Source organism: Pinus tabuliformis, chromosome 6 (assembly GCF_031772625.1).
Source record: "Pinus tabuliformis cultivar Carrire ecotype Pingquan chromosome 6, CPIR1, whole genome shotgun sequence".
Classification (NCBI taxonomy): domain Eukaryota; kingdom Viridiplantae; phylum Streptophyta; class Pinopsida; order Pinales; family Pinaceae; genus Pinus; species Pinus tabuliformis.
Genome location: NC_142292.1, coordinates 710,830,701 through 710,902,789, shown reverse-complemented (window position 1 = coordinate 710,902,789; position 72,089 = coordinate 710,830,701). Strand labels below are relative to the sequence as shown.

General features: G+C 36.4%; 1 pseudogene; it reads left to right on the top strand.

Moving 5' to 3' along the window:
- The first annotated feature begins 46,290 nt into the window (after positions 1-46,290).
- Positions 46,291-48,898, top strand: LOC149260656 (uncharacterized; annotated as a pseudogene).
- The last annotated feature ends 23,191 nt before the right edge of the window (positions 48,899-72,089 follow it).

Here is a 72,089-nt window from a genome sequence, read left to right as displayed (position 1 = left end):
AGGGTCTGAAATCGGAAAAAAATCGTAAAAATCGAGATAAATTGGTAAAAATCAGCAAAATACAAAAATAATAATAATAATAATAATAATAATAATAATAATAATAATAATAATACAATATTAAATCGCGATTTTTTTCAAAATGAAAAAATCGTCCGATTTAATCATTTCAGGCAAAAAATCAGTATTTCGCAATTTTCGCAACACTGAGGTTGAGCGCCCCTCACCCTTGTGGATAGTAAGAGCAGTCAGGTCCATAACAGGGTTGACCATCAGGAATTCAAGGTCACTCCCGACCGAGTTGTGAGGGGAAGTATCCCGAAGTGGGGCTTCAAGAGGAGCATAAAGGCGAGAGAGGGGAACCGGCCGAAGGGGGGTCGGGACACAGTGACACCACTGAAGGAAAAGTAGGACAACAAGGATTATCCAAAATATGCAAGCAAACTAAGTTCCAGGGGGATACAAATGAAGGAGGTGAGGCATGTAAGTAGGGATGGGCATCGGAACTTGGTAAATGGGGAGCCTCCACATGTTCATTAAAATTTATCCTCTCGGCCCAGGAGATGGTCATATTTGTAAGGCAGGAATGAGGAGAAAGGGATATGGAGGAAGTGGAAAAAGAAAATTGTAAAGGAGATTTATAAGGAACAAAATAGTAATTGGAACCGGCCTATTTTGTAAATTGTCAGGGAAACTTCGACCATGTCCATGGTTGCCTCGACGTCTTCCATCTCCACCAGATTTAAAGTGCCGCCGAGAGTAACTGACCATGAGGTGGCCAGCATGATGGCAAAGGAGGCATTGAAAGGGGATGCCCCAGTAGTCCAACCGCTATCTGATGTGAATCTGCCCCCATTCCAAATCAATGTGTTCTAAGAGACCACCCGAGAAGCCAACCTCCACCAAGATCCACGCCGCCCGCTTATCCTTAGCACCCAAACAAACCGGGTCAATATAAATAAAACAACCAATCACTTCCCCAATCTCCATTAGAACCTGGTGTAGATATTATCACGAATGATTGTATTCATCTCCTCTTTAATCAGTAATGTAAGTTTTAACCCTATACAATTAATCACTACAAACAAATTTTTAATAAAAACAAAAAAGATACATAGCAAACGCATGAATTTACACAAATAATTTATCCTAGTGTTGTAGCGGCTACAACCACCCTCCAAAATGTTGTCTTCACTTTGTTTTGGAGCCTCCCTCCCCAAAATCTTAGCAGCATGTCTTGCACTGCTCAGGTACTTGTGTTTTATTTGAAGTTATCTTTCGCTTTGCAGCTTGTGTTCGCTAACTTGTTTTTGTTAACCAACCACAAGCTGACCCCATGACTTGGTTCACATCTGGTTCTTGTGTTGTCTTGGCAAACTGTGCAATCCTAGAGGCCAACCAACCTTGCTCTCTGGAATTGCGCAGAGTAGCCCGGCAGTGAGCCCTACTCTCCAGAAATGCACAAAGTAGTCTGGCAGACAGCCTTGCTCAGAGAAATTGCGCAGAACATCGAAACACTGGGCTTCAGCTCAGGAATTGCGTAGACCCAACTAGTAGCTTGTCTTCAGCTAGGAAATTGTGCAGAGCATGAGAGACAGCTAGAGCCACTTAGCCCAGGAATTTCGTAGAAGCATTCCTCATGTTGTTGTCATGGACTCATTCACTCATATCTACTCCATCCTTTGCTTATGCTTTTAGATCTACTTGTTTTCAAGTTGCCCTTGGTCAGATCTACGTTGCCTTAGCTCAAATCTTTCTTTCCCTAGCACCATCCTTTGCTTACGCTTTCAGATCTACTCGTTTTCAAGTTGCCCTTAGGGAGATCTAGGCTGCCTTAGCTAAAATCTTGCTTTCCCCGGCATGCTCTGTGCATTCTTGAACTTGAGGCTCTGCCTTGGCCCCAAGAATTGCACAGAGGCTGCCTGTCACTAGCCTCTAGCTATGCTCTGTGTAGTTCTGGGAGTCAGTGCCCAGTCTTTCCCACTGGGATTGTGCAATGTGCAATCCCAACTAGCAGTCAAATCGGACTGAACTACGCATTGCGCGGTTCCAGTCCACAGTCAACCTAGCTGGACTGCACTCTGCGCAATTCCATTCAGCAGTGGGTCTCACTGGCAGCTGAGACTGAACAATGCATAGTTCTAGCTGACAGTCTCCCAACCTTGACAGTCACTACTACGCAATCTTGCCCAGCAGTCACCCGGTTTATTGCATGATCGATCCATGAAGTGCATTGTGTTTTAAGCTGACATTTGCTTGTCGTGGGTGTCTGCTCTATCTCCAGGTACATCAGTTGTTGAGAAGTCTCTCAACAGTACAGGCATCATGGTTTCCAAGAGAGCTGGATCAAAGGACACTATAGAGAGCAACACTAGAGACGTGGTTGAACAGGTGCAAATAAACTTGCCCCTCCTATGCAAACACGCAGTTGTTCATAGAAAAGAACATGAAGATCACATGGCAAGAAATAAAGGACATATTTGCAAACACTTTCAAGGAAGATTTGGAAGATCAACAAGTCTATGTCAAAATTCACAAGTCAGGCTTATACAGGGTTGCATGTAGGTAGCCCGCCTTGCCGTGCATGGATATCATTCACTGGGTTGTCTCACATACTGATCCCGAGATGATGACACTGAGCAGCATCAGTGGAACACAGCTTGCCACCTTCAGGATGAAAAACTACCATCAGATGTATCACTTGCCACAGTCGGTGAACTACATGGATGCATTATTCTTCACTCCCAACAACAATGTGAACTCAAGAGATATCTTGAAGTGTTGGGTAAAAGAGCCATTGAAGTTTAGGATGACACCCAACCAAGTCTACAAGACGAAGTCACTCAGGAAGGCTTACCAACTCCTGGTCATCTTTGCATGTCACTTGTATGGCCAAGAGAGCATGGATACCTTCCCGCAGAGTTGGGTTGTTATGTTAGATTAGTTGGCAAATGAAGGAATGTCTTTCAACTGCTCATACATGTTGGCTCTTCAACTGAAAGTGCATGTGTCAAATGCCTAGAATCCGCCTAAGGATGGACAAGCAAGATTCTATATGCTTGCGTACCTGCTTGATGCAATCTGTGCTCAACAGCAGTTCCCTAGCATGGGTTGGACATGGACACCATCAGAAGAAGTTGTGAATGTTTATTGCAAGTTGCTCTCTGAGTGCAGCTACCGAGGAGTCATGACAAGGTTGTTTGACCACTTCATCGCCCCGCTATACAAGTTGATATTTGAACAGGACCCACCTTGCATGTCCCAGGAAGCAATGCAAGCATTGCTCAACATTGTAGATTGGTATGCCTCACCTAGTGGCACCTTCATCAGGATGTTTGGCGTGGAGAAGCCTCTACATGAGCTGTCAAGGTTTGCCACAAACAAGCTAGTCATGCAAGAGGTTGCATACCACATCTCCACAGGGTTGTCAGCAGCACTGCACAGGAGGAAGAAGGCACCCTGGCCTACTCTTCCTTTGCGGATTGGGTTGTACAAGATTCATACCTTGAAAGATGTAGATTTTGAGACCGAGAACTAGAAGAAATTCGAATTCGACACCAAGAGTTTCAATCCATATGATCCTCACTGCATATGCAAGAACCACTGTGTGAAGGTGTACTTCCCATGGGTCCACGGGGCATGTCATTGGCCAGAGGAAGATCCTTGGAGGTATTGCTATAACTCCTCTAGGCTCAATGAACCGGTTAGCATGGTTGTAGAATGGAAAGCGGCATTGCAGGCAACAGCACCATAGGAAGCAACAACAATGGTAGAAGTGAGCAGCAAACCGGTGCAAGACAAAGGCAAGAAGAAGATTGCCAAGAGTGCAGAGGCTGAGCAAAGCTACAAGTTCAAAGAAGATCCACTTGTTGAAAGAGTAGCTTTGGAGATAGATGCAAAGAGGTGACAATACGATAGGAGAGTAGCGCAAAGAAAGAGGGAGAAGCAAAGATTGGAAGACACAGAGAGGAAGTTGCAGGAAATGGAGAAGAAGCTGAAAGCAAAACAAGAGCTCAGGAGGAGAGAAAGTGAAGAAAGGCAGAAACAGGAACAGGAAGAAGGACAAGGCGCATTGATAGAGAAAAATGCACAGATATAGGTTGAGATAGCAGAACAGCTAGCAGATGAAGAAGAGGGTGAGTAGGTGCATGTTCGGGAACTTGCTTAGTAGGTTGAGTATTTGGTTGAGGCAACAGACATAGAGACAAAACAGGAGCTAGAGGACCAAGACATCAATCTCATGCTAAGGGCATCCAAGGTCATACCACAGTCTCTGCCACCTCCAGAACCACAACCAGTCCTGAGCAAGCAAGGAGAAGTTGTTCTCCTTGATGATGATTTGGAGACGGATGTGTACAATTTGGCATTTAACGAGACATAATAGAGGATTGTACAAGCACGAAGAAAGCAACTCTCGAATGATCATACATCACCTGTGCACACAGAAGAAAGGGTGATTGTACCAAATGTTAGAAGACATCCAGTTGTCATGGTCGAGCCTTCTAAGGCTTATGCAAAAGCCACGAGTTCGACAGTCAAGTTTTTGATAGCAAGGAATGATTGAATGGCGAATGACTTGCAAGAGGCCAAGCAGAGAACAGAGCAATCCACGGGATTTGCCATGACAGAGATGAAGAAAGCAAAAGTGGCGAAGATATCAACTTTGGAGGCCACCATGCGGACAATGTATAGAATATTTGTCACCATGCACAAAGTGGTTTGTCCATTTATACGGCTTTCAACAGCAGTGCACGTAAACAGCCCAAACTCTCAAAGACATTCACACTGCTATTGCGCACATGCAAGAATGGACAATGAGGTACAAGGGAGCCCTGCTTTACTTGCATAAGAAGATGAAGCCACAGGCTGAGCTAGACAAAGCATAAATTCAGATGCAAATCCAGAATTATGAGCAGCTCCCTCCACTCATCACTAGCATTGAGGCTTCCTATGCATGGTTGTTCAAGAGTCTGGATGTCATAGTGTGAACGCACAAGAACCCTTCCATCAGAACCCTCACCCAGGCCAAGAGGAAGAACCACAGGGGCTTCACTCAATGAACCTCTGACCTAGCATGTGCGTTCGTGGCATATTAAACATTACCCTTAATTTGACTACATATTGGGAAATATCCCTAAAAGTCACATTATGTAACCCCCTACCAATACGAACCCAATACACCTTCCCAACTTAAAAAATCCCTACTTCCACTAGATATTATAGGTATCCATTTTTCATTAACTTTTTTTATACCCCTTTATATTTTTTCATTAACTTTGAGCTCCATTTTTTATACCTGCCAATTTAAAAACCCTTTACTGCCTATATATCGCCCAATATATTATGTCATTTTTTCCTCAATATATATCCCCCAATATGAACCCACGTGTTATGGTATTGCTCCCCCAGTGAAGCCCCCGTGGGAAGAACTAAGTCATGCTGGATGTTGACAAGCACATAGAGCAGTTGATGCACATAGCCACCAGCGATGACTTGTAGCTCAGTGCAAAGAACATGCAAAGGTACATCAGTGGTCTAGCCACACTCAAGACAATGTTGCGCATGCTTCAAGATGAGCTGGACAAAGGCTTTAGAACCATATACCCAAAAGCCATGGAGGCAAGGGTCCACTTCGACAAAGATGCCATCAAACAATACAAAGACACAATAGAGCAGTACCAAGCTTGGTATCAGTTCGTCACCGGAGATCACCGCGAAGAGGTTACCGAGTTGGTCTTTCCCCAAGACCCCGAGTGATGTTGTTTGTCTTGTTAGGCTAACTCAAGCCTATTTTTATCCCACATGGGTATATGTGGAAATTGTATTATTGTAAATATATTGTAAGTGAAATTCCAAGTGTCATTAGTGGAATGTGAATAGTCACTATGTAATGTGAAGAGTCATGAGGGTAGTCCAAGAGTCAAATGGGAATGTCAAGGGTCACCCCACCCTTTGCTATATATAGAACCTCATAACTCATAGTACAGGCTTTTGGGAGCCAAGCTTTTAGCTAGGCATTGCTTAGAGAAGGCTTGGAGAGTATTGTGACGAGCCTTAGCTTCTCCACAGTGCAGAGCAAGTGCATCTCTTTGGAGGAGCAGGTGGTGTTGACTATAATGTTCCACTATTGGGGCTAGTGGCTGTCAATAGTGTATGGATGGATAGAACTTTCACTTTATATATATATATATATATATATAACAGAGCCAGAACATTTTCATGCATATGTTGTTATTGTAGTTGAACTATTTTGGTTGCTTTAGAAATTTATGTTATTTAACTTACACATTCGTGTATGAACTATTTTGTATATGATTGTATGAATCTTGTTGAAATCGTGTTGTTGGTTTAACCCGTCACTTTGGATTATGGACTATTCTGCTTTCCAACTCGTGATGTCATTCAACTCGTGTGTTCCTTTCAAGTTGTGTACTATTACAGGCTTCTAAGGGACACACTTCATTTTTCCCCTCCATGTGTTAGAACCCCCATGCATCTCACTTGACTCGATGCAAGGTCACACACTTGCTTCCAACAAAGATATCACACTTACCTCTACGCTATCGCAGTCAAGGCATTGTTTTACTACCCACTGCTGGGACTCCTACTCCAAATGGTCTGAGGTCTAGTAGGGACTTCTTACCAAGGAGATCCCTTGACATGTTGGCGGGTCCAGCATCGTCAACACCTAGAAACCCAAATCCGAGAAAACCAATAAGTTTTTTTCATTATATTTTTTGTACAGTAGATATTCTTACAAATGATTGTATTCATCTCCTCTTTGGTTGGTAATGTAAGTTTAACCATGTACAATTAATCGCTGCAAGAAAATTCTTAATAAAAACAAAAAAGATACAATAGCAAACACAAATTTGCACAGAGATTTTATTCTAGAAACCCAAATCTAGGAAAACCAACAAGCTTTTTTTAATTATATTTTTTGCATAGGATTACAATACAATATATAACCTATGGCATACATAAGCGCCAATCCAACCATAGTTCTTTAACCAAAACTACAAAACTATGGGAAAAACCACCATGCGCCACAAAACCTTTTTTAGCAAAACCGTGGGACAAAAATCGCCAAAAAGGGATGCAAAAAATCACCTAAAAAATCCTTTCAAGGTGTTGCATGGTTTTTCAGGGCACTGCACAGGGGGATCTCGCCCCCTTCCATACCCCTCTATGTTCGTGGTGCATATAAGTCGTGCAAAGAATATAACACATGCCCAGTAGGTAAGAGATGGCCAAGTGCACACAAGGAAAATATAAATGGAAGAAGTCAGTCCAATATAATACCAACTAAAGTAAGGACGTAGATATTCCCATGAATGATTGTATTCATCTCCTCTTTAATCAAGAATGTAAGTTTTAACCCTATACAATTAATCACTACAAACAAATTCTTGATTAAACACAAAAAAGATACATAGCAAACGCATGAATTTACACAAAGACTTTATCCTAGAAACCCAAATTTGAGAAAATCAATAAGCTTTTTTTCATTATATTGTTTCTATAGTAGATATTCTTACGAATGATTGTGTTCATCTCCTCTTTGGTCGGTAATGTAAGTTTAACCCTGTACAACTAATCGCTGCGAGCAAATTCTTAATAAAAACAAAAAAGATACAATAGCAAATGCACAAATTTGCACAGAGATTTTATTCCAGAAACCCAAATCCGGGAAAACCAACAAGCTTTTTTTAATTATATTTTTTTCATAGGATTACAATACAATATATAACCTATGGCATACATAAGCTTCCAATCCAACCATAGTTCTTTAACCAATACTACAAAACGATCATGCGCCACAAAACCGTGGGACGAAAATCACCAAAAAGGGATGCAAAAAATCACCTAAAAAATTCTTTGAGGGTGTTGCATGGTCTTTCAGGGTGCTACACAGGGGGGATCCAGCCCCCTTGCATACCCCTCTATGTTCGTGGTGCATATAAGTCGTGCAAAGAATACAACATATGCCCAGTAGGTAAGAGGTGGCCAAGTGCACACAAGGAATATATAAATGGAAGAAGTCGGTCCAACATAATACCAACTAAAGTAAGGAAATCCTTGGGAATCTCAATTGGATAAGGTAGCTCTAATACCACATGAAAATTTCAAGCCTTATGTGACTAAAGTCCTTATGATCTCAATCAAACAAGTAAATTGTTGAATTTAAGTAATGCTGAAATTAAATTTCAGACCATAGCATTAATCACACAATAGCTAAAAATCAAATAGAAGAGGCATAAAAATAGTTTCACATATACATAGACAATTTATCCTTTAAACCAGCTTTTCATTCCTTCATATACCTTGCAAGGAAACCTCCACAAGCTGCTGAAAAATGGCATTGCATGGACACCCAAAAAACACCCTGAACTAAGCTTGTATAGCCTGCTTGAGAAAGAACAGTATGCTGGAAAAGACCAGAAACAACAGAAAAATATTGTATGACCTGTCTGCATGCCTGTACAAACATGTTCGTATGACTATACCAACACCCATACAAATGTATGGAACTGTTCCATAAACTTATATTGAACTGTACAACACCTATACAAAATGATGCCTGCTGTCCAATTTTCCTCAACCTGAATCCCTGCTCGTTCTCTATCTCTCTCTCTCTCTCTCTCAAGTGCATTGAAGGTCTCTACCTTGACCTGTCTTTATACCTTTAGCTAAGAATCTATTTTTGAGATTATTCCTTGTCTAAGTCATGCATGTGATATAATTTTTGGACTCAATTGTTAAAATATAAGAATTTCACTTTTTTACTAAAATGAATTACACAATATAATTACTTTTTGAAAATATCTCAAACTACTTCTCGCATATTCACACTAAACCTGTGCGGAAGTTACTGTGTGAGTTATAATAGCTTTTACCTGCTCACATAACCCTATGTATTAATGCCCTCCATGCTTTCTAGGACCCCATCTATTCCAACCACTACCAAAGTTTCTTTCTCGAGACAATCTCAATGGTTTTTTGAAGTTGAAAAAACAAGCACAACAATTCTTTGCCTTGGTTGTCCCAAGTCTTTTCTATTGTGTGTCAAGGCAATGATTCATAGTGGAATGCTTTGATCGCAAGCCAATTTTTCCTTTGGATCATTTTCCTTAGCCTCAACCCACTTCCTCACTTTTTTCTCCATATCCCTCTTATTAGCTTGGTAAACTTCTGGAGGAGTTCCGTAATTCCTAGGGTTGTTTTTATCCCCCCATATTGAAAGGCATGTTGCCCAGTTGCTTGCAAAACCCTCTTTGACTATCTTATTGAGAGCCATATTATTAAGCTCAAGTCCCAATTATTATAATATTAGGGAGGTTAAGGGCATGAGCTTGGAGAATTCCATGGTAGAGAGAATATGCATATGCTTGATTATTTATTTATTGTCCCAAGCCCCAATAAAATGAGTCTTCATCTTATTCCCCAAAGTGAATCAGCACCCACGGCCCCCGCACTTTCCACCCTCTCTCGTGTTGATACTTACTGTATACAAGAATTCACTATTTTTGAAATAAACCAAGAAGCCATCCATGTGGCTTGACAATGAGAATAGATTAGATATTTTGTTTTCCATGTTTTAATGTTACCTTTTTAGAATATGCCCCTTTAGGGGCAACAACGTAGAAGTTAAAATGTTAAAAAATAAATTAAAAAGAGTAAATACCAATGACCCTTCTTACTAAACTCAATAATTCAAATTTAAATAAGGTATAAGGAAAACCTATAAAATGGTCTCCAAATTAAGGTTTTAAAGGTATAATACATGAAATTAACATAAATTCGATTGGAATATCTATTTTAGGTGATTCAAAGAGTATGGTAAAGTTAAAATATAGAAAAAGTATAGATATATATTATTATTATCCCATATAGAAATGAGTGGTGAAAAAAATTCTACACCTATTAAACCTTTAGAGAACTCAACCATGATTCATGAAGAAAGTGAAGAGATAAATAATCGCCTATCCAATGATTGGACAATGGATTTAATAAATTGAGTGTTGAGTTAGTGAAAATTGTTGATTTCATGAAAACAAAAAGAAAAATACACTGGATGGATCAAAACAAGGAACATATGGAATAAAATATGGAACAATTACAAAAATATATCCTTAGATGAGAAGTTATCTAAACGCGATATTGACAAGCAAGAAATCATGGAAATAGGTATAACAAATTTGTTCAACCCAAGTCATTTATAGGAAGGATATTAATAAATGTGGAGAACATGAATATTAAGTCCTGGAACCTTGATTATTCATCACTCTAGGATTTTCATAATTAAGGGTTCAACTTGACACAAAGGAACTACTTAATTCTCAATATTGCTATGAGGAAATTTAATAGTGAAGATCTTATAACATGGATATTCTAGATAAAGGAAGGAACTACTTAATTCCCAATATTGCTATGAGGAAATTTGATAGTGAAGATCTTATAACATGGATATTCTATATAAAGGAAGGAACTACGTAATTCCCAATATTGCTATGAGGAAATTTGATAGTGAAGATCTTATAACATGGATATTCTAGATAAAGGAATTTTTTTATCTACACCTATTTCCAACTATGTAACTCATGCATCCTTGTATTTAGAACATGATCGATTTCTTTGGTGCAAATGGATTTGTGAGTGCACAAGGATTATTCTTGGTCAATTTTTACAGATGAAATTATATAACATTAGGGTATCTATTAAGAGAAATGCAATTTTTAGTCAATTGATAAATTTATAGCTAAGAGTTCCAAATACATTAGCACATTCAACAATTTCAAAAACTGAGCCTCACAATAATGAAAATTCCGAAGGATAATTTGTTAGGTCTCTCTATGGGAACTTTAAAAGAGAGCATTCAACATGAGGTGTGTCTCTTTGAACCTAAATCCCTAAAGGATGCTTCTAGTGTGGCATGGAAAGTTGAAAGTGAAAATATGGTTACTAGAAGGTTGGCCACTAAGAACTATAGGGAGCACCATATTCCCTTTCTTAACCTCATTTAACCTAAAATATTTCCAACTCAATAAATTAAATAAAGAATATCAAAGATACTATGTTTCAATTGTGATAAAAATTACATTAAAGGGCATAAATATGGAAAGAAGAAATGATTTTACATAGATGGTTAAGAGGAAGAATATCAAGAACTGGAACCATTGTAAGATCTATAACTAGAAAAAACTACATCAACCATATATTGTCATGCATTGGTTGGCATCGGTACTCTACAAATCTCAATATAGAAGGTCATATATAAAAGAATATGATAAAAGTGTTGATTGATTATGCTCGTATCCATAACTTCACTAATTACAAATTGGCTAAACTTCTCGATTTCTTTATATATCCATCACTAGAGTTTCAAGGAATTATTGAAAATGGAGGTACCATAAATTGTTCATGGAAGTTCCTTAGGATTAAGCTCACTATAGCGAACTATTTATTGGATAAAATCATGATTGCAATCCAAATGGGTAGTGTTGATGTTGTATTGAGGGTCCGTTGTTCATAATCATTGGAAATAATGATTCTCAATTTTCCTGAACTGATCATGGTATTATCCTCAAAAGGAAAGGGAATTGAACCTAAAGGTTTCTAAAGGAAACCCTTAGAAGTGATAAGCTCTAAAAACATGACAAAATTGATAAAAGAAAATGGACACAATGGTCTAATTGCTTGCTTAAACATCTAGAACCTATACTCCCATGGATCTACAAAAGGTTATCAACACACATTACAAGGTATTTGGAGAGATGCATAAGGGTCCTACACTACCTGAGATCATGATCATGCTACTCATTTGAAACCAAGAAGTGTACCACCTAAGATTAAGCCTTATAAGTGCTTAAATGAAAAAATAGTGAGATTAAGCATATGGTTCAAGAAATGTTAAATTCTAGTATCATTCAACCTAGCCAAAGTGATGTATCCTCACTAATGGTGATGGTTTATGGATGGGAAGATTCATGGTGTATGTGTCCAAAATATAGAGAGTTCAACAAAATGGTAATTAAAGGTAAATTTTATTTTCCTATCACTAATGAATTGTTATATGAGTTATAAGGAGCACTTTTTATTTACCAAGTTTGATCTCCATTTTATATGTCATCAAATCAACATGAGGAGAACACATGAAGGTGTTGGCAGTGCTGGAATGTTCCGCCAACAATAAGTGGTCTCCGTGGTATGAAGTCCCAATTATACCTGACACTATTTAGGATAGGACGCCCATATGAACATTGACTCGACTGCCATTATATGTGCGTTTTCTCTTGGAAATAAAATGTAGAGATGTGTTATACCAAGTGTTTATCCGTAAAATTCCGTGGATATTCCATTGGACAGTTCATCACAACAAATATGATAATATTATATTAAAAATATGAGATTCTACACTATTACAGTTTTATTTAATTTCTAGATCTGTATATCTCACTCTAATTAGTGCATTCATGTAAAATTAAATTATGCAGAAAAGAAGAAAACAAAAATATAAGCTCACACACATATAAGACACAAGATATGCTCTCTGGGAAACCCTTTTGGGAGAAGACCCACTTGGAAGGTGAGGCCACTTCGCTCTTTTTCTCTGTCTGGAAATATGGTTGCAGGTACAAAGAAGTAATGTCTGTGGTATGTGGGCTACTACAGTGTACAAATCCTCTATGTGTGATCTACCTCCTATCTCTCTTGGCTATCTCTGCTCATCTATGGAACAAATTCTCTCGAAAGAATGGAATGCCTCTTCCTCCTAGTGGCCCGGTTATAACAGAGCCTAATAACCTATTAGTGGTTAAGTTTGACTACATCAACTCATAGCTAGAGTTACAAAATAGACTCTTCTAGAGTCTTCTACATCAAAAACATGTGGCTAGCCCCTTTTCCATGAATAATGGAGGCTGGCACAACATCCTCCCAAACTGTAGGTGTGAAAACAAGAAGGTCAACTTCTGAGTGGCATAACTTTTGCTTACGGACTCCGACTGACGCGATTCTTGCGTCGTTGGAAATATTTCTATGTGTAGAACAACATGAAAAGATGTTTCACTTCAGAGACAAATTTTTACCCCCAAAAAGTTCCTTTTTATGCCTCAAAAGTCTCCCAGAAGGTTTCAGACCCTATTTCGCCAAATTGGGTCCCACCAGTAAAAATGGTCTTGTGAGCTGATTCCTCCACTTTTTCCACTCCAAATGCATCGATATGGATGAAAAATAATATAGTGATCCAATTCAAATCACACCTCCCCATTTTCGGAGGCTTTTGGTCCACAAAATATTTTACTTGATGAGGTGAGGAAAGATTTCCTCCACCTTCTCTCTAGTGTACCATTTAGCTTTGTGTGGAAGTTGTCCCTTCAACCCACTCTAACAAAGGTCATGCTATCCCTGTCTTGTAGTTCTATACCTCTTCTACAAAATTGTATCTTCTGTCAACTCTACCTGGGCATCTGGTGCCAAATCCTCCATAGAAGGTAGGACCGGTTTCTCTTCTTGATCTAGCATGGAAGGCTCATAGAGTTTCAAATTCTCTACATTTACAACTGAGTAAATTCACTTGTATGGTGGTAAAATGAGCTGATAGGCATTATCACCCACCTTTTCTAGTATCTCAAAGGGACCATATCTTAGATCCTTGATTTTCTTACCAGGCCCCTGCAGCCTCTCCTTGTTCAACTGTAGCCATACACTGTCTCCCACCTTGAATGATTTCTCTATTATGTGTTGATATTGTCTGGCCTTATACTTCTCCTGCGTCTTCTATAGTGTTTCATGTATCTGTATATGGATCTTCCTTATCTTCTCTACAATTTTTTCAACCCTCAAAGCATCTCATGTAAGGTCTTCCTTCACTCCTCCTTGTTTCCCATGTACAATATCCAAAGATGAAGGTGGAAAATATCCAAAACAAGTTTGAAATGGGGAATTTCATGTAGAAGTGTAGATTGCTCTGTTATAATAATGTTGTATATATACCAAATTTTCATCCCAGGTCTTCAGATGCTTCTGGTTGTAACCCCTAAGAAGATGCACCAAATTCCTGTTGACTACTCTCTGCCCATCTATCTATGGATGGAATGTTGTATATATCTTCAACTTCGTGTCCATCTTCTCCCACAATGCAGTCCAGAATGCACTACGAAATCTTGTATCCCTATCTAAAATGATGTTCCTTGATATGCCAAAGTGTACCCATACCTGTCTAAAGAATAAGTTTGGTTCTTCTTTTCTATTGATGGTATTTTTATAGGACATCAGAACACATATCTTGTTGAACCTTTTAACTACCACGAACAGGTAGTCACATCCCTTCCTGGTTGTCAATAAACCTCCTACAAAATCCATGGAAATTCTTTCCCAAGGATGAGTAGGTATAGGTAAGGGATGATACAAACCATGTTTCCTGTTGCTAGGCTTTTTGGTACAACAAAGCATGCATCCTCTTATGAACCTATCTACTTGTTCTTACATCTTGGGCCAATACACATACCTCTACAAGTTAGCCACAGTCTTCCCTACACCAAAGTTCCCTGCAACCTTGGAGGTGTGAGCTCTCTAATCAACTGCAAGCTCTCACCTTTAGGAACACATAGCTTATCCAACCTGTAGAGTAACCCATCCTAGAGATGGTAGTCAATGGTGTTGTTGCCATCGTGCACATGACTCTGACTCTGCAACTGTTGATACACCTCCTTGAAGTCCTCATCTTCTGAATATGTCTCTCTATATGCATCATGGGTGAATGGCTCTATGTGCATAAGAGTCCCCAAAGCTGTAATCTTTGATGTGGGTGGCCTTGAAATCATATCGACCAACATTTTTGTGCTACCCTTCGTATACTTGATCACTAAATGAAACTGCTATAAAAACCCCATCCACTTGTAATTCTTGGTTTGTTGTAGCTTATTCTGGGCCTACAGATACTGTAATGGTTGGTGATCTGTGTGGATTATTGTCTCCTTTCCCATCAAACAATGCTTCCACTTTTTCACATATTACACCATGGCATAGAGCTCCTTATTGTAGGTAGGGTAGTTAAGAGCTGCCCCATGAAATACTTTAGAATGGTAGCAAACAGGCCTTCCTCCTTGCATCAAGACAACTCCCATAGCATACCCACTCACATTTGTCTCCACTTCAAAGGGTCATTGCAAGTTTGGTAATGCCAAAACTGGTGCTTCATTGATCTTCTTATTTAACTCATCGAAAGCCTTCTGCTGACCTTTTCCCCACTAGAAACTCTTGCCACTTGTTGTTATGGCATGGAGCGATGTTTCTCTTGTTGAAAACAAGGCTATGAATTTCCTCAAGTACTGTGTTGCTCTAATGAAACTTCTAACCTCAGTAACATTAGTAGGAACCAACCATTTCATGATAGCCCCCATCTTGGAAGGATCTATCTTCAAGTCTCCTCCGCTAACCACATATCCCAAATACACCAACGACTGATGTGCAAACTCGCACTTCTTGAGATTTGCTAGCATCTGGTGCTTCTTCAATGTTTCTAGCACCTGCGTCAAATGTGAAATATGCTCCTCCCACGTAGCACTATATACCAGTATATCATCCAAATAGACAATAACAAATGAATCTATAAAAGGGTGCAATACATCATTCATTAATCTCATAAATGTAGTTGGTGCATTACATAGGCCAAAGGGCATATTTAACCACTCATACAAACCTTGCTTGGTTTTGAAGGAAGTCTTCCATGTATCTTCTTCTTTGACTTGAATCTGATGATATCCATACTTCAATTCCAGCTTGGTGAAATACTTTGCTTGCTATAACTGATCTAACAGATCGTCTATCTTGGGCAGGGGGTGTATGTTCTTAAGCGTGATTTTATTCAATGCCCTATAATATATACACATATTCCAAGTCCCATCCTTCTTTGGCACAATGATGATGGGTGACCCAAATGGTGTTGTACTCGGTCGAATGTCACCACGTTCCAGTAGCTGCTACAACTATTTCTTCACCTCACTTGCTTTTATAACAGACTGCCTGTACAACCCAATATTTGGCAATGGGGAGTCTGGAAATAGTTGAATCTCGTGCTCCACTTCTCTCTTAGGGGGTAGCCCTTTAGGCTCTCAGAACATGTCCTTATACACATGTAACAACTCCTCTAATTGTTGTTTTTGTTTCTTAGTACACCCCTCTAGGGATGACTTGCCTCTTATTGACTCCTCTACAAGCTAGCCTTCTCTTAAAAACAATAAAACATACTTCTTGCTAGAACTAATCAATTTCTTGAATTGGTTGGCACTTACTAGTGAAATTTTTTACTTGCCTTTGTGCACGTTGATGATGAATGATTATCCATCCTTGATGAGCTAGTACTGGTTAGATTTCCTCATGAATATTGTATCATGTATGTACATGTATGGAATCCAAAATACGACTCCACATACATCAAGGGGAACCACATCTAAATCTACTTCATCAATAAAATCAACACTGATAGCAAATCTAATTTTTCATTTTTTTTTTACGTTCAACTCTACACCCTTATGTACCCATCCCAGTGGATATGGGTTTGGATGATCACAAACTTCCAGTGCCAACTTCTTGACCAAATCTATTGCAATGAGATTCGCTTGTGATCCTGAGTCAAACAGAGCATCAATCTTCATCTTCTTGACCTGTATCTTTACTTGGAAGAGTTTGGTCATTTCTTTTTCTTCCTATTGTTGAAGGCTACTCAGATTCACCTCCTTCTGCACTGACATGCAGACGATCTTCTCATCCACGCCCGAGCTTCTTTCAAATTGGTTTCTCAAATCAGTGGCCATGAGATTCTTCTTCTTATTATCTTTCTTCTTGTTCTTTGGGTTTATCTCTGGATGCAACTTCCATCACTTCTCCTTTGTATGGTCATCAATGTTGTAGTGGTTGCAATGGTTTCTAGGATCTTTGCACTGGTGTGTTGTGGCTGCCATCTTTTTATCTTTTCCCCATTTTTTCTTCTTCTTCCCATCCTTAGAAGCATCTTGTTTCTCCTTTTGCCTCGATCCATTTGATTGCGCTCTTTTCAGGCCTATTTTCTCCAGGTATTGTGCTTGTGCATAACCCTCATCCATTGTTTTGGGTTTCAACAACATCACCTTCTCACGCAGATGGCGATGTCAACCCCCCAAATACTTAAGGAGTACATCTGGGTTCTTTATGTGTGTATCACAATATGAAAATGTGTTGCACAAAAGTGACAAAGTTTTACCCCCAAAAAATGTCATTTGATGCCTTAAAACGCTCCCAGAAGGTTTCAGATCTTGTTTCATCAAACTGGGTCTCGCCGGTAAAAGCAGTCTTGTGATTTGATTCCTCCACTTTATCCACTCCAAATGCATCGATATGGATGAAAAACAATATAATGATCCAATTTGGATCAAGTGTACTATGTTAGAAGAACGGTGACAAAATTAGCTCTCCATTAATGACTTGCAGAACATGATACAAGAACATAAGAAAAGCATAATGAGTAGAAGTGTGCCTTAATAAAGAACTAAATAGCTGATACTAACTAAGATATATACAAGTGAAATAATGCCATAAATCAAAAGTGAAATAATTCACAAATAATCCCTAACATTAACATTGAACAAGGGGAAATGATTCAAATCCAACACATGGACTACATGGAATGAAATAGTTCACAAACATATAACTAATTTGTAAACCCACATACTTAAACGATAAAAGCATGAATAATCATTACAAGTTCCATTATCATGTGGGAATCAATGTATGAACTGAATATTCTCATTAATATTATCGCACATTCAAGTACATGTACACAAGCTCATCAAAACCTAATAGTGGGATGAGAGAAAAGTATAACATCTTCATGACATAACACTAGCCTCACAATCCCTCCAACTATAATCTACCAAGAGCGAAGGATTTCAGCTCCTCAAGCACAAAGTAGCAATCCTATACTAACCTAAAGTAAGTGCTAAAAGTCCACTTTTGCTTAAGCTATGAGGTTACATTTATAGAGGAGGGGGTGACCTTTCACCTTCCCCATGGCTCTTGGAATTCTCTCATTCCTTTCAACTTTTGTTTAACCTTTCATATCCCTTTGCACCTTTCGATTTCCTCATGGCCTTTTTCATGATTTTAATATTTGTCATTTATGATAAATATTTACAAAATGAATCATAAAGTGTAATGAGATTTGACATAGTTCCATGTAGGAAAGTCATTGGTCTTCAAAACTTTGTTGATTTCCTCGTAACATTGTAAGGTCACCTTAGTGCTAGTTGGATCATTCACTAGTTTCTATGGTGGAGGTCATGCATCTATGAAATAATAGACTAACAATTCTCTCGCAACTTCAGCCTTGAAAACATACAATAAACAACCACATCATAAGATTATGAAACTTTAACGTTATAAGGTAAAACCTAGTGCTAATTATCCTTTGTTCAATATATGAAATTATTTAATATAATTAACTTTGAAATATTTGAAAAGGTCTGCATCCCTTAAATGAGAGCTTGTTATCGAGTTTACAATCTCCTCCCTTCATGCATCATAGTTAAAGGTTTTCCTCACAACCTTTACGAAACCTCCATTAGGTCCTATTATGGTTCATGCTATAACCTCTTGTCACACCATTCCTCATGGTTTCATTATATTTCCCACATAACGTGCTTGAATAACTAGTGCTTGAGTTTCCGCATCATTTTTCACCATATATATTCCAACTGAACCATTTGAAAGGTCCATGCTAATGTTATTGTGCCCTTCTCATACTCTCATAAGTTTGCTCTATTCTTTAGATTCCTCTTTGCACATTAATTGGGGGTAATTCCAGAGAAATCATTATGTCATATATAATGTTTATAACATTCATTACCATTCAACATTGAACAATTACTTATATTTTTGTATGCAATATTTCTCAATAGTGACACATAGCTCTTCATGTTGCCCATTCTAGTGCATGTATTGCGCAAGGTATCACGTCATCCCTCCATTTTCTCCTAATTTCCATGTGTATAATTACCTATGTGTCTCTTTTCTATGGACTTTCAATGCTTCTAACAACCCAACATATGCCTTGACACACTGTTGAATGTATTTGAACCATGTTAAATGCATAGCAATATCATAAGATTTATAAACATGAGCTCAGTGATATTTGCATCTTTATATATTGTATCCAAATGTCGAGGATTTCCAAAAGTCTATACAACCCACCTTGAATGCATGACATCTTCGATATTTTCTTTTTGATGTTTTAATAGTGAGGTGGCCGTAATATTAAATTGCTTGTTATTAGGATGGTATCCATTCTAGGGCATTATTTAATATATCACTTTACAACCTTTCGTTTCCCTGGAAAATGAATTGATACCTTGTTTGTCGTCTGGAGAATTTGTTGAGGTGGTGTTAGCACACCTGTCTGCTAAGAGTGTGTTATGCACTACTCAAGGAAAAAACAAATTGTGAGTGGTGGTGCATGGCATAGGTTTAAGAAGCAAAGGATTGAGTTAGTCTTTAAGAATCAATTACGCGCTAGAGAGAGGAGTCACGAGCGCATGACGAGGTTACAAGAGCAAGGATCGATAGTTTTCAAGATGAGAGTGTGAAATGCAAAGTTATGATGAGTTAGTTGGGCTAAAACATTTAGAATTGTCCCAATATTATTTTTCATCTTTTCATTACTTCACATACTAGGGAATTAAATACAAAGGATTGCAACCCAAATGTTGGAAACTAGCTCCATCAAAGTAAGGGTCACATTAATTACTTACAAAACTGGTACTAATGAAGTGTCACCATGTGAATAATTATACCCAGCAGCACAACCATCCCTACATCGAAATCCACAACATGCCACCAAGTCAATTTCTAAGAGTGTAATGTTCTTTTATAGGGAATCCAAAACCAATCGGAAAGTGCATCCACTACACAAAATCCCCAACAAGATCAACAATTCCCCTCATCAAGGATGGTTTGAATAGAAGTACACTGGGACCAAGCTTTTCGTGCATCAAATTCCTTTCGCAAGTCCAAATATTTCAAATAAATTATGTGTCAAAGACTTCCTAAATTGAATGGAAAAAGGATCTCGATGGCACAACCACTCATTTTTGCAACACTGCTTCCTCTCATTATATTATCATATGTTGTTTCTTGTCTTTTAAAATACCAAGCACTCTATATACGAATTACAATAGTGTCGCATGTGGTCCCTTTCAAAGCAGTTGCTATCATCATGTTATCGCATGGCACTAATCATATCTTTGTGACACCACACTATTACATTCTTGATCCTTACAATACCACAAGCATTAACGTGATGAGATAAATAATATACAAGTCCGCCATTGCATGGTAGCTAGTGTGGATTCAATCAAATAGTCTTTCCATGCGTTTAGTATGTGGACTTCAAGTTAGATCCAGTGCAACATTTTTTGTATTCATCATTTTGGTCCTTATTGATATTACTTTCCATTCCATCGATATGCTATATCGACAACCCTTTCTTAATTGTTTATAAATGCATGTGATGGCTTCACGGGGAAAGCCTTCAATGTATTCTTTATATCATAAATCCAGCACAACATTTTTTATACTTTAATACATATGTTGGGGTTTTTTATATGGTTGATCTCCATTTTAATTATTGCAGCACCATTTTATAAATGGGTCTATCACTATATGCAACAATCATTGTCCATTATGACATGGAAGTTGTAGATATAATGTTGATTGGTTGACTTTGTACATCTCATGCTTTGTAACATACATGGAGTGTACTCCTTCATTTTGAAGCCTCCTTTAATGTTATGTAAACTATTATGAGGAAAAATTGCAAGTGTAGACACAGGAGCGATCTCCCTAGATCCTAAAGGAAACTAGAAACAAGCAAACAATCAATATAATTCCTTTCCCAAAACTATATTTTCTTGAATCATAGGTGAACAAGTTAAGAAATGGAAATTCATACCCTATTACGACATGCTTGATGAAGACCCCCTTTTGTGCTTCAATGCAGCTCCTTCGTGCTTGAATCTAGACCTGCACACATGGAAACTTCAAAAGATCAAAGGCATATGCAGCATAAATGATTCAATAATTCAAACTAATGATCAAGGAGACTAGTAACAAACATCATTGCAATTGAAAAATATAAATAAAATCATTCCAATGGACAAATATAAATAACATAAACTATCCATGAAATTCATCAATTAAGCCATTAGAAAATATAGTAAGAAGAAACACTTGCTTGTATTAATTTCATAAACATAAGAGAGCTACAAAACCTGTGCCTTGATGTTTTGAAGCTCCTCCCATTGATCTCAATCCTCTCCAAGAATGATAAGCTCTCTAACCTAATTCCCCCAGCATAAACTTACTCTCAGCAGCCTCCCTCAACTCCCCTACCTATGGATTAATTAATAGGCCAAAAGGAAGTAGTTTGAGATCCTTAGTCCAAGGATGAGATCCACTAAAAGAGGGATGATGGTTTCTTGAAGAATGGGAATTAGTTCCATAAAAAATGAGGTTAGGAGAAAATAAACATGATTTCGAGGCTTTCTGTTAGGAATGATTCGCCAACCAATGCTTCTAGATATCACTTTTTATTTTTAGTTTTTATTGATTTACCTATGCAATCTATAGTGGAAGACAAAGCGTAGATATACGTAGTTTATAGTGGAATAAATTGCACATGTGCGGTTCCTATTCAGAAAAACTGTGCAGATCCTCAATAACAGGGTTTTGTACCATGAGATCCAGAAATTCCAATTTATTCAAGGTATATAAGTTGTTGACTCGCAAGGGAGTGCTTCATGACACTTGGATGGATGGCGAGAGATCCAATTTTGATGATCATTTGCCTAATGCAACAAAATGACATGTAATAGATTGCCCCCTAAAGTGAAAAGTCAGAAAAGTTTGAGGACTAGAGTATTTTATCATATCAAGGATTGGATAAGAGATCATGGTTGTAAACCTGCACCAATCAATCATAGATTACAATGTAATATAATAATGGTCATTGAGGTAGGCATTCCCATAGTCAAAACATAAAATTCTTAAAGCAAAGTATGGAAATGCATCATGTCAAAGTAGATATAGGATGGCTATAACCATCAAACAAAAAACTCTTTGTATAATCATGAATACAAAATTCCTCGCAACCTGGATGGTTGAAACTAGATCCAGTGTCTTGATCTCCATATCTTGACCTAGAGCACAAATCTAACCATGTGAGTAAATGTCTTGAAGTCGAACATGGTAGAAACCACTTGATTACCGGTCAATGATGTGAACTGTTAACAAGTGTGAGAGAAACCACCAATAATGACAATGGATTTCAAGGTACTCCCAGCACAATCTACGAAGTGTGAATAGGTGATATGAAGTTGAAAACTCATATAACCATTTGATCAAAGGCCAATGATTAGAACCTATCATCAAGGGTGCAAAACCTGACATTAAGGCATGCAAGCCTCAAGGTACTTAAGGTTTCTAGATCAAGTTCCTAGATAATGAGTTGATGTCGATAGGAAGCGACCCATCGTAGGGAAGCCCATGAAATGAAACATAATGTCAAGTTTTGGAAAATAGTTGCAAGGACTAACTCAGGGATAGCTGATGCGATTGAAGGCTAAAAATTGCAAAGGAACATGAACTAAGGTTGAACTTCTCTTGAACACATAACGACACGATAATTGACTTCGCAACATTTGACTTAATGATAATAGAAAAAACTAGCTGAATACTTTTAATGAGGTTCAATTAATTGTAAGACAAATGGATTTCCCAATCCAGACATAAATATGACAGAGTGTCGTGCTCAAGAGTGACATACTACCTTTATGATGAATATAAAATGAACACCTCTTCCTAATTTCCCCCCACCATTACTGACAAGTACCTCTTTATTTTTTACAAGATTTGAGGAGGATAACATATGCTTGTCCTGTAAGCTCATCCTTTGAATGAATCCTCTGAAGTATTTTTAATGAACCATAAGAAAGAGTGGTTCGGTCTCATCATGCTTAACAAGTCCTATAATGTTTAATTTTACTGAGTCTCGTAAAGGGGTAACTTAATATCGTTTTCTTTTAAGAGTTTGAAAAAAATACAAAAAGGAAACTCATTCAGATCCTTTACCATAAAATTTTAACAAGCCTGGAAAGAGTAAAGCTCGATGTTTTTCAGTTTTAGGGAGTCAGAAGAAAAACATAAGAAAACTCTGTCATGTTATTTTTCGTAAGTTTAGTCTCTCAAGTCCAGAAAAGGATAAAATAATACAAGAGAGAACTCTATTGACCATAAACACTCAACGTATACCATTTTCGTAAATAGTCTAGTTCAGTTCGAAAAAAGGGGTCAAATTATACTGAGTGGACGGTTGTTCATTTACTTTTATGAGTTCGAACAATCAAGTGCTCGACAATATTTTCATGTTTTGAGAGTTTGAAAAGGTATTAAAAGAGGACCCTATGGTTTCTTTTTTTCGTAAGTTTTAATGAGTTCGAAAAAGTGATAAAGATATACTCATCTTGCTGACTTTCAATTTAATTAACGAGTAGGAAAAGATAGAAAGGGCTGAGCATTTTCAAGTATGTTTTACGAGCATGAAAAGATAGCAAAATAAGATCAATATTTTCATGAGTTTAACGAGTCTTGAAAATAATAACCAACATGGACTTAAGATGGGTTTCATTTTTATACAAGCTTGAAACAGCGAAAAACTATGCTTGAGGGTGATTTCATTTTTACATAAGCTTGAAATAGAGAAAATTGTGCTTGAAAGTGGTTTCATTTTTACACAAGCTTAAAACCTAGAAAATTGTGCTTGAGGTTGGGTTCATTTTTACACAAGATTTAAATAGAGAAAATTGTGCTTCAAAGTGGTTTTCATGCCCCCAGCAGAATGATTGCAAGGGTGCGTTCGACCCCCCCCCCTCCCCCCACATCAAAATTCAATTCATTCACCTAAGTAGACTATAGGTTACTAATAGGTGGATGAAACAAAGGTTCATTTACGAGATTAGGTGCATGACTCAACTTAATTAGGGGAGGATTTGTTTCATTTTTTAATGAGGTTGACACAGTAAAAGAACCATCATCATGGGGATATGTTTCATTTTTTAATGAGGTTGACATAGTAAAAGAACTATCCTCATAAAGAGTTGTTTCATTTTTTAACGAGGTTGACGGAGTAAAAGAACCAACCTCATGGGGTCCCTGTTTCAAATTTTAATGAGGTTGACACAGTAAAATAACTATCCTCAATAGTATCTTGTTTCATGGCTTCCAAATGGATGAAACACATTCCAAGGGACACCCCTTAATCATGGCTTCCAAAAGGTCTTCATCAGATGGAAGAACATATCTCTGGAAGGAACACATGTCAAGGGGATCAATAGGGATAAGAAAATCATGTTAAAATTCCCCCATTGAAGTTTTGACCATGTCAGTTACTAGATCTAAGTCAAAAGAAGTCGAGCAGATAGTGAGAGGCTCGCTTGCATCAGTACCTGAGAAAATGGGACAGGTTGCCACATAATTAACCCATGGCGGTGTAGGTACGACTTCCATATAGGGAACATTCAGGGGTTTCGTGTGAATGGTAGTCGAAGCAAGATCAACGTATGAAAGCTAATAAACCATCACAATGTTTCCATTGTGAGGAAAGGACATGACATGAAAGAGTGTTGATACGACAACTTTCATAGCATAAACATAGTCTTGCCCAAGGAGAAAATTGAAATCTAAGGGACCTTGGACTACCATAAGGTCGATACAAATAGTCTTACCTTCCAAGGTAATAAGTAACTTAGGAAATATCCCTAAAGGTTCACTAACAGTTCTATTAAAAGATAACAGGTTCTGAGTAACAAACACAAGTTGCGGGGAGCCCAAAGCTTGCTAAGTGATTGAGGATAAAATACTAATAGAGGCACCTTCATCTAAATTTTTGCATCGTACATTCTTACCATAAGCCTTCACAATGATTTGGAAAGGGGTGGAAAAAGGAAGAGGAGGTTCTGTCAGTCTAATCCAATAAAAATAAATAGCCTCATTACTTGGATGGGGTTCAAAAGCAACACATGAAATGCCCCCATGTGTAGAAGAATTTGAGGTAACATGAAGAACCTGAGTCATATGAAGTTCAATCTCTAAAGGGAGAGTGGGATCGATCGAAGATGGAATCGATTCAACCACTTGATTAAAAAATGGTCTATCAACCTGGATGATATATGTTTCACCCTCTAATGGAAGAGTGGGATTGACGGTACTTGAGTTTAGATCAATCACTTCGTCAACTGATGGTAGATGGGGATAAAGTTCATGGTAATTAGTTGGAAGTTGTTGTTGTGAAACAATAATATTTTTCAACAATTCTGAGGCTTCATCCATGTGAGGGAAAAGGTGACTATGATGAGTCCCTTTGCATAACCTACAAGGAAACCTAACCTTAATATTTTTCCCTAGAATATAAGAATAACTAGTTAATGGGTCAATAGTAAGCTGATAATAATTATTTGACCATACTTCCAAGACCTTAGGAATACCAGGACAATTGATAAGGAAGTGGTCATCTTTACAAAGCTTGCAAGGGTATTTTGGCTTATGATGCATTGTGGAATTTTCCTCAACATTACCAATACTTACAACCATGGTTGGTTGGTTGACTTCTTTCTTATCTTTCTTCTTCTTCTTATCCCCTTTCTTCTTCTTCTTAGTCACCTAGTTACTATCATCAAGGCTTTTACCAAGCGAAGAAGAAGAAAGGGAGGAGTACATGTTGGGTGAAGAAGGTAAAGGGTCAACAGTAGGTTGGTGATGTTGAGATAGAGAACTCAGTTGAGGTGAAAAACTTGGTTGAGCTAGTACAATTGGAGTATTAGGACTTAAAGAAGTTGAGAACAACCATACAGGTAAACCTATCGTGAATCCAAGAAGTGACAATGTAGCCATATAAGGAGGACCGAAATTTGTAAAAATAGGGAAAGGATTAGGGTTCCCATTAAAAGGAAGGTCTTTATTGGTAACTTCTGGAAATGTTTCAATTAGATCCAACTTAGATAAATTTACTATCAATATTAACAATTGAAAATCATAATCCACACCTAAAGTCACTAAAAGTAAAAACAAGAAATTAACACACGCTGAAAAATATAAGGATTCAAACCATGCAAACAAGTTTTTCACAATGAAATCACTAGTTGGTGATGAAATCCAATGTCGCAGAAATTAAAGTGAAAAGTGGCCTTAGATATGAGCGAATGGAACCAGTTACACTAACAACCTGCTTAATGAAACAATCTGGTGCAAGTAACTTCACTTATGCCATCTCGAGCAAAGATTACCTTCCAAAAAGTCCAGGTGAGTCTAGTCAACATATGTTCCAGGTACAGTAGGACCTTCCCTCTGCTGCCACCTTGGGTAATAGCCCTAGGATTATGGTCACTAAGGTTGCCAACTACAACATTTCTACCTGGGGGGAGAGTTGTAGATCAGACATACACGTAAGGGAAGAGTAACAAAGCTCAATCCCCTTGAAAGCTCCTCAACATGGTTAATTGGAGGCTTACTTTCAAGTGAGCCCAAGTACCTTTTGGCACCATTGTAATACGTCAAAATCACTCTATCATAGACAATGAAGTGGGTACGATCACTTCACCAGATTCGACATGATCACGTGCTTAACTCATGTGTTAGAAGAGCTTCCCGGAGAAAAACTAAAGTAATTGGATTTATCTCCCTATCGCAAGATTCGATTGTTGGTCTTTGGAAATTTTTCTCTCTTCACTATTCCAAAGCCCTACAACCTAATCTATTATAGGTGGAAAGAGACATAAAAATAATAAAATTTCTAGATGAATTTTATTAATGCTATGTTATTAAGTCATTATTTACTCAAGGGTAAATGGATGTGAAACTAATGGTATTATGATTTGAATCAAAACTCTAATGCATCAAATATGAAATTTGTAATCTCTTCATTTCGATGAATTCTAGCTAGAGTAAGTAGAGAGGTTCTTCTTTAAAATATTAACACCAAAATGTACCACTTCTATTTTTTCAATCAAATTCAAAGCTCTAAGTTGCAAACTATGCAATGTAATCTATGCACAATTTTATTGAAAACTATGCAAATGTAATCTATGCACAATTTCTGTGAACACTATGCAAATGTAATCTATGCACAATTTATATTCATGAAATGAGAATTCTAATAAATGTAACCTATCCTTCAAAACAAACACAAGATGATTCCAAAGTAGCAAAAGAACAACAAGACTATTTCCCTTCACTAATCCAACTAAAGAACCAATCAAGTGTAAGTAAAGAAAATCGGGTGAAAATTCCAAAGATAACAAATAATGACACTCAAAGGCAATTAACACTCAGACACAATTCAGCCAAAAACATGAAATCAAAAAGCATGCAAAAATTGTTTAAAAACTAAGACAAATCTTTGAGCAATGACCAAAGGAAATCAGATTCAAAACACCCAAAGAAATCCTTAAAAGGAAAATTCTTGAATTAATGTTATGAAATCAATGCTTAAAGTATAAATTTGATTAAACTTCAGTACTGGAATAAAAATGACTCTGTTTTCAATGCAACACAAGAAGCACATCTCATCAAAACATTAATTCTTGAGAAACCATACCTTTCAATCCTTGAAAATGAAAGAATCTCAAGAAAACTCCTTCACAACACCTGATCGAACATATAGAGACTCACTCGAGGCATAGACAAATGTAATGAAACGTTATAAAACAAAAATTCACACTTTAATGAGAGAAAAAGCTACTTTTTCAAAAAATTCTCAGCGTATGCACAGGTAAACATTATAGTACAGTGCATATGTGTACTATTGCTAAAGGTAAACTACGCATATCTATGCTTTGTTTCTGAACAAAAACCATGCAAGTCGAGAAACTTAAAGAAAAAATAAAAAGTATCCAAACAGATCACAAAATCTGAAAGATCATTAACTTGTCAAGACTTAGATAAAGCTATCAAAAAAGGTTCGAGAATAAAAAACAAGGAGATAGAAAAGGACAGGACGTTCCCCAGTATGGTCACCAATTTGTTATGAGGACAAATTGCAAGTGCGGACACAAGAGTGATCTCCCTAGATCCTAAAGGAAACTAGAAACAAACAGACAATCAAGCTAATTACTTCCTTGAATCATAAGCTAACAAGGTGAGAAATGGAAATTCATACCTTATTATGACATGCTTGATGAATATCCCCTTTTGTGCTTCAGTGCATCTCCTCTGTGCTTGAATCTAGACCTGCACACATGGAAAAAACAAAGGATGAAAGGCCTATGCAGCATAAATGATTCAATATTTCAAACTATTGATCAAGGAGATTAGTAAAAAACATCATTCCAATGGAAAAATATAAATAGCATCATTCCAATGGACAAATATAAATAACATAAACCATCCATGAAATTCATCAATTAATCCATGAAACAATGCAGTGAGAAGAAACACTTGTTTGTATTAATTTCAGAAACATAAAAGTGCTACAAAACATGTGCCTTGATGTTGTGAAGCTCCCCTCCCATTGATCTCAATCCTCTCCAAGAATGAGAATCTCTCCAGCCTGATTCCCCCAGCATAAACTTACTCTCAGCAGCCTCCCTCAACTCCCCCACCTATGGCTTAATTAATAGGCCAAAAGGAATTAGTTTGAGATCTTTAGTCCAAGGATGAGATCCACTAAAAGAGGGATGAGAGCTCCTTGAAGAATGGGAATTAGTTCCATAAAAATGAGGTTAGGCTTGAATAAACATGAGTTCGAGGCTTTCTATTGGGAATGATTCGTCCAACAATGCTTCTAGATCTCACTTTTTATTTTTACTTTTTATTGATTTACCTACGCACTCTATAGTGGAAGAAAGTGTACAAATCTACGTAGTTTATAGTGGAAGAAACTGCACATGTGCGATTCCTGTTCAAAAAAACTATGCATATCCTCAAAAACAGGGTTTTGTACCATGAGATCCATAAATTCCACTTTATTCAGGGTATATAAGTTGTTGAATTACAAGGGAGTGCTTCATGACACTTGGATGGATGGTGAGAGGTCAAATTTTGATTATCATTTTCCTAATGCAACAAAATGAAGTGTAACAAATGTCCAATGCAATGTATGCCTTCTTGTGGATGCCCATAAGGTATTCTTTCCAATATATGGTAGATATTTGTTGGGTTCTTTGGATAAAATATCCATATATGTATTATATCCATTGTGTTATACCTTGATGATATATCCTATGACATGAGTATTAAATGGATAATGCTTGCATCCCCTAGCATGTATCCTAAGAATCATTAATCACTTGCATACATCAAATGGATTTATTACTGCATTGTTAAGATAACCTCCATTTAGCCTTGAGAAGTAATGATTATCAATGCTTCATCATAAGGAAGACAAATCCTCATCTTCCTTTATGTTCATGTATGTGCTAATAAGTTGTCACCATGTCCTCATGAAATTAGGGTTTACGACATTCTCATGCTTGTCATCTTGCATAATTCATTGTTCATTGAGTGACCTTCACCCATAAGGGACCTGCATCATACAAGATGTAACATAGTTATTATGGGATTACAATTATTTAGTACTTTATATGAGAGAGGAAAAGATGAATAGATCATAAACATTAACACCAAGGGGAACCCCAAAGGAAAGCAAGAAGATTTGAATGTCTTCTCATGAAGGAAAACTTAATGTTAGATATAAAATATTTAAAGAGTCAAGTTGCATGCTAAGATCACCATTTTGATTAAATCATATGAAACAACTTAATGATAGGGTAGTCACTATGAAAATAAGATATCATGAGGTGCTTGTGAAGATTTGGGTTTGAAGATGCAAATCTAAAAATGAGGATCAAGTCGAAACATGGCTAGAACTTTTATAGCATTTCAAAAGTGGATGAGCAAGATGACAATTTCTTAAACCCTAATGCATTAAGAAAAACGTGGACCAAGGTAGGATATGGTTATCAACATAATACACTTGTCAAATTATTCTCGATACATCCCATGGAGACATAAGGCCTACAAATGCATAGGAAGATCTCAGTTAAAGAGAATGATAATCAAACCCTAATACTTTAAATATAATGATAATCAAGATGAAGCACATTGGATATAAGAAATATGCATCATGAAAACATAAGCATCAATATGGTTTGATGATAAATGGGTCAATGGGAGAGCTAACCAATTCAAAATGTAAATATAATTCTTGAGAGTTGAAAAGAAAAGATGGGACCCAAAATTTGAATGTTGGGGAGAGTTTTGGGTGGTGTTGTAGCAGCTACAACACATGGTGAACCACTGGTAGAATTCATGATCTCTTCCTTAATCCATTTGATGCATTGAGTCTTAAAACAAATGCAAGGAAGTATTGAGTTGAAAACTGTGGGTAACACTTGAGTATCTTGACCATTTATAAATATGGCATTCATATGTTTCACGGCTAGGTCCATTTAGTATTTAAACACCACAACAAGAGTTTACACATGTCAGTATTCAACAATGACATAGAGAACAAGACATAGAGATTATTATATTCATAATTTTAAAGTAAGTTTTTGGTGTTTCTCCACTGCCATCAGGCATGTTCCATACCCGGACGGAGTCACTTAAGAAACCATAAACATTGCTTTGTTGCCAATAGTCCTATTTAGTACCCCGATGAAGTTTCTCGCATCATGTCTATGTGCAGGAAGCCTTTCTCTTCTTTCACTCTTTATTTTATTTTTCATTGTTCTTTCAGAATTTATTAGGTGTTCATTGTGCTAGGGTGGAAGAGAGATCCCAACTAATTTTACGAGCAAGATAGGTTGCTAATTGTTTTAAATAAACTAAAAAAATATTCTAAGTTAGGTGTGTTCTCATGCGATGTTTCTACATCATGTCTCCAATTGTCAAGTGGACAATGAAACAAAATATACACTATTAGAACCAGGTTGGAAATACAATTCAGGTTTAGTGATATAGATCTTATTATTAGAGTTCCCCACTAGTATCCAATCATATTTTCCTTGTTAACCATTAGGCTCATTTATAAACATAAGGGACTTGAGTTCAATGTCGGTATTTACAAGTTTTTGCCTCTTAAAGTGAACACATCAACCCTACATGACCATTATATGGGATCTCAGTATTCCAAACTAGGAAAGTGAATTAGATAAGGGGGATTGATAGATACTCTTGATAGATTTCTTATGTACAAACTTGTATAACATGTAGAGAATTAGGAACAAATGAGAAGAAAATGCATGTTCTAATCTAAAATAGGATATGACCAATATGCAATGAATGAAAATGATTGCGAGAAGGCATACAAGTTAATACAATGAAATGTAATGCAATACGAAAGCTAAAATGCCACTACAAGAGATGGAATGCAAACAATTGTGACATGAAATGCAAAACAAATGCAAGTATATATATGAGAAACAACAATGCAAATCTATTCTAATAAGTAACAAATTATCTTAAATCATAATCTATCTAGGAATGAAGTCAGTAGTTAAGTGAAATAACACTTCCAATGCATCCATAGAAGTTGCCTTCTACTTCCAAACAAGAAGATATACACAATTAATAACAACATAAAACAATGTGCAAAAATATTTGCCTCAATAGATAGCACATTAGAAGGAACGTCACAACTACAAGAAAAATAATTAATCGGAAAGAAATGTTTTACTTGGGCCACAACTTTATGCCAATAGATAGAATGATAAATAGAAGCATCCCGAAAATTTCTCATGAATATACCTCCATCTACATCTTCATTCATAAAAATTACAAGATGAAATCATAATTTCCTACTTGCTAAAATTATTCCTCTAACCAATCAAAATTTTGTCATGAAATTTAAAATGAGGAACATGAAATGAATTAAAATCATTCCAAGATGAACGTGAAACTATGTGAGAGGAAAAGTCTTGTGAAAAAACTGAATTTGATCTTGCTTAGGGCCCTTGCCAAGATCGTGAGGAACTAACACTACTATTAGTGGAAGTTGAAGTGCCTCAACCTTTCAGAAAGTATATAAACTCTCAAATGATGGATCATCAAATTTAGGCAGCTCGAAAGAATCAACAAGTGAATAAGGACAACTATCATTAGATGTATTCATGAAAACTTTATCAATAGAATGATAATTGTTACAACCAGTGATTATATTAGATTTAACATTTAACACAAGAGACTCTTGATGGGTAGGGGATTTCGATGAATTTATCAAAGAACTCCCATGAGCATCTAGAGATGTGAGATCTTCCTCCTTACCTATGAAACACTGGAAATTGGACAAAATATGGATAGTGGGTTAAATCTTTTCATCTTCTAATTGTATAGCCACACTATCCTATATCTGACTAAAATTAAAACCAATATAATAAATATCTAAAGTATCAAGAGAACTTGTTGGTGTAGTAGACTCATCGAGCGCTTCAGGATATAATAGAAAATATGTTAAGGATGAAGGAAGATCAAAACATCCATATGGAGAGACATCAATTGCAACTGAATCATATTTAGAATTCAAATCTTGCACATTTGTATTAGCTTGCAACAACATTGGATCATTATGCATATTATGCTCTATAAGATTGTATGAACATCCACTGTCAACCCACAGAAGACCTTATTCATGGTAGGGAGGTGAATGTAAGAGCATATCAAGAGGAGGTTGCAGATTAATTGAATCAACAATAATTTCATCAACATAACGGACAAAGAATGATATACTAATGTGATTTTCATATTGACCTTGCTATAATTCAACGGGGATTACTAGAGTTTCGAAATCATGACAACTTGGTTCATGTTCTTGTAGAATTCCTTCATTACCTGATTCATCAGAAACAAAAATTTCAATATCAGTACAAGAGTCTATTAATGCATTGGGTAATGGAGACAACAAAAGATGAGATGAAGTAGGAGAACCATCTACTCCTCCAAATCATGAGATTTCCTTTGAATTTCAATAGTGGAAGAAACTCAAGTTGGAAAAGAATATTATTGATTTGTACATGGGAGATTGTTAAGATCATCAACATTCAGTCCCAATTCAAATTGCTCCAAAGAAAGGTGAACTGATTTTGCACACTTTTCCCTTAGATAATTCTAATCAACATCTCTCTTAGGAAAAGTATAGAAAAGGTTGACATATAAAATCATCCAATGATTCACTAGGTTTCATCCCAAGTTGGTTGATCCGTCAAAAAACTTTATGGTAACTATATCCCTCAAAAGTAGATAGAATCTCAACCATGAATTGTTGAATCGAGTTAATATATGTAGGTGTGAAGGATATGCATATTACCACTTCATTTGACAAATTAATTGAGATACAACCTTGAAGAAATTGAGCAAGGTGTTTTGATTCAGAAATTTCACTCTCACCTTTAAACTTGTTTTTCAACAAGAGGTAGGCTTCGATAGGGGTTTGATAAGAAATTTCACATAAAAAGCAACTCCAAACACAAGGTTTAGAAGAAAACATTACAAGACACACAAATTAAACAAGGGTTAGCTTTTCATCGACCCTCATAGTGCCAATATGTTGAAGGTGGTGGAATGTTCCGCCAATAGTCGGGGTTCTCCCTCGTATGAAGTCCTAATTAGACCTCACATCATTTGGGATAGGAGCCCTATTTAGATACCAACTCGACTACCATTGTATGAATTTTTTATCTTTCAAATGAAATGTATATATAAGTGCAAGACCAAGTGTACTATGTTAGAAGAATGGTGATGAAATTAGCTCTCCCTTGATGACTTGCAAAACATGATACAAGAACATAACAACCAAATAATGAGTAGAAGCGTGCCTTTAGAAATAATCAACTAGTTGAGAATAACTAAGACATACATAAGTGAAAGAATGCTTAAAAAAGTTCACAATTAATTCCAGACATTAACATTGAATGGGGGGCAAAGATTCAAAGTCAACACACCATCTACATGGTGTAAGAACTCTGTAATTTCTGTAGGCTGAGGAGAGAAACCCAGAGGTAACCACAAAACCACTTTTAAAGATGGGATCTAGCCCTTCCAGCTTCAGAGAGGGATCTCTCTATCTGATTTAGATATATGTTTTTAAGATATTAGGCTAGTTATGAAAATTTGAGGTGGGTTTTTTTTTTAAGTTTGGTTGAAAGATGCAGGGAAAGTCCATTGGGAATGGAGTCATGAACCTTTGGGTAATCAATAAAAAAATGACAAAGTAGTTGTAACAGGGCAGGATAGGCAAACTTTTGGATCTTATAGATTGTCTTTGGAGTGAAAAGGATGAATATGATTTAAGTTCAATTAAATATATAGCATACTGAGATGAATTATATATTTAACATCAGAATGAAAAAATTAATATGGTTAATAAGCCAGAGCCTAGTACACTTAAGAAAATTGAACCCTTAATCTTCTTGCAACAATAGAGAGGGAAAACATATGGAAAACTGAGAAAGGAAACAATTTTTCATAAGAAAGTACATCACCAATTGTTCGACATGAGAATCCTAGAACAAAACTCCCTGTATTTCTGTAAACTGATCACTTTTAGTATAATGCAAAGCTTACATCAATATACAACTCCTTTCTTTATACAAGTTCCAACCTCTATTAAGTCTTATTACAACATACTTATAGACTTCTTACTAAACTAATTTCAGATTCCAAAAAGGAATTTCATTACAAAATAATATCTAACAGAATTACATATTTTTCTGAAATGAAACTAGAAAATAGAAGCCTTGGAGAAATTCGGTTGTTTGTTGAAAAATTGAAGGAAATATGTTGTTGTTTAGCAGTGCCTCCATGTCTTGCTCCATTTTCTATATTTGAGCATTTTGTTCCACTACTAATGTAAACAACTTCTCTTTTTCCATCTCCAGACTAGTGACTTCTTTAGCCTGAGGGTTTTCTATAGCTGGGAGTTTGAGTTATTTCATAAGAGCTTGGATGTATGCATTCTTTCTTCTAATCACCTCCTCTGCTGCCTTGACATCACTAGGATCATATCCTAGTTTAATAACTAATTCTTCCAATGTTTTGATTCTGGTGTCTTTGGCCATAGAGGACATCCTCTCAATCTTAAGCTGTGAGAGCATTTTATTCAATGAAACTTGTAATTTTTAAGCTGCCATTGTAGAGCTAGTTAGAGTTCAATAAATCATCTCACTTGCATTCTTATGCAAATAGATCTGATCTATTGCATGAACCTATTTAGTATCAACAAAGAAAATGGAGGCCTTATAATCTTCAAAACCTCTGGGGGTTGACACTTTGGGTTCCAGAAAGGCCATTTGAAACCACCCCTTCTCTGAATAAAAGCATACAACAACATGTGTTGAGTGGTGGCAGTTTGTTTCCAGAATTATGAGTATGTTGAAGATTTGAGGGCTTCATTCTTTAACTTAATCTCCCTGTACCTTGTGAATATACTTGGCTGTGGTGGAACCTGAGTAGTAGAAGAGATAAAAGACTCAGTTGTCTCTTCTACATAAGGGAGAGAGGTGCTAGGAGTGTCTGTCAAAACAAAAGTAGTATTCTCCTGTACATCCCTTCCCTCTAAAGATTCTTCCTGAATGGTGATCACATGAGGACTAGCCTTGCTATCAATTTTGGTTATGGTTTGTAGATCCTTATTCCGTCTCTTGAAAACAAGAAAATCTACAGCCTATGTTTCTAAATTTGTTGGAGACATGCTTTCCCTTGGAATTTTAATTTCTTTGTCTTTAGAGATAGGAGTTTGTAATGAGGATTGAAAAACCAACTGCTCTTCTGCTTCTGGAAATGTGTTTTCTGTCCATTCTTCTTGGTTAGCACATTGTTCTATCTATGGCCTTGGTGTATGAGGATATGGAGTTCTTTTCTATTCAACTCTCAGGTTAGAGATTACTCCCAAGGGGTCATAGGACCATGTAAAACTGGGTTTGAACTTCATCTACTTTAAAATTGCTTCCACCTCCTTTACAGTTGCTCTGGTGTTTACAACGTAAGCACCTTCTTATGCTTTTAGCTTGCACTGTGATTTCTTCTTGTTTGACACAAAATATATTTCATCCATATTTAGCATATGGCTAGCATACTCCAAAGAAAAAATCGTCACTCGTACAAATACTGGTAATCTATAAGGAGGGAGATTACATCCATAAATTCTTATCTCTATATAATTCTGGCATAAATACCAGTCTCCAACCTTTGACTGTTCTGAGAGGTGTAAGACTTTCTTGGTTTCCGGAGATATCCTTGATATAATATCACTGCATAATAAACACAAAGAGGTGTGAATAAACTAGTTTACAAAATATGTATAAGTGTACTCCTCTTAATTCCTTCTGACTAGTGAAGTTCAATGGAGAACTGATAATGGGTTACCTTGCTCGTCCATCTTCTGCAACTGAAACTTGAATCTGTCTGCTTGGTAATATAACATGAGATACACTAACACTGACTGATATTTGAACACACCTTCAACTTTGAATTTCATAAATTGATCATGCATGGCATCAGACAAAAATTGATTGTAATTAAATAAAACTGAAGGCTTCTGCTCAACTGCGAATACTGACAATAATCATAAAACTACTTCATCAACCCGCTGGTCTGTATAATATCCTAGTAAGCGAGTCACCATGGAAATTATCTGCTTTGACATTTATGGGAAAATGGAAACAGGGCATGGGGGATTTCTTCTCGGTAATTCAACATTTTCAGGGAGAAAACATTCAAAGATATGGGATCTCAGGGGAAATGTAAGATTTTTATACAATTCCATTAACGAGTCAGTGGAAAATGGATGCAGGGAGGCTTGGGGATTTTTGTGAAAATCTTGGAAAATACTCTCAAGAGAAAGGGAAAAGATAATTTCATCATTTTGGGAAATCACAGCTTTCTTGCTAGGAAGGTACCTGAGGTGACACCAGGTGTAAAATTCATGGAAGAAATGGGTTTGAGGGAAGATGAATTCAGGGAGAAAGGACTCCCAGATACTAAATTCATCGCTCTCGTCAAGGTATTTCTATATTTCCTAATCATGGAGTTCGTATAGTTCGAACTCACAGTCAATCTCAGAAATTTTGTATTGGGTGTCGATCAGGGGAGTTTTATCAAGGTCTAGGACAGGGGGAATCATGGGGTCTTCCTTGATCATCTTTCCCTTTCCTTTCTATGATAACATTTTTAATTGTAGATGAGCATGAAAGAACGGGTTACCAGAGTGCTTAATAGGTCTAATTGTCCAGAGGGATAGCTAACAGACAATGCTTGATGGCTTTGACTGGCTCAAGCTTAACTTGCACAAACTGTAAAAGCACGAAAAGGAAATAATTTGCAGGCTTCCGAGGTGGTTATATAACATAATTTGTGGGGGATCGTAATAGGGTTATTACTATTTCAAGAGTGGGAGCACTTAATTTGAAACAGATCGATTGGCGGGAGGAATTAATGCATAACATTCAATTAGCGGGTAATTGAATGTTCAACAGTCGAATGAGGTGGAGGGGTGATGATGTGGAGAGGGTATGAGGTGGAGGGATGACATTGAGGGTAGAAGGGAGGACAAGTGGCACGATCAGATGGGCAGAGGTGACAGGTGGAAAATATGAGGCGGCAGTGGTTTTTCAGGGGGGGGTAGGAGTGGCAATCAGTTTTGGGAGGGGACCCCCAGAAAAAGTTGTGGATCCGACATGTCAGTCGGGGTGGTATTGGCACAAATTTCTTTTCAAGACCCCCCACCCCGTCGTTAATCGTCGATAGTGTAGGGGGGTTTGAAATCCTTCTCCCACCGTTCATCTGGGAGGGATTCATTGTTGTTGTTCATTCATGCACAACCATTATTTACAAAATAACAAAAAGTCATGTCGTGTGGTAAATGAAGCATATAAACTATAGTTTTTATGAAAAATAGCAATTAAATCAAACTTTAAATCAAATTGAAAGCAACATTTTGACTGGCGCGCTATTGGGGTTTTTATTTTTTATTTTTTGAACTCTTTTATTCTTTTATTTCATACATATTTTTTCATCCCCCTTTTATTTTCTTTTTCTTTCTCTATTTTTTCTGTTTTTTCTTTCTTTTTCTTTTTCTTTTGAGCTAAAAAATATTAAAATGAAAAATAATATTTTTACAATATCCCAGTCAGATGAAAACTTATTAAAAATACAGGATTCCTATATTTATAGGACTCTAACATTGGTTCCAATGGGGATGACATTCTCCCTGTGAGGTGTCAAGAACATTGTAGATCAGTAGTCTTCTCCATTGGGTGATTATTTCATCATCAAAATTGAGGCTGACTCTATAAAATGGAAATCTTAGATATAGCAAAAATTTATCTGAAACTTAGGGCCTTCACTCCGGGCTTCATTTCCTGATGACAACCACCCACACTTGCAGTATTGAAACGATAAAATGATATATACAATGATGTGTTTTTTACCATCTGACCTTAGGTGAAGTAGTGCTTGAGGAACCTGCCATTAATAGGTCCCCCTGGAAGTGTTTCTCTAGTCAGATCCTCCAACAAAAAATGCGTGAGTTCCACGAAGAATTGCAATCTTGTAAGGGCCTTTCCATAAACTGTCAAATTTCCCATGTTTTCATTTCTCTTCATTTCTTGCATCCCACTTCAAAACAATGTCATTCAGCTAAAAATCATCTGCTTTGATCCTCCTGTCATGAATTCTCTTGATCTTATCCTGAATCACCTGTGTATTGTTGTAGACTTATTCTCTGGTCTACTGCAAATGTATCAATTGATTTATCCTTCTTTGGGCATCATTTGGTTCTGCTTCCTCTTCCTGCAACAATTTTAGTACTGGAATTCCTAGGGAAACAAGAAAAAATGCATCTACTCCATAAACCAATTGGAAAGGTGACATTCCAATTGACTTCTTTGTGCTTATCCTATATGCCCATAGAGCATTTATTAATTTCTTGGGCCAGGATTTCTTGTTTTCTTGTAGTGGTTTCTTTATGATGTTGACCGATGACTTGTTAGAAGATTATGCTAACCCATTTCCATGAGGATAATAGGCAGTATAATGTCTTAATACTATATTATATTTGTTACAAAAATCAATCATCCCTTTTGATTTAAAAGAAACAACATTATCTGTAATAATTTTATGGGGACAACCAACCCTGAAGAGAATATGATCTTCAATGAATTGTATGGTTACAGAATTTGTAGCTTGTCTGGTTAGAATTGCTTCTATCCATTTGCTGAAGTAGTTTGTTGTTGTTAGGATCCATTTGTGTTGAGCTAAAGAACTTGGATGAATTTCTCCAATAAAATCTAAACCCATTGCTGGAAAGGCACCTTCACTTAGATAGGTTTTAGAGGTAGAGGTAAGAGTTTTCTCTTGCCTTCAAAAATTTGACATTGATGGCAAGTCGAAACCTTTTTATGAATATCAGCAAATAAGGTAGGCCAATAAAAATTAACTCTCAAGATTTTTTTTTTGTGGCTTTCTAGTAAATATGTCCTCCACAGTCACCTTCATGATCTTATTTTCTTTATCCTTCAATAAACTATTTAACAAAATACGTCTAGCATCCTTCCAATACAAAGCTTGATCTAAAATGCAAAACTTTACAGCTTTTAGTTTGAGAAATCTAGCCTTGGTTTCTGTCAAACCAGGTGGAGCTTATAAATTATACAAAACATACATAATATCTACATACCAGGGAGAAGTAAGAAAATTTTCCGATACCTGTGGAGTCGCCAAATCATCTTGTTCATTAAGAACAGCTACAAAATTTATGTCTAGTGCATGAAAGTTTGACTCAGTCATCAATTTAGCTAATCCTTGACCTTTGATAAGTTTTGTAGGCTTTAGCTAATCCATTTACCTATTTTTCCATCTGGATCATCCTGACTGAGGATATCCTTTACCACTGCACTTGGAACAAAAGAAATTATGTGATAATGTAATATATACACTCTAAAATATTTCAAGGCCTTTATTAAAGTAAAAGCTTGCTTTTCCATGATATTATACTTCAATGAAGCATCTCTTAAAGCTCGGCTGAAAAAAGCTATAGGTTGTTCATGTCCTTCCTTGTTTTTCTGTAATAATGCCGCTGGAATAGTATGTTTTGAGGCAAAGGAAAAAGTCATGAAATATTTAGTGTAATGAGGACTAATCAAAATAGGGGCACATGTTAAAGCTACTTTTACCTCACCGAATGATATTTTAGGTTCAACATTCCATTTTATTTCAGTGTCCCTTTTTAACATGTTGGTGATTTCTCTTAAGATTTCAGCTAGGTTTGGGATGAACCTTCTTAGAAAATTTATCCTGCCAATGAAGGACTGAACTTCTTTTTCATTCATGGGGGGGGTCAATCTTCATTATAGCTTCAATTCTATTGGGGTCAATTCTAAAGCATATTTTGAAATTATGTGACCAAGTAACTTACCTTCTTCCAATCCAAACAGAGACTTTTTAGGGTTTAGGGAAATACCAAATTTCCTCCATTTCTCAAAAACTATCTTTAAGTGAAACAAGTGATATTCATCTATTTTAGAGAATACAGTGATATCATCTAAATAGATTACAATAAATCTATCCTTCTCATCTACGAAAGCAATATCCATTGCTCTCTAGAAAGTGGATCCTTCATTCATAAGCCTAAATGGAATCTTCACATACATGAAGTTTCCCCATGGTGTTGTGAAAGTTGTTTTATGTTGATCATCTGGATGTACTAGAATTTGGTTATAACCTGAAAAGCCATCAAGCAAAGAAATTCTAATGGACCCAACTACCCTTTGTAAAACGTGATCCATCTTTGGTAAAGGGTAATTGTCTTTGAGGGAAACTTTGTTTAGGTTCCTGAAATCCACACATAATCTAATTTCACCAGTATTTTTCCTTACTGGTACCAGATTTGATAGCCATTTTGAAAAACTCAAAGGTACACTTATTTGGGCATCAAAAAGTATTTTAACCTCCTTTTCTATTGAGGGTTACATAACTGTATTCATATTGAGTTTATTTGAGCATGGATCCACGATGTATGTCTGGTGGCCATGACTTTGAATTGTTCAGATGGATATTTGTACATTCCATACTTGGGTCTATAGTTCATATGCTATACTGAGTATGGGAATGCCTATCTTAGAGATGATTTAATGATTATATGTGTTTTCACCCTTGGTGGTTTATTTGCAGGTCTCCAACCATCGATCTCTGATCCGACTTTCGCATAATAAAACACTCAAGTCCTCATACATAGTCCACTAGTAGAAAATTGTGAAATTAGTGACTAGGTGACTAAAAAAGTTAGTCACCACAACTTTTCCAAGTGAAATACTACCAAAAATTAGCAATATTAAGAGACCCAACTAAAAACGACTAGCATAAATGACTATTTTAGTCACGAGTTAAAATATATGACTAGCTAATCAGTAATACTACTAAAAATGACTAATATAAATGACTAATTTAGTCTAGGAAAAAAATATGACTACCTAACAAAAACTACAATAATATGAATTAGTCGTTTATGTTAGTCATTTTAATTGCGTCACTTCAACAATCTAAACTTACAAGTCATAGGGGATTCAAAGGTTGTTTTAGATTGGGTGAAAGGTTATACTTCTTTGTACACTTCTTTATTGGATCAAAGGATGATTAAAATTATGGAGCTTATTAGAATCTTTAGGGTCATATCATTTGATCACATTCACAGAGAATCAAATTCAAAGGTTGACAAATTATCGAAAAGGGGAGTGGGCCAACACCTAGTTTTCAAACACGACATGACCACCTATATATGTTGCAACAACGTTTCCAAATTCTTTAGTTGGTTGCACATATATTTCACATTTCTTCTTTGTCTTGCAAAGTGGTAGTGCTAAGGAGAGGGTATGAACTTTGATCAATGAATGTTCACTTAGTACCAATACCAAATTTACTTCATGCAACTTGCATGATGATAAATGGATGACATTTGAATGTTACAAACATGTAAGTAGTCCACATTCAACTTTGTTGTCTTCATTGTCCTTAGTAACAACGACAAGTTTGAATATTTCCTTTATTTATCATCGCAAACACATAACTCTTTGTTGTCCCAAACATAGTTAATATTGTTGGTGTATGATCTCTTAATTGTGGAATGGTCTCTCGATGATGATAACGAACTCTCAATCTCCAATCTTCATGAATACGATGAATGAAAGATCTAATGCCTTACTTGTATAGACAATTTATGATTCATTTTCTATTTTTATTGTGCCATTGTATATATGATTCAATAGCATCTCATGATATATGGTTAATTGAGCAAGCTTTATCTTTCATTTTTCAAGTATAATTTGGTTGCATGAATAAGCATAGTTGTGTAATTAAAACCATTCAAAATTTGTTAATAATTCATGGTTTGTTTGACTATTCGCACACTTATCCCTGACCTTTTACTTTTAGAGTGAGTAGTGTCAAATCACTAGTCTTCGTTAAGGAACTTCCTTTCATTACTCAATGACCTAGCTTAGCTCAATATTTAAGGATCCCCCTTAGATAAGGATATCCTTGTTGTAGTCTAAAGACTGAGAGAAGGTCACCAAGGTGACATTGAGTGGCTTGCTTGATGGGTGGGATCAAGACTTTTTTTTTTCTATGAGAGTGTTTGAGTGGAGATACAATTTAGAAAATGCTTACAAGAAAATTAGTTTCCTTTATTTCCATCACCTAAACTACTTCCAATAAAATCATGTGCTTTTAATAAAATCTAATTTTGATAAATAAATAATTCGATAAAATTAAAAAAAATAAGATTATTATTGTTAATGTTATTTTTTTGTATATGAGAGAATAGACAAATATAGCATGTTTGTACTTAAAGATCGATTCTATCCACTACCACAATCACCTCCAAGCCTCTACCCTTGGTAAATCTAAAATTAAGATAGATCCAAGCTAGTTTTATATCAATTTATGTAATTGAAAGTAAAGAATTATTATTTTAATGAAAAGTTACTTTCAAAAATATTTGTAATTTCCTCAATTTTAAAATAAAGCCAACCTAGTTCCATCTTAACTCCAGATCTATCAAGCGACGAGAGGGATCACTCCCCCTATCTCTTTTATTCCTCCTCTCCCCTCTCCTTCAGTTTATCTCCATCTCTCCCTTGTCACTCCACCTATCTCTCCACCTCTATAACTTTATGTCTTTATTCTTACCTCCCATATATATAGAGTTAATATATATCATGATATATTAATACATATTATAATATAACAAATTTAATATTGGATTAAAAAGTTATTATACTCAATAATATCAATATTATGATATATTAATATGAATATTAGATTTAATAATAATAATAATAATAATATTTTAATATTAATATTATGGTTAATAGTATTTTTTGCATGGTATTAATAATAATTTGACCCATGGTATTCTACCCATAGGCTTCACCTAAATAAAACCTATTTTTTGAGCTTTCATAAATATAAAGAGGTTAATGGAGTAAGGATAAAAAGAGGTTTTATTTATTTACCATACCTCTAGTTTATTTTAAACATATATATATATATATATATATATATATATATATCATACTTTTGGAGTTCAAAAAAAAAAAAACTTATTTATTTACCATACTTCTGGTTTATTTATAGCTAAATAAAACCTATTTTTTGAGTTTTCACAAATATAAAGAGGTTAATGGTGTAAGGATAAAAAGAGGTTTTATTTATTTACCATACCTCTAGTTTATTTAAAAAATATATATTTACCATAAATAAAATAAAAAAAAGAAAAAAAAAAGAAGTCTTATTTAGTTACCATACTTCTCATTTATTTATAGCGGTAGTCTAACAAATATGCTTTTTTCCCTGAAAATTATGGAAATTCCGGCCATATTTTGAAAAACTCCGGTAGAGATTTTTGTAAATCCAAGTAAAAGTTGTCAAAATTAATAATTTTAGGTGCCCTAGAAGTTTTTGATGGTGTTGAATCCATTTCCACCATCAAAAACATGATTCAAACATTGCCTCTACAAGATTTTTTTTAAATGTTTGTCCGGATTTGGGGCAACCCTCTACCTCCATAGACGGCTCCTTATTTATATTTTTATTTATTTACCATAGCTCTTTTTTTCTACTATTGGTAAACCTCTTTATATTTTAAATTTATGTTGTGTTTATACATAATAATAATTAGATTGATTTTTAAATAGGGCTTTCACAATGTTAAATGTTAAATGTTAAATATTAACGTTTACATTTAGTTTATGTTTACATTTACATTTAAGTTTACATGTTTACGTTTTTACGTGAAATCTACCCCATGGACCTGAAATTACTAATAACTTTAAAAAATACATATAAATAACCAAAAACAATTTTATATTAATTAAAATAAAATAAATTTTAATTAATTGAAATTTAAAATAATATTATTTGAATGAAAAGTTGCTTTCTATTTTCAAAGAGAGTAAAGAGATTTGTAATTATTTTATTTAAACTTTGAATTACAAAAAACTTAATAATTTAATAATTTAAACTGCCGTAAATTTGGGGTTTTGGGTGATTTTTCCCTAAACCGTAGGGGTTATAGATCATCTTGCCTTGATAATTGGCAATGTAAAGGCATTGTTTTACATCTGGCACTGTTTCTACCAGGGTAATACCTATCCAAATCTCTGAGAGAATAAAACTGTTCCACATCCTGCCATTGGATTTTGAGTGGATCCATGTGTTTGGTGCCCCTGAAAACTGACATCTCAACCATCAGAGTGATTTTAGATTCTATCGGCATTGAACTAGCCACAACTAGTTGGGAACTAGAGAAAGAGAGATGCAGTGAGCTACTGAAACCTGGAAAAAAACTAGTAGGTTTTTAGATTCAAAGTTCCTTGTAATGGAGACATGGTGGGTGCTTTAGATGTTGGTTACATGTGTGGCGAACCGCTGCAGATGGATCAATGGATGCCTAGGTTTCATCGAAAGTCGGTCTTTGATAAAGTTGAGGAAACCTTCAGATCCAATGCTGGATTACTCTCACATTGTTGTTGAGCTAAATCAAATATTTAGCTTGTAGAATGATTGATCCAATCGTTACGCACTATGGAAAAGGTCAACTATCTTGCTTCTTGGCTGATCCAGATACTGTGCTAGATCTAGTGAGTAACTCTTAACAAAGTGTGAAAAAGCATTTTGTAATTAATTTTAGATTTTATGGAGTATTTCCATATTAATTTTTTTTTATTAGATTATGTTTTTCATCTATATCTGGAAGATGATAGTGGATCCAAACTTAGATTTGACATTTTTTAATTATTTAAATCATATTTTTTTTTATTTTTTTGGAGCTTCTCTACATTATTTATTTCTCTTGGGAGATCAAATCTTCTATATTTGTCTTCAAAACTTCGACCCAGAAAAACCATTATCCTTTTTTTCTTAAATGTGTTATTTTTTTTGGTTGAATTCAAATTGCAAATATTGGTAGACATGGTTGCGAATGAAACTTTAGCAGCCATGGCCAAACACACAGGAAAGCATGGCGTAAAGATTTATCAAGTTGCTTCTTCGGTGGTAAATCCCGTAACAATTCAAGAATTTTTAAAAATGGACACAGCGGTTAATTCACCAAACAATGTAAGTTGTAACGATACTCTGTGTTTCTTACTCGAAATTTTGATGAATATAAGTGGAATTTGAAAAGTTAAAAATTTACTAATGTAAATTTTACTTTTACTTTGCATATAATCTGTGTTCAAGGAGTAGATTCATTATTTAATCTAAAGAATTATTGATTCACCATAATTATAAAAAAAAATACATAAAATGAATCATTGCAAACTGATAGTTATATTGCAGATAGCGGGGTTATCAAGATCATCTACAAAATATATGTTACAACAATTGAAGCACCTCGAAAATATCTATGAGCTATATGCATTCTATGAAGGAAAGTGAATTATTTGCAATGGAGATGAAATACAAATTTATTGGTGTTGTATTGTTTTAAACATTTTGATTGGTAATCAAGCAGCATACATTAATAATTTTTTTAATATATTTGTGCAAATTTGATACAATTCTAAAAAATTGTTTCAAGAGCTCTCTGAAGATGAACAAGACAATTTTGGATTTGATGTGAAGATGAACGAGATAGTTTCAGATTTGATGTTAAGATTATCGAGTGGAAAAATTACATTGAAAATATTCATATTCCCTGACTTGGTGAATATATCTTAAATGGGTGAATATGTATCAGTGGATCACAATGGTTGCAATGGCCATGAAGACATCAATTTTCACTTCACTGGGTTCACTATTTCTGGGAGAGTGATGGGGGTTGTTGGAGCAGAAAGTTGTCCAGATATAAATGGAGGTCGTGCCAATGTGAATGTTGAACTCATTTCCACTAGCGATGATATCATTAATGATGTGTTTACTTCACAAGGAGGCAATTACACATTTACAAATATTACTCCAAGGAAATATAGGTTGGTTGCTTCCCATCATGAATACATAAACTTCATCAATCCTCGAGCAGTATACAAATATCAAGTCATATCAAATCCCACTACATTTTTTTATCAAAAAGGAAAGGCCATGATATTTTTCTCTCTTTTCCTTCATTTGATATGCAGAATAACTTTGGAGATTCCTTAAGGATGAGTGTCTAGAGGACATAGTAGCCCTCCATGAAATCAAGCATGAAGAAGTGGAAAGAGCGGACTCTGTAAGCCAATTGTTAAATAGAGGAAGAAGATACAAGGTCATACCTAATGTTGATCCTAGCTAGGATGGCGCTACGCATGAGGTACAATGATTGAGGTTTACAGAGTATAGTTTCTATAATATTCTCTTTCAATTACATGATTCTTATGTTCTCTTAACAATTTCCCAAAGAGGCTCTCTAGACATGGAGTTGGGCTTTGGAAATCTGGTAGTAGATGACATATTTTATGTCCTAAGTTATGATATGGATGGCTTAGTTGTTTCTCAGGGTAACCCTATTTTAGATGTTCATGTATACCTTTATTCAGATGATGTCCATGAGGTGAAGTGCCCTAAAAGAAGCTCCTTGGCCAAATCAAGCGCTTTGTCATGCAACATCTGATGCATATGGGAAATTTGCTTTTAATTTTATTCCATGTGGAAAATAAAGTTTGTTGCCATTCTACAAGGGTGAGAATACAATATTTGATGTTTCACTTCCATTTATAGATGTTCTTATTGAGCACAATCATGTTAATATATCTCAGCCATTTCAGGTCACAGGTTTCTCAGTTGGAGGACTTGTGGTGACTTCTGAAGGAGTACATTTTGAAGGTGTTAAAATATTAGTTTATGGATGAGAAAGAGCTACAACAGATGTCCAAGGATATTACAAACTTGATCATGCAACATCAACATGCTACACAATCAAGGCTGAGAAGGATCACTTCAAGTTTAGCAGTTTGGAGAATTTCATGGTTGTGCCAAACATGGCTTCAATACCAAAGATAGAAGAAACACATTATAATATTTGTGGTTCCCTAAAATTAGTGACAAATGGCTATTATGGCAAGCATCAAGTTGGCTTGACACATGGGCCAGACATTGTTAAGCCTCAACTAAAGAGGATTGATGATATGGGAAACTTCTGCTTCAAGGTTCAACCATGTTAATATCAAATATCCCCATTGACCACAACAACAAAACGTGATTTTGGTCTTCAATTTTCACCATCACATATTGATATGACAGTAACTAGACCAATGTTTGGCATTAAATTTATAAAGGCCCTTGTTGATATCCATGGATCGGTGATATGCAAGGAAGGATGTGACTCCTCGGTTTCTATATCACTTACTTATCTGGTTGTTGAACTCTAGGTTCAGAGAAGCTTAACTCTTTAAGTTTAACAAATGAGAGCAGTGACTTCATATTTGAGAAATTCCTACCTGGTGCATTGTGTCTAGAGGTAAAACATAGAACTTCATCTAATTTGTTAGATTGGGATGATTAGTGGTGTTGGGAGAGAAAGGTTATTGATGTCAATGTTTGTGTTTTTGATCATTCATAGATAGTGTTTATCCAAAAAGGCTATTGGTTGCGTATTATGGCTACTCATCCTATGGATTCTTACATCGTACAGCCAAACAAAGAACCAATGAATTTGTTAATTGAGAAAGGATGGTAGAAAATCTACTTAGAAGCTTCTCGTGTGCACATGCTTCATTTCTTGAACTCGTGCCTTTTCTTTGGAATGTCTTCATTAGAATTCAATGTGTTGAACCATAAGCCTAAAAAATATATACTGAGTGGTGAATACATGTTGATTCAAGTTCTTATCCCAAAGAAAATGAGTTGTCTCGAAGCATTATTGTATACATATGGCAAAAGGAGGGTGCATTTATAGATATGATCAATAATGTCAAACTTGTTCCAAGTGCTAATGGACCAAGCAACATTGTTGTATATCAGTACACTGATTGGGCAACATTGAAGATGAAATGGTCTTTGTTCTGAGAGATAAAAGGAATGCTATTGAGAAAAATAGTATTTAAAAGGTCTTGTTTTATCCAAGAAGTTGGCATGTTGTTGTTAAAAATGATGGGTGCTAACCTGCTATTCCTTCTTTTGTGGGTTGTCGAGGAAAGTACATTCAGGGTAAGTGTTGCCAACAATCCTAGGTGTTGAAATTAAAATAATTTCTCAAAATGACAGTAGCAATGGTCTTCTGAAAAAGGGTGACTTGGTTCTTCAAACTTCGACAGGATCAGATGGTCTGTTTTTGGGCAGTCCTTTATATGATGATATTGAGTACTATGTTGAAGCTTCCAAGGGATATCATTTAAAAGCACTTGCATAGGACCCCTTTTGAATCTTAGCTATATGCTCATCCAATTTGATTGGATGCCCCACTCGACTAGCCAAACCATAAAGAATATTTGATCATCGGTATTCAACCTTTTGTGCAGTCCCTGCGTTTGTGGTCCTCAATAGAGGAATCACTGAATTTGCATCAAACAGCCGCTAGATATGGACAAAACCTCTTCAATCGCATTGCTTCAACCTACAACCATGTAAGTCTGGATTTTACTATTAGTTTCAACACTTTATAATGAAACCAGTGTAAATGCAGGTTGTAGGTGGATAAAATATAAACCATTGTAAACGCAGGTTGTCTTGTATGTGTATGCAGGGGCATACATGATAAAATATTTGAGAGTGAATTGGATACTATTTCAAGAGATTTCATGCTCTATCTTGAGACTCAATATGCAACATGCAAGTAATTTGACTGTACTGGAAATGGACTCATATCCCGATAATTTATACAATTTCTTTGTGGACACATTGATTGAGATGATGGGGAGCTTTAAATCATTAAAGGAGCTGGACATATGTGTTGTGCCTTTGCTTAAAGAAATATGTGTCTTCTCAATTTGTTGTTCGAGAGGCTTCCTAATCTCCAATGCTTGTTAATGGGTGACAACTTTATCTTGGTAAAAATATGCTTTTCTTTTACATGTGCAATGAACAACATGTTTCAATGTTTAAGAATGTTTGTATTTTCTACTTAGTTGTCAGGTATCGCATTAAAAAAAAAAATTATACAAAGCATATATTTATGTAGCTTTGGTTGACTATTATGTTTTGATTCATTATTATGTCATGTTTGCAGATTCAGTATATCCAATAGATATGAAACAAAACCAAGTAACGACTTTGTTTCATATCTATTCCTTAATGAAAATATACACTACCTAAATTAAAAAAGTTAACCTGCTATAAGATGTGAAAAGACCATAAAATTCTTCCATGGTCTTTTTCCATGATGTTCATAATGAATATTTATGTCTTTTACCTCGTAAATGAGTACAAAGTTGGCTTATTCTGGTTTGAAATGCAAAGCAGGAACTTCCAAAATATCCCATATCTCGACATCTTAGATCCCCACTCTCTCATCTCCATATATACATGTTTATGTAGACATAACTAAATTTCATGATAGGGAAATCAGTGTATTAGGTTGCTTTCTTCAGAGCACCCCTGCTCTAGAGATGATAGAACTTCATTTAATTGATGACATGAATTATGATGATCCACGATATGTAAAGTTTTTTGAGGAAGTGATGTATTTGAATAGATTTTCAAAGCAAGAAAGGATATTGGTCTGAGAATCTTCTTTTTAAATACACGCTTCAAAATCTTTAAACTGTTGACCAGTAAAAAAGCTTTCGAGCTTCATTTTCTTTTATTTTTTTCTTTACATAAGGGTATGACCAATGCAGGTTGTTTGTGGATATGAAGATGAATTCTACTGTGGATACAAGGATGTGGACACCAGTGGAATGACCTGCTTAGTCTTGGGCAACATCGAGTATGGAAGCAGATGGTAGTCTCATTAAGTGGGTATGCGACATTTTGCCCCATTTTCATTTTGTTTATCATTCATTGTTTGGGCTGGTTCTAATAGTCAGTTTTAATTATTTATCATTTTGTTATTTATATCATTAACATTCCATGTTTCCCAGGCAAGGTAACATCTTCGGTTGTTTTAGATGAGAAGATTGTAGGATTAGGATGTTCCCAATGAGTTTTGAACATTTGCCCAATATGCATGTTGATTTTGGATTGTCATTGTGGGTCATCGCTTTAATCATTATCCAGTTTGACATTTGATTGACAATGAAATTCCATGCTTTTAGAAATTATTTATATGTTAATTTTTAAAAGTATTTAAGAAATTTGTCTTCAGTAGACACACTTCAAACAATGGATTTCACACTACTAGGTTTAAGGTTTGGGTTATGTATTTGGTTAAAATTTCCCAGGATTTATATCATATCTCAAGTGTCAGGTTTGGGTTATTTATTTGGTCAAAAGTTCTCGAGATTTATATCATATCTCAGCCTTTTGAAATTCATGAATTCATGCCATTTGAACGTAACACATCATGACAAGGATGAGCCCTATTAAGCTCACCAACTCTGTTACTATGCTTCATGAATCATAATTCAAATGGACTCTGAATTTGGTTCTTTTCCTTGACTAAACAGTATTAAGAAAAATCCTCTCATTCAAACTCAACCCCAAGTCATACTCAAAATTTTGACATGTGAATAACATTGGCTCGGAAACAAGTTTGACACCCAAGTCCTTGCAAGTCAAACAAAATTGTCCATTTTTTAAAAAATTGATCATATCCTTAAATTGTTAGCCCTTGGACTCCTTCATTAAAGAAAATATCATTCTATGATCTTGATAATTGGTCTATCAAAACATGGATGGGGTGAAATATGAGTTAAGGAGTAGAGAAAGAAATTTTCCTTAACATTGCCTAGAATATTTTGAACTTTTGGGGGCACATCACGTGACACTACCATCACGACACCAACATTTTTTGGTAAAGTTCCACTGCAAGAGGCATCCACTGATTCACGTTCCTCAACCCATGACCGTAAAGATGATTCTTCCTAAACATTTTTCCTAGATGATGATAATGATATATAGTCCTTATCATCATAAAGTATGGATTTTCTTTCTTCACCCGTGCTCCACCTTCCCCCTCCCAATTGTATATAAGCATCAGTTTTTCCCATACCTAAAATCCTCGTCTTGATCTTGGTTCTTATGCTTCTATTCTTCTTCTAAGATAAGCAATCAAAAAAACATTACCTCCCTACCACCACAAATAGATAAACCATTTTTCCTACACTATATTTCAAGCTCCACAAGAGGAATACTAAACAATTCTCGAGTTGTTTCTCCCTCTCCAATCACCATATCAACATCTTGATTTGGACCATATCATATGTTATGTCTGTAAGATTGGATTCAGAACTATCAAGGTCCTTCAATGGTGGGGCATCTCCACATATTGAATGAAAGGGAGGGCCACCTGAATTTCCAAATCGAAGAAAGGTAGCTCTTGTCCATTCACATAAGCATATGAAAGCAGAAACTAATCTAACCAAACTTGGAGAACTTTCATTACTCTCTCCTGCAAGGACACCATAATAGAAATGTAAAAAAAATCACAAAAAGATCCACACTGTCATTACACTAATTATGATATTTTTTATGAGTAAAAATTACCAGCAACATTGCTAATTGATGACCAATAAGGGGATTGATCTCAATACATGATCTATTTTCATCATTACTATCCTCAACATGTTCTATTATTTAGAGTGAGATTTCATGAATTAGCAAATGTGTTTTTCCACATTTCTGTTTTTATATCCCACACAATTGGAATCCTGCTACATTTGGCCTCCTCTACTTCCCTAGGCTACATGTGTTAAAGAGGGTACAAAACACTAATGATATGTTCTTTTGCCATAAGTTCTTCTCATTTTTTTGATGAATTATGTGGAAATTTTATTCATGCCAATTATGTGGCTGGAAATAATGTTCCATTATTCTCTTTTATCATCTCTTGTTTATGAGTTAGCATGCTTCTATTGTATTAGTTCATTACAACTATGTCATGTAAAGATCAAGTTGAGTGGGTTTTACATTTAATTTCCATTGTATTCAACAACTGAATATATAAGTTTTCTGTTAGGTTGAATGATGGGACAACACACTTTGATTTCCACTAGTGCTCTCTTTTTTATATACTATCACAAGTGCACAAATACAAACTCACTTTTCTTTTTACCTGGATAAGAAAATGATGACAACTTTGTTTTTTGTAGTGACAAGGATAACTACGTATTGTAGCTAGACCTTGAGCCCTTCAATTCACCCTTTCCTTACCCAACACTAACATCTCCTATTGGTAACAGAGGTCAATTTCTGAACCAACATTTGTCTTCAATACTATTTCATGATAGAGAAAGAACACAACCGTTGTTGGATTTCCTTCGAGCACACAAATATCAAATCCATGTCATTTTTATTTCCTTGGTTAATATATTGCATCATTGTGTTTGATAGTTAATTCAATATTATTCTATGCCAATAAATCTCTATCAAAGTGCATAGAAGGATGACTTGGCTTTTTTATAGATATATAATATGAATTAATTAAAAATTCACAGGGTTATTTCGATTCTCATATTTTATTTCACTTCTTTAGAGAAAACTATATATTCAAATACCAACAACTCAAACCAAACTAAAATAGAGAATCCTAGTTATGAATATGTTTCTCTCTCCATACCTTATAATGACATTATGTTTTTGAATTATACTTGAAGTTCACTGATAACAACCTGGATTTTGTTGGCATTATGATGCAGGTGTGGTGCTATGGCATAAGTGTTGTCCTTGATGGCAACTCATTCAAGTAGCAGATTAAGTTCAGGCTCTCAAAATAATGAAGAAAATGAGATATCCGCGGGTTCTTGTTCATACAGATGTGGACTTAGGTAGGGTCCGTAGGTTCTCCGTTCAAAAAGTGCGGACATATTCGCATGTGTTCCGAACAAAAGGTGCAGTCCAAAAATTCACATACTTTCATGCAGAGAAAAACTCGCACACGTGGGAAGTCTTATGGTTGGTCCATGGTATTTAGTCCGAAAGTTTTTAAACCTATCGTTTTGGTCCGTGGTTTTACATCTAAAGTATTGAACCCCGGTATTGGGTCCCTTGTATTGGATCTCTATGGTTTTGTTCCATGGTTTGAGAAAGGCCTAGACTATAAAAAGGGAAAGGAGATCATTTGGCTAGACACTTGGAGGTTGAATATCTTATATTAAATAAGATTTGAAACACTGGTGGTCGGTTGGTGAGTTATTGATAAATCTGAATCAAGGAGAAACATGAGCATTACAAGGTGAATTTTCTATTGGATCGAGATCTCCTTGGCGTATGATCAGATCTGTAAATCTGAGGTATGATTGAAAACTGATAAATTTGTCTATACCTGGAGGTGCGCAGGCCCGAGACGGCACACGTACGGAGGTACGCAGCGAAACAGACAATGCAGGTGTGAAGATACATAGTGCAGCATACGGCATAGTTGCGGAGGTGCGCAGTGCAGCAGACGGCGTAGGTACGGAGGCGCGCAAAGCAGCAGACAGTGCAGGTGCGGAGGTACGCAGTGTAGCATACGGCGCAGTTGTGGAGGTACGCAAAGTAGCAGAAAGTTCAGTACAGAGGTACGCTGGGAAGCAGACTGAAAAGGTGCGGAGGTGTGCAGTCTGGGCACACAGACAGTGCGGTGATCCGCAGGTTTCACACAGCAGAGTTGCGGATATCCGCAGGTTTTATTTGGTGAAGTTGCTGACTTTTCTCTTGAAATATGTTTTAGCTACTCTTGTCTGTTACTGCTGTGCTCAGGGTTCTGAATTGGTGTTTGATTACTGGTACTGTGTTCCTGAGAAGTTATTTTCAGATCTATTTGATGTTTGATTGATATTCATGGATCCAGTATGAAAATTTATGAAACATGGTCCTTGGAAGAGAAGAGAAGGTTGTAGCCTTCTGTAGGTCAGCACCTATGTACTAGTACTTCAGCTAGTACAAGAGCTAAGGGGGTTGTAGCTCCCTTCCAAGAGAGGCTGGAGAACGAGAGAAGGTTGTAGCCTTCTGCAGGTAGAAGCCTGCGTACTGGTATAAGTTTGCACCAGTACAAGATTATTGTAAACAAAAGTTTCTAATTAAAAGAAGATAGAGACGAATTGTAGCAAGTGGTTTTCACCCACATTGGGTTTCCACCTTATATCTGGTGTTCTTATGTGTGATTGTCTTCTGCTCTGTTTTTGGTCACTATTTATATGATTCTGATGCACAGATTAATGATCGTTAAATTATAAGTCTGCATGGTTTTAACATATTATCTGGGTGTGAAATTAAAAGAATTGACTTGATAATATTGATTCACCCCCCCCTCTCAGTATTATTTTCAACAATTGGTATCAAAGAAGGTCCTTTAGAAGAAGCTTGATCGCTTGAAGGAAGATCTATCATCATGAGCAACTACGAGAGAGAAGCATCGATCAGGCCACCAATTTTTGATGGGACCAACTTCGTCTATTAGAAGGTAAGAGTCACAGCCTATCTTCAATCTCTTGGAACAGAAGTCTGGGATATCATAGATACATGATACACTTTTCCATCAGCAACTCCTACATATCCGGCTGGTAAGAAGCAATTTGAAAGAAATGCAAAGGCTGACAATACTCTATTAGGATGTCTATCTCAATTAGAATTCATCAAGGTTATGCAGTATAAAACCGCAAAAGAAATATGGGACAAGATCATTCTAAGCTATGAAGGAGATGAACAGGTAAAACGAGAAAAAATTCAAACCCTCAGAATTCAGTATGAAAATCTCAGAATGCACAATGATGAAAGTGTAGCTAACTATTTCCTACGTATAGACGAGATTGTTAATTGTATGAAAAACATGGGTGAAGAAATAAAAGAGGTTTTTGTGGTTGAAAAAGTTCTAAGATCTTTGTCCTCTAAGTTTGAATCAAAAGTTGCTGCAATAGAAGAAAAACATAATCTACAGAACCTTACCATGTCATAGCTGCACGGAATTCTAACTGCTTACGAAATGAGGAAAGGAGGACCATCAGACAGGAGAGAAGCTACATTCAAGGCTTTAGGCAAAGGAGATTACTATGAGTCAGAACATATGTCAGAAGATGAGGAAGAATAAAATTTTGTCAAGAACCTTCAACGGGGTGCTGGAAGATTCAGAGGTAAGTTACCTTTCAAATGTTTTGCTTGTGGAAGGGTCAGTCACTATGCTGCCAAGTGTCCTCATAAAGATAAGCTTGACAAAGGTAAGGAACCTATTAGATGGAACAAGAAACAGAATGTACATAAGAAAAGCTATTACACTCATGAAGACAGTGATGGACTCTCAAATAGTGATGAAGATGAACAAGGTAATGATTATAGACTTTTAATGGCTTTTGAAGATGATGATTTCATGGATGCTATAGATGAAGAAGGTCTTTATGAAGAGATTTCTAAACTCAAAATTTGTCTAGAAGAGAAAAATATGATTATTGAGACTCTGCAATTTAAACTAGCTGAAAAGGAAAAACATCATGAAAAGTTAGAATGTGAAATTGTGGGACTTAGAAAAGAGATTGAGAAAACTAAAGCTCTTAATCTTAGATTTGTTAAAGGATCTGAAACGTTAGATGAGATTATCAAAGTGCAGCATTCTCCACTAATCAAGACAGGTCTAGGATATAGTGAAGAAGCATCTCAAGCACAGAAGCCATCCACCTCCAAAAGTTATATTGATGCAGCAAGGAGAAGTGAACAAATTGACAATCGACAGCAAAGGCACAATGCTGCTCACCAGGTAAATCAGGGACATTTTTCTTCAAGAATGAACAGAGATCACCAAGTAAATCAGGGGCAATCTGCTTCAAGGATAAACAAAAGCTACAACAGACCTTAGGTAAATCATTCTCAATTCGCCTCAAGAATGGATGTTAATGAAAACTACAATCATTCGGTCCGCAGGGTTGATAATCGTAGGAATTTCTTCAATGGCCAATGTTTCTCTTGTCATAACTTTGGACACAAAGTAGCTCAGTGTGTTGCCTACAAAACTATCATGACTAGAGAAGCTCAAAAACAAAGAGTATGACTGGGATCATGAAAAGGACCTACAATAACTTTTCTGCTCTTGAAAAAGAAATAGAATGTTCTATTTGTAATAATTTTGGTCATGAAGATTCTGAATGCAGGAGCAGGTTTCGGCAGACAACTCAGAAGGAGCAAGCCTCAAATATCAAAACATGGAGAATGAAAGAACTACAACCAGAAAGATGTGGTATAGCTTTATATGCGGAAGGGCAGGAAAATCAATGGTACATCGATAATGGATGTTCGAAACATAAGACGGGTGATAAAGAAAAACTTCAGTCATATAGTGCCTTAGAGAAGGAGAAGAAGGTCTCATTTGGAAATGACACCCCTGCGCTCATAAAAGGTAAAGGTTTTGTTCAGTTGAAATAAAAGGTCAAAGCTGGAAATGTTATGTATGTTGATGGCTTAAAGAATAATCTATTGAGTGTCAATCAGATGTGCGATCAAGGAACTGAGGTAATATTTTGATCAAATGGATGTAGTGTTCATGATCTTGATACAGGAAAAACAGTGATCAAAGGCATAAGAACTCCAAATAATTTATATATATTCAAAGAAGGACAACAACAATGCTACCTGAGCAAGAATGATGAACACTAGCTATGGCACCGGAGATTGGGACATTTAAGCTTCTCACAAATAAGAAAAGCATGTAAATACCAGGTAGTTCGTGGTCTTCCAGATATCAGAATTCCAAACAATACAATATGCAAATCATGTCAGTTTGGTAAGCAAACCAGAACTAACTTCCCTGAGAAGGAAGGATCAGCTAGCAGGCCTCTTGAACTTGTCCATACTGATGTATGTGGTCCATCTAGGAAAAGGTCACCTCGAGGAGAAGAATACTTTATATTATTCATTGATGACTTTTCCAGGATGTGTTGGATAGGACTTATGAAGCACAAAGACGAAGCCTTCGAAAAATTCAAATCTTTTAAAGCCTTGGTTGAAAACGAATCAGATCACAAAATTAAATGCCTCAGGTCTGATAGAGGTGGGGAGTTTACCTCAAATGAATTTTTTGATTTTTGTGAAGAACATGGAATAAGAAGAGAATTCTCTACTGCAAGGACTCCTCAGCAAAATGGAGTAGTGGAAAGGATGAACAAAACAGTTCAACAAATGGCTCATGCTATGATGGATGAATCTGGAACTCCCGCAACTTTTGGGGGCAAAGCTGCATTTGCTGCAGTGGTTATTCTCAACAAGACAAATGTTCGGGTGAACAGCACTCAGACTCCTCACGAACTATGGTATGGTAAGACTCCTTCGGTAAAATACTTCGAAATCTTTGGAAGTAAATGCTACATCAAAAACATTGATGAAAATCTTGGCAAGTTTGAACCTAGAGCAGATGAAGGCATTCTCCTTGGTTACTCTCCCCACAGCAAAGCATACAAGTGTTACAATAAAAGGCTTGGAAAAATTATTGAAAGTATTGATGTAGTGGTTGATGAAGAAGAAAGCACTCCTAGGCAGGTAAGATCTGAAGATTTTGAAGATGATGAGGACTATCCATCAACATCAAATCAGATTCATGATGAAGAAGAAACCCATGAGGCGCCAGAAGAACAGATAAGGATAGAAGAAAAGACTCCATCCAGGTACGTTTAGAAGAATCATCCAGAATCTCAAATTTTGGGGCAGAAAGAGGCTAGTATACAAACAAGAAGAACAATTGGAGAAGCTTCAAGCTACTTGGCATTACTCTCCTCCACTGAGCCACAAAATGTAAGAGAGGCATGCAAAGATGAATGCTGGGTCAAGGCAATGGATGAAGAACTTGAGCAGATCGAGAAAAATGGGAGTTGGTTCCTAGACCAAAAGATAAGAATGTCATAGGGACAAAATGGATATTCAAAAACAAGTTAAATGAAAATGGGGAAGTTATTAGAAAAAAAGCCAGACTGGTTTGTAAAGGGTATGCTCAACAAGAAGGAATTGACTTTGAAGAAAAATTTGCTCCCGTTGCTAGACTTGAGGCCATCAGAATGTTCCTTGCTCTCTCTAGCTTTCAGAAGTTCAAAGTATTTCAAATGGACATGAAATATTCCTTTCTAAATGGAGACTTAGAAGAAGAAGTGTACATTGAGCAACCAGATGGATTCATCCTTGGAAATGATCCAAAACTTGTATGCAGACTTAAGAAGGCTCTCTATGGTCTTAAACAGGCTCCAAGGGCTTGGTACTATCATCTGGACAAATACCTTCATCAACAAGGTTTTTCAAAAGGATCAGCAGATAGCAATCTTTATCTAAAAATTGAAAATGACAAATTGCTAATACTTGTTGTGTATGTTGATGATATCATCTTTGGCAGCAATGAAGAATCTTGAGTCAAAACTTTGCATTGGTGATGCAGAAAGAATTCGAAATGTCCTTACTTGGAGAGCTGACATATTTTCTTGGTTTACAAATCCAACAAAATAAAGGCGGTATCTTTTTATCTCAAACCAAGTACCTCAAGCAGATTTTGAAGAAATATGGTATGGAAGATTCGAAACCAGTATGTACCCCTATGGTCACAGGATGCAGCCTCAGTGTGAATGATGAATCAGCAGCAGTGCATCAACCGACCTATAGATCCATGATTGGAAGTCTGCTCTATTTAATAGGTACCCGACTAGACATCATGCATGCAGTGGGAATAGTTGGAAGATTTCATGAAAATCCAAAGGAAACTCATCTTCAGGAAGTTAAGAGAATTTTCAAGTATCTTCAAGGAACTCAAACTATGGCCTATGGTATCCTAGAGATACTGATCTCACACTTCATGCATATACAGATGCGGATTGGGCTGGAAGCATGGATGACAGAAAAAGCACTAATGGTGGTGCATTCTTTATGGGTTCCAGATTAGTATCTTGGTTCAGCAAGAAACAAAGTTCGATTGCTTTATCTACCGCTGAAGCAGAATATGTGGCTGCTGCATCCTGTTGCACACAGCTCCTTTGGATGATGCAAACTTTGCAGGATTTTCAAATCACTTGTACTCCACCTATCTCCATCTTATGTGATAATACAAGTGCAATCAGCATCTCAAAGAACCCAGTCATGCATTCAAAGACCAAGCACATACCAATCAAGTATCATTTTCTCCGAGAACAAGTGCTGGAACAAAAGGTCAAATTGGAATATGTTCCCTCCAAGGAACAAGTTGCTAATATTCTCACCAAACCACTGCCCAGGGAGACATTTGAATACCTCAGACAGAAGCTGGGGGTAGTTGATGCATCATCTTGCTGTTGAAACCTGTATGTTTCCGAGAAATATGGTTGTACGTGAGTTGCATGAAAAGGATCCGCATACATACGTCGATTTATGCAGATACAATCGCGTATATGGTGTTTTGAAGGAAATCAGTAGGGACAGACTCTGGTGGAAGGGAGTCTGATATGGGTCTGACAGAGATCAGCTGGCATAGGTTCAGGGGGAGTAGATAAACTTCTAATAATGCATTGTTGGCATTATCTTGGAAGCTCTTGGTTCAAGTTCACAGCTAATGTTGGTTTCAGGTACAGAAGGAGAACATGGTTGCTGATCTGAATAGTGATTGACAGATGCTGCTGATATTAGCTATTGGTGACTTTCATAGTCTTGCTCTAGATATTTCGTATCTTTGTCATGTATATCTTTTATTATCAAGGTCATGTAACGGCCTATTTTGGTTCCCCACTATGCCTGGGATGAATGATGTAATGTTCCTGGTTATCATATGTAAATTTCTGATGTATCCCCACTTGGTTGGGTGATGGATGTATGTATAGAATCTTTTGGTGATAGGAAGGTCATTTATGATGTATAAGTCATGGTTCTTCTTGAAGAACATATTTTTGCAGATCTTGCCTACAGTCAAGGGGAGCATGTTTAGCTCAGCAGAGCAGAAATTTCAGCATGTACTCAGGGGGAGCATAACCCTTTGCCCTCGATGACAAAGGGGGAGAATGACTTTGAGGATCTTGGGGTTGCCATCAAGTCCAAAGGGGGAGATTGTTGGCATTATGATGCAGGTGTGGTGCTATGGCATAAGGGTTGTCCTTGATGGCAACTCATTCAAGTAGCAGATTAAGTTTAGGCTCTCAAAATAATGAAGAAAATGAGATATCTGCAGGTTCCTATTCATACAGATGCGGACTTAGGCAGGGTCCACAGGTTCTCCGTTCAAAAAGTGTGGACATATTCGCATGTGTTCTGAACAAAAGGTGCGGTCCAAAAATTCACAGACTTTCATGCAGAGAAAAATGCACACATGTGGGAAGTCTTATGGTTGGTCCATGGTATTTAGTCCGACAGTTTTTGAACCTATGGTTTTGATTTGTGGTTTTGCATCTAAAGTATTGAACCCCGGTATTGGGTCCCTTGTATTGGATCTCTATGGTTTTGTTCCATGGTTTGAGAAAGGCCTAGACTATAAAAAGGGAAAGGAGATCATTTGGCTAGACACTTGGAGGTTGAATATCTTATATTAAATAATATTTGAAATGCTGGTGATCGATTGGTGAGTTATTGATAAATCTGAATCAAGGAGAAACCTGAGCATTACAAGGCGAATTTTCTATTGGATCGAGATCTCCTTGGCGTATGATCAGATCTGTAAATCTGAGGTATGATTGAAAACTGATAAATTTGTCTATACCCAGAGGTGCGCAGGCCCGAGACAGCACACGTGCAGAGGTACGCAGCACAGCAGACAGTGCAGGTGCGGAGATACGCAGTGCAGCATACGGCACAGGTGCAGAGGTGCGCAGTGCAACAGACGGCGCAGGTGCGGAGGCGCACAGCGCAGCAGATAGTGCAGGTGCAGAGGTACACAGTGTAGCATGCGGCGCAGTTGCGGAGGTATGCAGAGTAGCAAAAAGTTCATTGCGGAGGTACGCTGGGAAGCAGACTGAACAGGTGCGGAGGTGTGCAGTATGAGCACACAGACAGTGCAGTGATCCGCAGGTTTCACACAGCAAAGTTGCGGATATCCGCAGGTTTATTTTGGTGAAGTTACGGACTTTTCTCTTGAAATATGTTTTAGCTGCTCTTGTCTGTTACTGCTGTGCTCAGGGTTCTAAATTGGTGTCTGATTAGTAGTACTGTGTTCCTGAGAAGTTATTTTCAGATCTATTTGATGTTTGATTGATATTCATGGATCCAGTATGAAAATTTATGAAACATGGTCCTTGGAAGAGAAGAGAAGGTTGTAGCCTTCTGTAGGTCAGCACCTACGTACTAGTACTTCAACTAGTACAAGAGCTAAGGGGGTTGTAGCTCCCTTCCAGGAGAGGCTGGAGAACGAGAGAAGGTTGTAGCCTTCTACAGGTAGAAGCCTGCGTACTGGTATAAGTCTGCACCAATACAAGATTATTGTAAACAGAAGTTTCTAATTAAAAGAAGATAGAGACGAATTGCAGCAGGTGGTTTTCACCCACATTGGGTTTCCACCTTATATCTGGTGTTCTTATGTGTGATTATCTTCTGCTCTATTTTTGGTCACTATTTATATGATTCTGATGCACAGATTAATGATCGTTAAATTATAAGTCTGCATGGTTTTAACATATATGATCTGGGTGTGAAATTAAAAGAATTGACTTGATAATACTAATTCACCCCCCGCCCCCTCTCAATATTATTTTCAACATATTTATATATTTCTTTTAGCACCAAATTGAAATCATGGTAAAAATACGAATATCCCATTAAATATGACCTAAAGATGATTCAAAGAATATCACCTTTAGTCTGAGCACGTGGCAGAGTAATTTCTGAGGTGTGAAGTTTTATTAGAGGCATTGTTTGTTTATTTGTTTTGGTTAGAAAATGATTTTCTCTTGCTTTTATGTGACTTTCAATTTATCATATCTAGCATGTTGAGAAATGGGAAAGAATAATGTGTGACATTTATCTTGCAGAAATTGATGTTGAATGAAAGAATAAAGAGTTTAACCAAGCTACAATTCGCTTTGGTAAAGGTAGAGGGACATCTTAAAAATTTACCTAAGAATACACCATATACATAGTTTGAACATAAGTAATATATGGCTTTTTCGTTTGCATATATGTTCTTTTTTCTATCCAAGATATCACAGCAAGACAAATATTGATATTGTAGAAATTGTTAGAGGACCTCATTGAGGTCAATTTTTTTGATGTTCTACTTGATTGATACATTCTCATGACAGGAAGGCTTTAAATACGAATTAATATGTTACCAAAACAAATTATATTCAAAGTTTATACATATAAAAGATAAAAACAAATGTCAATTCCTTCATTTGATTGTTACTTGACTCTGGTGTGGGCAGGTTACATGAAATGTGATTGGAAAAAGGATGGGGAGACAATATAGAGATCATGTCTTGGACATAATTCATTTGTTGTTGGAGATCCTTTAGGAACTTCAGCCATCGACTTTGGAAATGTTTCTAGTAAGTATTCCTATGGTTTTTAATGTTCTGATTCTTTTACCTCATGGTTATTTTGGGCAAGCAAACGTTTTAGGAATGCGTGACAAGATATCGATGGACAGGTAAACAATTTTTTTATAATTGCAATGTCCATTCCATGATATCCTCTCTTTATTGTTTGATTGTTTTTTGCACATTTATTTTGATTTTTTTTTTGTATTTTAACTATGAAATTGAGAGTACTTGGTATTATGTCTATTTAAACAACAACCAAAGATTCAAGATGAAATTAATATTACATGATATTGATTGAAATCCTTTTAACTATTTTGTATTGAAAGATTTTCATGATTATTAGAAAAGTTTACTTTCATGTTGTTATTTGAGAACATGTTGTTTATATACTTGACCAAGTTCATGCATTAGACAACAAATTGTTGTCACGAATAAAATGACAAGGATTAGACATCACACCTCAGATTATTTGTTTTAACAAGTTATTTACAGCTTGATATTTTTAGAATGTAACTTAGTTGGCATGATTGTGCCTAAGCTTTCTCTGAAGGTTGAATACTAAGTTACTAAGGTGTTATTTTCTATGGTGACTTTAATTTGTTTATACAGGTCATGATCTGGCCACATAGTGACCATTATCTCTCAACTGAAGAAAACTTGTTCGAGTTTCTTGCTCTTATGGGGAAGAATGGATTTGACATTGTTGATGTTGAGGTATATGTAATATAAATCCTTTATAATCTACTTTCATTTATATTCTAGTGTTCATTGTATTTCATGTCTTACACTCTATATTCTACGTTCTTTTGTTTTTAGAAAAGGAAATTAGTATTAATGGTAAGCAGCAGGATTTGAATAAAGATGAGAACACTAACACTGGAGTGACAAATGAAAAAAGAGAGAGACGAGAACCAGTCTAGTGGTATCCTTAAATCTAATATCCCACATAAGACACACACACAGAGACTGATGTTCAAGTATTCATAGTTGGTGAATTCACCTACAATGACTTGACAACACAATGATAATGTTTTATAGTGATGAAACAACATTTCATGTGTAAATTGTAGTCCACCCAATGTTAAGTTGGAAACTCATATTGTAATACTCGACATTTCATATAATATAATTTTTGTGGTTGAAATTATTTATAGTTGCACTTGATATTGTTTAGTATTTTAATTAACATATGTAATTTTGAATTTTCATATTAGATGAACCAATTCACATTATATGATGTTTTTTTTAATTTAGTAGCACAACCATACTAATTAATCTATGTTGATTAATAATGAACACATAAAATCAATCTAAAACTACTAAATCAGTAGTTTATATCAATTAATGATGAACACAAATAAAATGAATATATGACTAAATTAGTCATTTATAATGATTATTAATGAAAATAAATGAAATGAATATAAACTATTAAATTAGTCGTTTATATAATGAATATGAAACTACCAAAAAAAATATAAATGACTATTGCAAATGATTAATTTTTCATTACAAATGAAAACTAAATTTTCCATATATACAACTATTAGTAGCTAATCTACAGTATCTTATAACACGACAAAAATTTAGTCACATTTCTTTGGTCATTAATTGGTTTCAAACAACGACCAAAATTTGCATATATATGACTATAGTAGCTAATCTAGAGTATCTTATAACACGACCAACATTTTGGTCATATTTCTTTGGTCATTAATTAGTTTTCTCAGATGATCATATAGTAATATATTTTGTTGTATATTTGGTCATTAATTGTGGCAATTAATGACTAAATCAATAACTAAATTAATGACCAAATTAATGACTAAATATACTGCTAGATGGTAAAATTGAGACAATCAATTAATGACTAAGCTAAAACTGACTAAAAGTTGGTCGCGTTATAAGATACTGTAAATTAGCTACTACTAGTCACTGACTGAAAAATAGTCATTTATATGCAAATTTTAGTCGTTGTTTTAGTAACTAATTAGCCATTTTGTATTAGTGGTATTTGAATTTACACTTTGGGGGGTCAATCTCTTACGTGTCATTTTTTCACAATGAGGAAAAATACCCTGGAATCAAATCTCTTGCTAAATGACAAGCTATTCTCAGCAATCCCCTACAACTCTGGAGTAAATACCATTCAGAGGAGTATAATAATCCTATATTACATTGCTTCAAAACCATAATTTCAAGCATTATCTCATTTTACGTATCAAAAAATTGCGCAATCAAAGGTTCAGACATTTTTCCCTGCACACAGTGCCACACTTCTCTCTTTCAAAAGGTGCGACAACCTTTCTAACTAGGTGAAAAAAAAAAATTAAAAGTCTAGAACCTTTTTGAGGCATCTTATCCTCAACCACCTAGACTCGAGCTCCTACCTTGTTGGACCTCATCCCAAGATTCATGGAGCTAATCCCATCTCTCATGGAACCTACTCCTCCTTATGTGGATCTCATCCCTTGAGATATGGATCTCCAACCTCCCACTCTTCTCCTATAAATACAAAGTTGCTCCAAGGAGAAGGGGTTGTCTTTTTTAGCGCCCACGCCCTTATACTGCCCATTTTGAGATTGAGATTAAAGGCTTGTTGTGTGAAGGAGGACTGAGATATTTTATTGGAGACTCCAACATCAAGGCACATGGTTGTAAATCTTTTGTCTTTATCATTAATAAAAATACGTGTTTCTTCCCATATGAATTTGTTTCAATGTTTATTCTAAGACTCCTTGATCTCTTACATAGTTTATGATTGAATCTTTGTTATATTTTTATGCTTTGATCATTTGTTTGGTTATGTCTTTGTAGGTTTCCTCTTGGAGGATCAAAGGAAAAAGGTTAAAAACTACAAAGGATAGTGGAAAGGATCATCAATGAACATTTCATGAAAAGGTATAAGCTTTGCATCCTCTTCATCTTTGTGAGTCAATCATAAATTAGGGAATGTTTACATTTATTTGTTTGATTGTTACAAGTCTTGGTTTCCAAGCCTAGGGAGATCTTGTTCTCTCTGTAGAATGAGATCTGTCTGGATAACACAAGGATATGGTTGCAAATAAATGTCCAAGCACAAATGGTTTCATGACTAATTTTTTTCAAGGCTTGCTAGTCCATGATAAAGGAGAGCATCTAGGAAGCTATAGAAAAGTCAAGAAAAATAGGGTGACTGCTCAAATCTTTCAATTCCGCTTTCTTGGCTCTCATTCAAAAGAGAAAGTGACAAACACAACATATAAGTTTAAACATATTTCCTTATGCAATGACATTTTCAAAATTACAAGTTCATTGCTTCTCAGTTAAAACCCATTCTCAAAATCATCATCTCACCTAAACAAGGAGGTTTTGTGGAAGGCCATCAAGTCCTTAATGGTAAGATCCTAGCTCTCGAGGCTATCCATTCTCTAAAAACCCTAAAACACCTAAGGATGTTTATAAAGATAGAGATGTCTAAATCTTATGTCCATTTAAACCAACCCTTCCTAAAACAAATGCTTTAATACTTTAGCTTTAGCTAGGAATGGATTACATGGGTAAGAAATTTGGTTTCCTCAATCTTTTTATTTATTTTTGTCAATGGCTCCCTATGGAAACTCTTCAATCCATTTAGATGGATGAGAAAAGATGATCCTATATCCCCCTTCCTCTATATCATTACCATTGGAGGTCTCATAGGATTTATCAAACAGGAAATCCATGAGAGCTAGCTCTAAGGTCTATAACTATTTTATAACCTCTCTATTTTCTAACCTACATTGCATTTGATGATACTCTTCTTATGGGAAAACCATTGATACATGAAGCTATGGCATTCAAGAATGCTTTATATTTATTCATGGAAATTCTCAAGAAAAATAATTAATAATTCCAAGTTGTAAATTGTATTTTTCACTACCCTTGTTCCTATCCAACAAAATATCTCCAAAGTTCTCTTTTTTAGCAATCTTTTCTTCCCTCTAAATATTTTGGGGTGGGCCTTCTACACAAAGCTCTAAGAAATGTATCAAACCTTCCTTCCCTCTAAATATTTGGGGGAGGCCTTCTAAATAAAGCTCTAAAGAATGTACCCTAGGATGAACTCCTTACTAAGTTGGATTCTAAACTATCCAACTGAACCTTTCATTTTCTTACTCTTCCTGGACATTCCTTCTCATCAAGTTTGTTTTACATGCAATGTTGTTGTATATATTTTCTATGTTGGTGTAGCCCTAAATGTTATTGAGAAAATAAAAAATATACAACTGTCCTTTTTGTGTAGTAATCCAAACATAGAAAGGAACTAAGTACTTGTGTCTTGGGATAAGGTCCACTAACTGGAGGAGGAGGAAGGTCTCAACATTAAGGATCCCCTCCCAATGGGTAGGGCGTTACCCTGGCAGAAATAGATACAATGAAAATGAGAATTGTGGGTGGAGGTATGGGAGTCCAAATATAATAGAGTACAAGATAATTCTTTAGTTGAATGTATGGGACTATCTGGGCTCACTAATTTGAAATAATGTTTGGAAAAGACAAAAAACTTATTCAAGGCCACTATTTTTGGGAGGTTTGCAATGGAAACTTAGTTCTCTTTTGGGAGGATGCATGAAAACAAGAACCTATCCTAAGACGAGATGAAACATTATCCTATGTAACCCCTCTGCCCCCCAAAAATAAGAAGAAAAAAAGGCAACATTGGATGGGTACAAATTAATCAATATTGAAGAAATTTCAATAATACCATATGTAGCAGCACTTGTGGGTGGAAACCATGTGTTTCCTAGCCTATGCAATGGTTGTCCAATTCTAAGGGGGATATGGAGGCTAGGCTCCAGTCTAAAATAATTGACATTAATGATGAGGAGGAAATTTTAAGGTGGGTTTGGAGAGGCGACGGAAAATTTTGCATTAAGAAGGCTTACCAATTCATTTCAAGATGGGGTGAAACAAGAAGCTCAACTTTCTGGGAAAATATTTGAAACAAAAGACTCTAGTTGAAGGTCTCAACAATCTTGTGGTTTCTAATGAAAAATAAAACTCTAACCAATGATGAAGTTGTACGAAGATTGCAAGGAAATAGGTAGTTTATGGGATAGACGAGTTGATCCTTTTACACATAGATGGATGTGAACATAGTATTTTGGACACCCTCGAGTATTGATGAGTAAAATTATTGCAAAATTGTACCCAAAACTTGGCTTGGAACTCATTCTCGGGATTCCTCTTATGGAATGTCTAGAAGCAGAAAAAAATATGTATCTTTAAATATTTAGACCTTTTGTTACAATTGATGTGCAATAAATCAACAAAAAACATCAAGGAGACTATCAATGCCAAAGCATGGTCAAAGATAGCCTAAGAGGTTTTACGATAAAAATTTACCATTTTTGCATATTTTAAACTAAAAAAGTGCTTGAGAAATGCCTCTCCTCCTGAAAAAACCAGAGTATCCCTATCTCAAGTGCAATGAGCTCCTCCACTGACTTTCCATCTTGATATGTATTTTTATGGGGCCTCTAAAGGTAACCCTAGCCCATCAAGGATGAGGGCAACACTATTAGAAACTTGAATCCTCCATTAACTTTCCAACTTGAGAATAATATTGATGAGGTCTCTAAAGGTAACCCTGGCCCATTAAGGGATGGAAACACTTTTAGAAAACTGAATTTTAATGAGGCCTCCAAAGGAAACCCTATCCCATCAAGAGATGGAGGAACTTTTAGAAGCCATGAGCGTTAGATTGTGACGACGTATGCTAGGTGATAGGGACAGAAATGAAACAATAAGACAAACTAGTAGTAGGTCTCGCCCATGATTTCAATTGGAAAACCAAATTGACTTCACCCACGTGGTTATCGAATGGGATTCCCACATTCTTATCAAGGCCTTTCAATGAATCTTTTGTAAATCTAATCCAAATAAGATCTCAACCTGTTGATGCCTTACATCTGGTCTATGGAAGGTGGTAGAGTTAGAGGATTCAAATGATTATCCCTTGCCACATAAAGAGGAAAAAAAAATCAAGTGGATAGGTTAACTAATGCAGGGGTCACTCAAATCCCCATAGTTCAATTGTCGAGATCAGTAGAGGCATACATTAACCCATCGCATGTGGATTATCTTAAAATTTCAAATAATAACATGGTAACCCTAGATGAGGTAACTAACTTGTTTGGCATCGAACCCCCCACAGCATGTTTTGGGGCTTAAAGCCCGAGTTTTGTCAAAAATATTACAAAGACTCCACGAAGTATGAGCACAAAGCGCGAAATGTATGGTTGAGTCATAGGGTTTTCCGCCCTAAGTAATGTAATATAATGTAATGTAATGTCAGCCTACCCATGGTTTGCGGACCATGGAATTGTATAAATAGAGTGAGGCTCTAAATTGTAAAGTGGGGAAGAAAAGAAGTAGTACAATAATGGAGTCATGATTAAGGATTAAGTCCGAAAAGTGCGTAAGTGTGTCTTGGATCATAGAGTCGGAGAAGGCTCTACCACTGAGTGCACAGAGACCTAGTAGTCCACAACTGAGTGCGCGGACCCCTACAGCTGAGTGCGCAGGGCGGAGTCGAGTCTGTAACCAAGCACGAAGATATAATAAAGAGAAGTTTGATTTCAATTACTGTGTATCTGTTCTTGTATTACCTTCTATGCTTCTATACAGTTTTTCTTATCGCGCACACTTATATGAATGCTAAACACTGTTAAATATACTTGGGCTCACACAGGGAAGTTAAGTAATCGAATAATAACAAAGTAAGGATAACGAAGTTGGGTAATAACATGATCGTGCCTTGAGCAGGGATGCGCGAAGGCAGCATCACAGGCCGCGAATGACAGGTAACTGCACGAAGCAGGGTGCGCGCAGGGTAAAATCATGAACCACCAAAACTATTCAGACATCTCTAGGGTGTGGAAACCTGGTTCCAGCACCCTCCCATACTACCTCGGGTGAGACCTCAATCCGCGCACCGCAAGCTATTGCCAAAAGGCCCGATAGTACCAGGATTTGTTTGGCTAAATCACCTCTGAACCTAGGTCAGGCCCATACAAGCCAACAAATGGTTCCATTTCCAAGACTGGGATCTACCTAAGGGATGTCTGATGTCGTGGCACTGGAATCCGATGAAGAAAGAAGTTGAAGAGTGGTTGGACAAGAAGATTCACGAGTTCCCGACGCAGGAAAACAGAAATCTGCGAATATCTAAGGAACAGTGGTTGGAGTGCTACTTGTATACAGAAATTCACAAAATTTTCTTTGCTTCCTTTCCTTCTGAGCTATATGAGTGGATCACGAAGTTAGCAGACAGTCAGGGAAGGTGCAGGCTTGATAAACCGATAGTGTGGACTCCGAAAGTAGTGTGCAGATTAGAAGCCTCGGAAGATAAGATCGCGTGAGCTATGGACCATTGGCTCGATCGAATTATAGGAGGGTTCATTACTGAGTTTGTAGTAGATACGACCGTCAGTTACAGTGAGGGAGAGCGATGCTTCCTCAAAGGACCACAAGGTAAGTATATTAAATCTTTTAAAACTTGGATTAAAATGCTATTGTGTGAAAAAAGGGTTATGCAGTTGAATTAATGGTTGGGACTACGTGGAGTGGAAAGACCTATAGAAATGAAGGTAGCGTGGGGATAGAGAATATCCCCCTAATTTCGCTATGACACAAAAGTGAGGAAGAGCTCACGGAAGTTTCACCAAGAAGCACGGTTAGCCTGATAAAACAGAGGATCCCACATTTACTGCCTCCACCTACACCGTCACTCACCTCACCATCTTAACCTCCATCTCCACCCACCCCACCTCCACAACCTTCGCATTTTAGTATGGTGAGTGTGATCAAACTCCCGGTATTCAGAGGAGTAGGGAACGAAGACCCGGACCAATTCTGGTTCGTCATAAGAGCAGTATGGGAAGCACAAGAAGTTGTGGATGACTATATAAAAAAGGCTATGTTGGTAAGCGCATTATAGGATTGCACCTTGATATGGTTCATTAAACACTCAAATGATCATCCAAATGTAGGGATCATAGAAATACAGACAATGTTGAATAAGGAATTCAGCAGGCCAAAGTCAGAGACATAATCGATTATTGGATTTAAATAGATCGCGATGCTCCTGGGCGAGACTCCTTGGGATCTGGATCAAAGACTAGAGAGCATGATTCGCAAAGCCAACATGACACTGACAGATGCACATCATCGCGCATGGTTTGTAGCTGTAGGTTTTAACCCCGTACAGAAATTACCTGCACACAAATTCTAAAACACAGAAAATAAACAATAGCGAGAGCATAACACATAAAACACATATACACAGAGATTTTCCCCTGGATCCCAAAACTGGGACTTCTAGCTTGATTTTTCATTATGTTCCTTGCAATGTTACAATACATATTTATACATGCCAAAGCATCCAATACCATGGACCGAAAACCATTACATCCAAAACCATGGATCGAAAACCATCGCATCCAAAACCATGTGCGAAAATCATACACAAAACCATAGGTGGGTCCACCCAACCTAACATAGGGTCCAAAACCAAATTTTTCGAGGGTGCTGCCTCGAACCCCATAGAGTGGGGTTACCTACACCCCTCAAACCCCCTGTGACCCCCCCCAGTACGCAATCGGCGCAACGAAGGGGGGGCTCCGCCCCCCTTCTAACCCCCCAGTTAACTACATGGGCTAGTTGTTGAAAGAATATAACACAACCCAACATTCTCCCACTTGTTGTTTTCTTTCCACAGGGGGCCACAAGAGAGCTTAGTCATTTATCTAGCCCTGCAATGCCTATTATTTCTCTACACCAGGGGAACTTCTCAGAGCTCACAGATTTTGTCAATGCATCTGCAGTATTCTTCAAAATGTCCACCTTTACCAGCAACACCTTTTTGTCTTCTATTATATCCCTCACAAAGTGATACTGAACATCAATGTGCTTTGTCTTTGAATGATATGCAGGGTTTTTTTCCAAGAAAATTGCACTTTGGTTGTCACAGTCTATCCTTATAGCTCCCTGTACTAACCCCATACTTGAACACAATCTCTACAACCAAACTACTTCCTTGCTTGCATGAGT